Here is a 72,089-nt window from a genome sequence, read left to right on the forward strand (position 1 = left end):
GGATGAACCTTGAAAACTTTATGCTAAGTGAGTCAACTCACAAAAGACCACATATTGGATAATTCCATTTAGTGAAATGCCCAGAACTGGCAAATTCATAGAGACAGAAACTGGACTAGTGTTGCCAAGGAGAGAGAGGATAAAGGCATAAGAAGTGACTGTTAATGGGTATGGGATTTTTAACTTTAAATTCCACTTGTTCACTGCTCATATACAGGAAAGCAATTGACTTTTGTATATTTACCTTGTATCCTGCAATCTTGCCATAATTGCTTATTACATTCCAGATCTTTTTAAATTGATTCTTTTGTATTTCTACAAAAGATGATGATAATGTCATCTGCAAACAAAGTTTTATTTCTTCCTTCCCAATCAGTATACCTTATATTTCCTTTTCTTGTCTTATCACTTTAGCTAGGACTTCCAATACTATATTAAAAAGAAATGGTGAGAAGAAACATACTTGTCTTGTTCTAGACCTAAGTGAGAAAGCTTCAAGTTTCTCATCATTAAGTATGATTTTTAACTGTAGGTTTTTTTGTAGATATTCTTTCTTAACTTGAGGAAATCTTCTCTATCCCTAGTTTGCTGAGAGTTATTACCATGAATAAGTGTTGGATTTTGTCAAATGGCTTTATCTGAATCTATTGATATGATATTTGTCTTTTTTAGCCTATTGATGTGATGTATTACATTAATTGATTTTTGAATGTTGAATCAGCCTTGAATACCTGGGATAAAACACAGTTGATTCTGGTGCAATATTCTTTTTACACTTTGTTAGATTCAATTTGCTAATATTTTGAGGATTTTTTTGCCTTTGTTCACAAGAGATATTGATATGTAGTTTTCTTTTCTTGTAATAACTACGTCTCATTTTGATATTAAGGTAATGCTAGTTTCATAGAATTAATTAGGAAGTATTCTCTCTGCTTCTTTCTTCTGAAAAACATTGCATAGATTTAGTGTAATTTCTAACTTAAATGTTCAAGAGTATTCACCAGTGAACTCATCTGGGCTTGATCCTTTTCGTTTTGGAAGGTTATTAACTGTTGATTCAAGTTCTTTAATAGACATAGGCATATTCATACTATTTCTTCTTGTGTGTGTTTTGTCTAATTGTGTCTTTTAAAGAATTGGTCCATTTCATCTAGGTTATCAAAGTTGTGGGATAGAGCTATTTATAGTATTCTTTTATTATCCATTTAATGCCCATAAGATCTGTAGTTATTGACCTTCTTTCATTTCTAACATTAGTAATTTGTGTCCTCTCTCTTCTTTTCTTAGTTACCCTGGCTCTATTCTTATCAGCCTTATTAATCTTTTCAAAGAACAAGCTTTGGGTTTCACTAATTTTTCCTATTGATTTCCTGTTTTCAATTTCATTGATTTATGCTCTAATTTTTACTTTTTCTTCTTCTGCTTATGTTAGATTTTATTTGCTCTTCTTTTTCTAGTGCGTAGGGTGAAAGCTTAGATTATTAATTTTAGATCTTTCTTATTTTTTTAATATATACATTCAATGTTATAAATTTCCCTGTAAACACCGCTTTCACTGCATCCCACAAATTTTGATAAGTTGCATTTTCACTGTCATTTAGTTCAAAACATATTTTTTCTTTTGAGATTTCTTTTTTAACTTCTGTGTTACTTTGAATTGTTTTGCTTAATCCCCAAGTATTTGGAGATTTTCTAGGTATGTTTCTGTTATTGACTTCTAGCTTAATTCCATTTGATTTCAGAGCAGACAATGTATGATTTCTGGTTGTTTTAAATTTGTTAAGTTTTTTGTTGTTGTTTGTTTTTGGTTTTTTCATTTGTTTGTTTGTTTTTTTGTGTAGCCCAGATTGTGGTCTATCTTGGTGAATGTTCCATGTGAGCTTGAAAAGAATGTGTAGTGTACTGTTGTTGGATAGTCAATAGATGTCAGTTTAATCCAGTTGATTGATGGTGTTGCTAGTTCACCTATGTCCTTACTGACTTTTTGCCTACTGTATCTGTCCATTCCTGACAGAAGACTCTTGACCTATCCAACTATAATAATAGATTTAGTTATTTCTCCTTGGAGTTCTATACATTTTTGCCTCACATATTTTGTTAGGTGCATGCATATTAAGGATTGTTATATCTTCTAGGAGATATTATTATTTATGTAATAATACATATTATATCATTTTTATTATGTAATGCTTTCCCTTAGCCCTCATAACTTTCCTTGCTCTGATGTATGCTCTGCTTGAAATTAATATAGTTATGCCTGCTTTCTTTTGATTAGTGTCAGCATGGCGTGTGGTACATACATTTTTCCAACTCTTACTTTTATTCCACTTTTTTATTGTGATAAAATACACGTAATAAAAAGTTTACTATCTTAACCATTTTTACATGTACAGTTTAATGGCATTAAGTACATTCATACTGTTGTGCAACCATCACCACCATCTCCAGAACTCTTTTCATCTTGCAAAACTGAAACTCTATACCTTTTAAACAGTAATTTCCAATTGTCCCCTCCCCCAGCCCAGGCAACCCCCATTCTACTTTCTGTTTCTATGATTTTGACTACTCTCAGTAACTCATATAAGTGGAATCACACAGTATCTATGCTTTAATGACTGGTTTATTTCAGTTAGCATGATGTCCTTAAGGTTCATACATGTTGTAGCACATGTCAGAATTTCCTTCCTTTATAAGGCTGAATAATAATTCATTGTGTGTATATATATCACATTTTGCTTATTGATTCATCTGTCAACAGACACCTGTGTTGCTTCCATGTTTTAGCTATTGTGAATATTGCTGCTATGAACATGGGAACACAAATATTTCTTTCAGACCCTGCTTCCAATTCTTTTGAGTATATACCCACTAATGGATTACTGGGTCATATAATAGTTCTATTTTTAATTCTTTTATGAATCACCACACTGTTTTCCACAGCAGCTATTTATATTCCCACCAACAGTGCACAAGAGCTCTAATTTCTTCACATGCTTACTAACACTTTATTTTTATTATTATTATTATTTTATAGTAGCCATCCTGATGGTATGAGATGGTATTTATTGTAGCTTTGATTTGCATTTCCCTAATGGTTAGTAATATTAAGCATCTTTTCAGGTGTTTATTGGTAAATTTTGGGGTAATTGGTAATTTGGTAATTGGTATTTTCTCTTCAGAGTAATGTATATTCAAGTCCTTTGTCCATTTTTGAATTGTGTGTTTTGTTACCATCCCTTTACTTTTAATCTAAATTATCTTTCTATTTAAAGTTAGTCTCTTGTAGACAACATATAAATGGGTCTTCTTTTCTTTTTTGATCAGTTCTGGCTATCTCTGTCTTTTAATGGGTGTATTTAGACCACTGACATTTAAAGTGATTATTGATTTAGTTAATACCCACCATAATTGTTTACTGTTTTCTATTTGTTGCTCTCATTCTTTGTTGCTATTTTATTCTTCCACTCTTTTACTGCCATTGCCAGATTTAATTGAGCAAATTATATGACTCCATTTTCTCTCTTTTCTTAGCAGATTAGTTATACTACTGTTTTAAACTTTTTAAAATGATTGCCCTAGAGTTTGTAATATACATTTAAATCTAATCCAAGTCCACACTCAATTAACACTTCACAAGTAGTGCAAGTACCTTATGATAACAAAATAATCCCTTTTTTTCTTACTTTCTCTTTCTGATACTTCATCGTTAGTGTAAAGCAATGCAACTGATTTCTGTATGTTAATCTTGTACCCTGCTACATTGCGGAATCTGTTTATCAGTTCTAGTAGTTTTTGTGTGGAGTCTTTAGGGTTTTCTAAAACCTAAAATCTTTAGAGTATCATGTCATCTGCATATAAGGACAATTTTACCTCTTCCCTTCCAATTTGCATACCCTTTATTTCTTTTTCTTGCCTGATTGCTGTGTCTAGGACTTCCAGTACTATGTTGAATAGAAGTGGGGAGAGTGGGTATCTTGTCTTGTTTCAGATTTTAGTGGGAAAGGTTTCAGCTTTTCACTGTTGAATATTATATTGGCTGTGGGTTTGTTATAAACAGCTTTTATTATGTTGAGGTATGTTCCCTCTATACCCACTTTGGTAAGAGTTTTTATCATGAATGGATGTTGAATTTTATCAAATACTTTTTCTGCATCTATGGAGATGATCATGTGGTTTTCTGTCTTTTCTTTTGTTGATGTGGTGATAATAACAAAATAATCTTCATTCCTCCCTCCTGTCCCTTGTAAAATTGCTGTCATTCATTTTGCTTATACATGTATACGTTTATGCATAAGCATATATATTGATATGTATTCAATTATGTGTGTTTACATATATAGGTAAAATAATAACTGCAATTGTGTAAATTATTTTGTATGTTTATGTATATATATAAATTGTTGCTATTACTATTCTTAACAAACTGTTTTTTTTAGATCAATTGAGAATAAGAAAAATAAAAGTTTTTATTTTATCCTCACTTATTCTTTCTCTGATGCTTTTCTTTTATTTATGTAGACCTGACCTATTTTTCTTCTCTAGGAAGAACTTCTTTTAATTTGAATATGCTATGCCTAGGTATAGTTTTGTGTGTGTTTCCTTGGCATTTATCCTCTTTGGTGTTTTTTTTGCTTCCTGGATCTGTGGTTTGGTGTCTGACGTTAATTTGGGGAAATTTTCCCTTATTATTGCTTCAAATATTTCTTCTATTACTGTCTCTTTTTATTCTCTTTTTGGTATTCCCATTACACATAGGTTATACATTTTGTAGTTGTCCCACAGTTCCTGGATATTCTGTTCTGTTTTTTTTGTTTTGTTTTGTTTTCAGTATTTTTTCTCTTTGTTTTTCAATTTTAGACATTTCTATTGACATACCCTCAAGCTCAGAGATGCTTTGGTAAGCTGTGTCCAGTCTACTAATGAGCCTTTTAAAGGCATTCTTCATTTCTGTTACAGAGTTGTTGATCTCTGGCATTTCTTTTTCACTCTTTCTTATAATTTCCATCTCTCTGCTTACGTAGTCTATCTGTTCTTGCATGATGTCTATTTTATTCATTAGAGCCCTTAGCATATTCATCATAGTTATTTTGAATTGCCAGTCTAACAATACCAATATTCTTGCCACGTCTGAGTCTGGTTCTGTTGCTTGCCCTGTCTCTTCAAGCTGTGTTCTTTTGATTGAGTATGCTTTGTAATTTTTTCTTAATAGCTGGATGTGATGGGTAAAAGGAACTGTGTTAAATAGGTCTTTAGTGACGTAGTGGTAAAGTGTGGGCGAAGAGGATGTAGTCTACAGTCCTAAGGTTAGGTCTCAGTCTTTGATTGAGTCTCTGAACAGTGAACTTTACAAGTGCTTCTCAGTTTGTTCTCCCCCCTTAGGAGGGGTAGGGTGCTTACATTTGGCTGGAGGGGAGAGAAGGGTATTTCCCTTCTCTAATATCGAAGGCTAGAGGTAGCTGCAGTTGGGTATTTTCCTTCCCCAAGGCCAGTTAGACGCTGATAAAAATCCAGCAGGTTAGGCTCTGATATAATAATTCCCCTCAAGGGCAGGCCTTGTTATGAAGCACAGAATGTTCTGGCATATTTTAAAATGGTTCCTTTTCCCCTCCTCCTGCCAGAAGCACAAGAGGATTTTTTTCCAATATTCACGGTGGAAATGCGGTCAAGCTCCTGAAGGTAAGAAACATAAAGTGTGCCCCGCCCCTCACCCATGACTGGTTCCCTTGGAGTTTTTAACTCTCACACTTGTCCACTCTAAGCCTCCGCCAATTCACCTATTAGAGTTCAAGGTTTTCTGCCCCAGCACTGATTCCCATGGAAGCTTCTCCTCCAGTAAGTTGTGAGTCTCTGTACCTGCTTGTCCCTCCAATTTGGGGCCAGAGTTAGTTGAAAACACTTCTAAAAAGTGAATTTTATGGTATGTCAATTATATCTCAATAAAACTGTAAAGGAAAACATTGGCCAGAAATCCAGGTGACCCTCATAGTTTTCATTCCTGATGCCAAAGCAAACAGAACCTTAAGCAAGGCTGCTTTTGACAAAGGTAGTCCTGTAATAAAATATAGTTGTTGTTGCTTTAAAACTATGTCAAAAACCACAGTTCAAAATGTAATGCTGCTAAGTGAAGGAGTAGTTGTGTAATTCCATCAAAAAACTGCTTCAGTATGTTTTTTGGTTTAATGAAATACTGTTCACCCTTGGTCAACAATTTTAATTGATGGTCCTTCATGTTCTCTCCCAGGCAGGTTTCAAAAATTAGGAGTCAGGTAGGCACAGTCCTTACCCTAAGAAAGCACTCATGATGCTCCAGGAGCCAAGGAAGATGGCTGGCAGAAATTAGTCAGGCTTCAGCCCTACCTACTTATTGGGAAAATAGTCCTGGAAGATGACTCAGGCATTGGCTGGGAGACTAGAAAGAGTAGGGGTGTATAAACCAGGAGGGCAGAAGAGATCAAGACCTGGAGAAAGGGAAAGCAGATCTGTACTGATAACCCTTGCGTGGGACAGATCTGTGTCTCAACTCTGTAACTGGGCCTGAATCACCACGATTAGGAATCTGTGTTAGCTCTTAGAGGACGGCTTTGAAAATATCTATATTTTACCTTTCTGAGGTTGTTTAGGATTAGGGCAGGCCTGCACTACAGATAAAGGTTAAGAGTGATCCAATAACAAAAAGATAGGGTGGTTGCTTGGGCAGCACATATACTAAAATTGGAACGATACAGAGAATATTAGCATGGCCCCTGTGCAAGGATGACACGCAAAATCGTGAAATATTCCATACTTTTAGTAAGTCAGAGAAAAACAAATATCATATATTAATGCATATATGTGAAATCTGAAAAACTTGGTATAGACGATCTTACTTACAAAGCAGAAATAGAGACACAGAGGTAGAGAACAAACGTATGGATACCAAGGGGGAAGGGGGGGTGTGGGTTGAATTGGGAGATGGGGATTGACATAAGGATACTATTGATACTATGTCTAAAATAGATAACTAATAAGAACCTACTGTACAGCACAGGGAACTCTACTCAATGCTCTCTGGTGACCTAAATAGGAAGGAAATCCAAAAAAGAGGGGATATACATATATGTATATGTTTAGCTGATTCACTTTGCTGTACAGTATAAACCAACACAATATTGTAAAGCAACTACACTCCAACAAAAATTAATTTAAAAAAAGGTAGGGACACAGAGGTGGGGGAATCAGGCAGAATCTGGCATATGGGAAACGTTCTCAGTGTATGTCAAAGGCTCATCGTCAGAAGCCAAATTGCCTGGATTTGAATCCTGGCTGTCATTTACCAGCTGAGAGACATTGGACGAATTCCATAACATCTCTGTGCCTCGGTTTCCTCTTCTGAAACGTGAGGAAAGCATTAGCTGTACTTTATAGGGTAATTTGTGATAAGTGCTAAGTATGTGATAATTTTGATTGGAAATAATAGCAATGAAATAAACCCATTGTAGAATTATATGTTTAAAAATATATATGTATTCATATCCATACAATGTGTTGCATGTACACACGCACACATATATTACTAAAGGAATCACTAAATGAAAGAAATTTGAGAAATCGTACTCATTTGCCCTAGAAAGCTATGCTCTCCTTCTCATAGGCTCCAACTCTTAAGTCTGACATGTTGTTTGATGGCCCACGGGGATAAGTAGACAAAGAAAATAGGGAGACTATGAAAGAATTCATGGTCACTGAGAAACTACATTCCAGAAGAATCCCTGATTGCTGAGAAAGCAATCTCAGCTGTGAGGAAAGACCTAGTAGTGCCCAGGAACTCTCTGAACAAGGCCAGAGTTATCCTGGAACTCCAGCTTAAGTTGGCCTCTTTCCACCACTTTCACTGTTGTGGAGGAATACTTGGTCAAAATACACATTTACTTGGCTGTCAAATTTTGAAGGTATAGTATAATGTGCATGTATATATCCGTGGAATATTTGTGGAATATAATATGCATGTATATATCCTTGGAAATTTTGAAGGTATAGTATAATGTGCATGTATATATCCTTGGAAATTTGTGGATGAGAATATCCAGTTAACAGTAAAGAAATAAAGGTGGTATGAATAATCAAATACTATTTTAAGTAGAATTATCTGAAAAGGGAATTCTTGTAATCATCACGGCCATTTTCCCTCCACTCTTCCACGTCAGTCTTTTCTGCAGCTAAAATCAGAAAGAAGGTGAATGGTATTATGTCCTAATAAAGTCACGTGTAAGGAAAGCAAAAGAAATGATCTCCTAAAACTCTATCATAGGTTCAGCACACTGATGGGCTTGGCGTCACTGGCCAGAACTTGGTTTTGTTCCTGCTGCACCTGCTACACAGGGAGGGGCTCAAATTTTTCAACGTGAGCTTCGGTTGTCTCTTCTCTAACGTAGTCACATCAGTCATGCATCTTCCCAGGTACTTAAGCCCTTGACATAGTACTTGCACAGGTAAGTGTTTTAAAATGCTGGCTATTATTTTCTTCTAAATTTATAAAAGCTACATTATAATTATGCTCTTGTACTAAGCCAACAATTGATTTTTATTCTAAAGAAAACCCAATGGTTTGTTTGTATTCATTTATTTTTTTATAAATTTATTTATTTATTTATTTTTGGCTGCTTTGGGTCTTCATTGCTGCACGCGGGCTTTCTCTATTTGCGGTGAGCGGGGACTACTCTTCCTTGCGGTGCATGGGCTTCTCATTGAGGTGGCTTCTCTTGTTGCGGAGCACGGGCTCTAGGCACACGGGCTCAGTAGTTGTGTCTCGCTGGCTCTAGAGCACAGGCTCAGTAGTGCAGGGGCTTAGCTGCTCTGCGCCATGTGGGATCTTCCCTGACCAGGGATCGAACCCGTGTCCCCTGCATTGGCAGGTGGATTCTTAACCACTGCACCACCAGAGAAGTCCTGGTTTGTTTGTATTTAACATGCATGTTTATTTCTTCTTGAATCACAGTGGATCTGTGGTCGACCCTAGACTTTACTACTAGTTCATCGACATCTTTGGATAAAAGAGAAGAATTTGGTATTCAGGTCATTATTTATGAAAAGCTAAGGAATCAGCAGCCTACATGGCTAAATGAAGATTTTGGAAATGGTATCTCAGCAAATGTGCTAACAAGAATGCACCTGCATTTTCAGGCTGTTCTCAAGCAGCAGTTTGTTTCCATAGCACCTAAGTAGAGAAAGACTAAATCTCCCATTCATCCCCCAAAGCAGAAAACACCAGGTAGTTTCAAATTCCAGGTTTTGGTAAGGAAAGATGATGACATTTTCCAATATGCATTAAAGGTTGGTTTTAGAATTTTTTTCCTTTGTTAACTAAAAGTCATTCTTAGGCTATAATTTGAACTCATATTAACATTCAATGCAAAAGACTAATACTTGTCTTACAAGACAAATCGTGTAAGTTTCTAAAATCTAAAATGTCATTTTGCTTAGTTTAGAAAGGAGAGTGACATAATAAAAGAGAAAACACCTCTTTGCTAAAGATGAACTTAGGAGGAGGAGTCCAAGAAAATTTCAGAATGTAAAGTCAGTATGATCAATAATGAGAGGGAAGGATTTGTGTCATTATGTATTCATTCAATTGTTTAAAAAAAATTTTTTTTTAAAAACCTTCTAGGTACTTGGCACTTTGCTAAATGCACTGGGACACAGAATCATGTAAAACAGTCTCTGCCCTCATGAAGCTTCAGGAAGCCAAGGAGAGAGGCTGGACCATCAAGGGTTATACCACAAGGTAGAAAATGCTTCATCAGCAAACAGACAGAGGATGCTGCAGAACTTCATGGGAGGGAGGACAAGGGGCTAAAAAAGGAAAAAAATAAATAAAAGAAGCTAAAGAGAGTCACAAAAGAGACTATTCAGAAAAAGCAGAAACAATTTTAATAAAGAAAATGTCTGCCCTTCTAAAATCAAACACATTTCATACTATGTCTGTATAATACATCAAAGATATGTCTTGTTCTTTAAAATATCTTCCCTCCCAATGATTCTGAGGCTCAATCATGATTACAGGGTACATGAAATGAAGTATATTAACATGACACAACCCCTCAGTACATAGTGCATGATTGGTAAGATTCCACAGGCACACAGTTCAAACAAGTTAACATGAGCTACGTGAAGTGTCCTCAATTTTCCTGTATTTACCCCTGCTACCCAGCGTGGACATTCTTTCAACATTGTACCTTGGTGTCCTTTGAAAGATGGACATTGAAAGTTAAAAATGAGTTAGTATATAGGCACTGATGTATAGAAAATACACTTTGTGGTTATATATATTGTTAGCTGGAAATAAATGCCTTTGAATTACGTGTATATTTATGCTAGGAAGCTTGACAAACACTGAACAGTCTGTGAAGAATGGAAAGCCTCTTGACCATCAATTCAAATAAATACAATCCAACCATATGAAGCAATACTAATTTACTTGTTAAACTAACTACTCTGAAATCATTTGGTTGTCAGGTACCAAAATAGTTTTAAAGTTAGGGAACTGCTGTCCCACTTAATCCTTGTGGGTGGCCCAATTCCCCAAGATATTCACAGCTGAGAAGTATTTTTAAATGTATTTTTTATCTTACGTGATAATCAATTAGGAGCAAATGAACTCCTGTCTTAAAATTTCAAAAAAATGCAAATCACTTCTGAATGACTTCAGACTAGGCATACAGGACACAGACTCTCTTCTAGCTCACACCCTGAAAGCTGCTTTTGCATGCCATCACCTCTGCAACAGGCTGAAGCTTGATGCCTAACCTTACACAGGACTGCCCAATCTACTGACGATCTCATCGAACAAGGATGGCTCAATCAAGCGAGAGCATCAGGTGTAGTGCTTCTAAAGTCAGTGAACAGTAATACTTTCAAGAAATTTCCTTCTAATAAATACAATATAAAAGCCTTTCTATTCTATGCATAAGTTTACAAAAAAGCACTTCAAAGATGTCTGGTCAAAACTATCGCCAGAAGATTCCAAAGCCCACAGGTTTTGTTCCAAATATAATTATGACAGCTACTACAAAAGCAGTAAAAAGCAAGACAAGAAAATCTTGATCTTTCTTCAGTGATTTCAACCCTATTCCTTGGGAGAACAGGGAATTAAAGTCTGTTGCCGGTTGTGCTTGGTTGTAAGCAGATGTCACCAGGGACCAAATGCTACGGCAGGTTCAGATTTTTTCAGTATCATCAGTGTGGATCTTTTTAAGCGTGACTGGGCTTGGCTGCTTCAGGGACGTCTTGGAAACATCCGTGTGCACGGTGGACATGGCGATGGTCTCGTAGTCGTCATCCTGAGACCGGAAATCACAGAAGTTAAAGAAGAACTGCAGGTCTCTCTGGAAGTTTTTGTTCAGGAAGCCATAAAATATGGGGTTGACACAGGTGGAGATCATGGCTGTGAGGTGGCAGAGCAGGAATAACAGATTATGGTTGCACGTAGCAATGATCTGATGATTCCAGTCGAACACGGTGTTGAAGATGGTGAGCGGCAGCCAGCAGACCGCAAACGCCACCACAATGGACAGCAGCATGATGTTGATTCTTTTGGTTTCGCTGGACCTGTACTTATTGTCTCTCATCTTGTCCATCATGTTGTTTCTTCTTTTTAAGCGTATATATATCTACAGGAGGAAAAAAATAGAGTTCAAATAGAATCACTCATTGAATGAGGACTCTTGGAGAAAGAAGGTAAAAATGGAAATGGTGGCAGGGGTGGGGGGAAGTTTTCTTACCTTGAAGTAGCAAATAAATATAAAACAGAGTGGGCCAAAATACTGCAGCACCAAGAGGAGAGTGGTGTAAGACAACCGGTGAGAGTCTGATGGAAATTTATCAAAGCAGACGTACTTGTCCTTGAACGCATCAAGGGTCACATTTTGGAACGGTTCATCCGTCAATACTTGGTAGATCAGGAAGGGCAGAGAAGAAGCCAAAGCAAGGACCCAGATGACAGCAATGCCTACGTAAGCATGTCTATTACTTGGTCTCCAGCCCCGTGGATTGATGATCAGCTGATGCCGTTCCACGGCAATGAGGACCAGAGAGAAGATGGACACAGTGATGGAAACACACTGCACAAACGGGTTCAGCTTGCACATTGCCTCACCAAAAACCCAGTGGTCCATCAACGTGTAGACAAACGTGAAGGGGAGACACATGATAGCAACAAGCAAGTCTGAGAAGGAAAGGTTCACAATCAGGATGTTGGTGACGTTTCTCAACTCCTTTTGTTTCAAGATGATGATGATCAAGGCCAGGTTTCCAGAGACCCCAAGAATGATCACAGCTCCATAAGCAAGAGCTAACGTGAATATCATGGCCAAGGGCAGATGACAATCGTCATTTTCGAAAGCCAAAAACTGGGAATTCTTCTCTGAAAAATTATAATAGATTGAATGATTTTCTACCTGGGAAAATAACGTTGAATTCATTTTCACTGGTTTGGCTATTACAGATGACTTTAGACAAATGGACAATATGTTTCCTCAAAGCAGGTCAAAGACTCAACTTATTTTTATTCTCCATATTGGAATCCATTTCTCAAAATTATTCTGAATTCTTCATTCCCTTGAACTGAACAACCTGTAAAGAGAAAATGACCAATTGCATTACTAATTTTATTGAGGGTAGTCAAAACGAATTCTGACTCATAGTACTGTTTAAAGTGAAGACACTGAAATAAAATGTATTCTATATATACATCTTTTTTTAAATAGTAGAAAGAGTGCAAACAATTAGAAAAAAAACTTTAGTAATACTTTTAACTTGATGTGCTTTCACATTGAGTTTCAGCAAAATGCAGTGGTCTGTACATTAGTAAGGTGTGTATAAATCTCATGCCCAAAGTCTTATATAAACGACCGTCAGCACATTCCTAAACACTGTAGGAATATGAAGGTATAAAAAAAACAATGCACAGATTAAAACATATGAAAAAGATATGACACCAACAAAGGAAAACAAAAAAAAATTTTACCTAATTCTTCCTCTTACTATAAAAAAGAAAGAATTTATCAAGTTGTAGTAATAGCCCCACCAACACTGAACTGCTTTTTAAGGCAGACTATTTGGCGCAAGGACTTTAAGGAGATGATCGATACAGTGAAACATCAAGAAACTTTGTCCTGTGAAGGACTGCTGAAGGAAAAGAAGATGTTTAATCCAGAAAAGACTCACTAGGAATGGTACAAACATCTTCTCACATTGGAATGGGTAGCATGTGGTCCCTGGCTTGTGGCTCAGAATCTTACGTCCACTCAAGTTAGAAGCAGGACCAAGGGAAGTGGATTACATTAAAAATATTTCACATCATTATGAGGAACAAAAGTTTAATCAAATGGAATGAACTGCCTGTAAACCAGCAAGTTCTCCACAGGCAACAGTTTGTAAGTACTACTCGAAAGGCTTGGGGAAGTTCTCACATTGTGTAGGAGATTCAACTGGGTAACTCTGAAGCTCTTTCTGACTTTAAGATTCTATAATATTATTAACATGTCAGAAGCTTTCAAAGGATTTCTAAGGTTTTCTTCAAGTAAATATCCTCCCTCCCCACTAGACTATATACAGATACACTCCAGGGATCTAAGTTTCAGTCGTACTTTTGATCTTTCACAGCATTTTGTGATAGGAATACTCTTTTCTTACCAACAAAACAAATCACAGACAACAGTCCTGTAGAGCTTAAAAGCTCCTTTAAAAAAAAAAATCTCTGATTTCCCTTACGTTATTAAGTAAATATATGAGATGGGGTTTCTTATGTTAATTAACAGGCCATTGTGCCTGCGTTAAGAAACAGAATTGCATTTCTTTCTTCTGTGAGAACGATAAAGAAAATCATGCAGAATTACTTCCATTGAAAAGGAGACAAGAACTTTAATGAACAAAATATGCTTTTGCCTTTTAAGAGATGCCACTATTGAACCTTTCCTTGGGTGCTTTTGCTTTCTAGAATATGGGGTGTTTTTTATTATAAAACTACAACTTATAAAACTGAAGAATAAAAAGAAAGGTTGCTACCACTTAGTGAGAATGAAAGCATCGGGACTAGGAAAGGTCTCAAGTGGGAACGTTATAGAAACGTTCTCCCCTCTTCTTGTTAGCAGCCTGGAAAGACTCCTGAACCTCTCTGGTAACACACTTTTCTCTCAAGAATACCAAAGAGAGAGAATATCTGTGTCTCTCAGTGTCTGAGAACAAACCTGGAGCAAGCAAGTGCTAATCTAAAAATTCTTTGGAAATTTCGCACTAAAGAATTCAAGAAAATTTCGCATCATACATCCTAGTCAGGTTGCTGGTAAGATATTTAACGTCACTGCGCAGTTATCTGAGTTTTTCTTCATTAGTAGAACTAGCATGACAGGAAAATGCATCTTCTAACTCCCTACCCACGGCTCCCCGTCTGCACACAGAGCCAGGTGAGACACACAAGGTAGGGACCACTGAGCCTCCTGGACCTGACACTTGAAGACCGCTACTCTGCCTTACACTCCCGGTCTAACAACCCCACAGGGCATGTTCTGTACCAGGCGGGCAGGTCCCTTCACAGTCACCAAGTGCCCTGGCCCGTTTTAGCTTCTGCATCTTCGCCTCTGCAACTCCTCATCACGCATCCAAATTCTACCCATCTTTCAAAGCACCATTTAGTCCCTTGGATGCTTAATTGGTTCTTCACAACTGTAATATTACCTCTTGAAGGTAGGTACTATGTATATTTCATACTACTTTGCGAATATTAGATTTAGAATAAAAATGTGTTGATGACACAGTAGGTGCACAGATAGAATAATAGGTTCTTGTGTGATTGATATTAACATCAATAGCTGAATTCTACTGTCGACCGAAAAAAATCCACCATCTAAAAGTTGCGAGTTATGTTTCATTCGGCGGACTCGCTGAGGACTCAAGCCCGGGAGGCAGCTCTCAGATGCTCTGAGGGACGGCTCGGAAGAGGTCAGGGAGCAGCCAGGATATACAGGAGTTTTTGCAAGAAAAGGCGGGTAGCTGGAACGTCAAAAGATTGCTGTTAATTAAAGAAAACCAGACATCTCAAGTTAATGAATTTAGCACTTTTCTATGTATGGGAAGATACAAGAGTCTGGGCTCATTGAAATATTATCTGGAGCCAGTATCCTGTTCTTTCTCATCCAGAATCCCCTCAGGTGCACCGTCCAGGGTGACTGCAGGGGCTGATGGCTTGATGCCCACAACATCCTTTGTTTACTGATACGGCAGGCGGCAGGGGACATTCTTGTCCACACTATCATAGCCCTTTGACGTGCAAAATGGAGGTTAATTATAAGAGCCATTTTACTAGGTCAGGTACATGGTGTGTGGGGGGAAGGGAATGTTCCACTTTGTGCAAAAAAAAGAAAAAAAAAGGAATTGTTTCTGAAAGAGAATTCATTCATCCAATAAATATTTATTGAACACTATTTTGTGTCAGGCAGGGTTTTAGTGGAGACAACAGTGAGGTTCCATTGAGTTTCTAGTCTTGTGTGCAGAAGCAGACAAGAAAAAATAAATCAGTAAAAGAGACAGGACACAAGACGGTAGTAAGTGCTCTGGAGAAAAATAAAGCAAGGAAGGGGACCTGGGATTGTTGGGAGGGCAGCTGTTACCAGGGGCGGGAAGGCCTCTGACAGCCTGAGAAGATGGCATGTGAGTTAAGACCCGACAGCGAGGAAGGAAGCGAAGCAGATGCCTCAGGGATGCACCCCCTGTGGAAACAGCAAACATGAAATATTTACAACTGGAGTGTGCTTGGTGCGCCGAACAGATGAGAAGCGAAATAAATGAGGGAGAGACTATAGCGAAGTAGCTGGGAGGGTAAGCAGGGGAGAAACAGACTCTGCAGGGCCTTACTCGGTGGGACAGTCTTTGACTTTTTCTCTGAGAAAGACGAGGACTCCCTGGAGAGTCTTTGGTAAAGGCATGAAGTTCTATGACTTGTTTTAAAATTATTGCTCTAGCTGTTGTTTGCAAGGACTTAAGACAGGAGAGAGAAGTAGGGAGATTCATTTAGAGGCTAGTGCAATAATCCAGGTGAGAGATAATGGAGGCACAGACCAAGGTGTCTGCAGTGAAAAAGAAGAAAGCTAGAAAGTTGATATCCACCAACTGACTTTGACAAAATTCACTGCATCTGGGACTTGACGCAAACACTTATTAAATTATTACAATTTATGGGCTACAAAGTTTTCTTGCAGATGAATTTAGGTTAAATATACTGAAACTCTACTCTGATCCCTTTGAAATTATATTTGCTAGACATATCCTGTGACAAATAGCAGTTTTCTTACTAAGTAGAAGTTAATTTAGCTATACAGAAAATGCAAACTTTACATTTTTTTAATGTATTTGAAATCAGACTCCTTTGCTAAGCGCATGTCATTCCAGTTGGGTAAAACGGTTCTGCATTGGATAAAATGTGTATTTCCAGTCTACCTTAGTATAATCTCAAGGATGAATAATTGTCAGAAAATAATATTGAGAAAGAATTTACATACGTCATCTTTGACAAGGAAAATGATTTGATATTTACTATTCCAATATATATTTCTAAAGTAAGGTATGCAACTACAGACGCTGCAAAAACTGAAAGGTTGTTGCATCTCACTATAGCTGCCTTGTGCCTTTAGAGACAAAACAGAGACACTACATACATCCAGCTGGCAAACTAGCCCCCTTCCAAAGGGAAATTTGCTTCTCCATTCCAATTAGAATGCTGGCCTTTACTGCTTGCTGTTCTTAGGGCTGTTAACTGCCTGAGAATACAGCTCTCTGGTCATAACTTGCTGCAGATAAATTTTGTCATATACTCAGAACTGGCTGCTTAACTCCCTTGTTTTTGGAAAAGAAATGTCAGCCTTGCTAACATGCATCCTCCCAAAGTTACTGCTAGTTTATTCACCTGAGTTACATAATTCTCTGTTCCTTTCCCTTCCAGGAGGGCTTGCTCAACTGACAGCTGCCTTAAAACAATAAGGAAAGACTAATAAAGCAGTGGTCACCCACCGAAAAGCGCGCTGTCTTTGGTCCTGCGGGAGGAACCCGGCCGACAGCTTTCTGCTCTCACCGGGGAAGCAGCCTGCGGTCCTGGGACTGAGAGCCGCTGTTGCTGGGACTCCGCTCCAGGCAGAGCCCGGCAAGCTCCGTGCTCCCCACCCCACCCCCCACCCCCCGCCTGTGTGCCACCCGACAAGTTACGCTTTCCCATAGGGTCCTGGTGGGCACGGCAAATGTGAGAACTCTTTAACAAAAAAAAAAACAAGGAATGTCAAGACACACTTTCTCACTCTCCCCTCCCCTCCCCTCGGTTTTTCCTGAGTTACCGAACTCAGGAAATGGGATGTGTTAAATCAAAATTCCTGTCGGCACGCTTACGCGCCCACCTTTTTCATATCGTGTAACTAGGTGAATTGCCCCCAACTGTCCTCATTCCTAATACTCCCTCCCCGCCCGCCCCCCCCCATACACACACACTTGCCACCCATTTGTCAGATGTCTCTACCCATAATGATGAGACTGGCAAAGCAGAAGACATCCAAAACAACCGGAACCAAACAAGCACAGCCCAAACTTAGTTGACTCTGGCCCAACATCAGTCCTTAAAACATTCGCCTCTCTGCAATCTACCTGGAGACCAGCGGGCCACTCTTAGGCCACCCCCCTCTCCAGTCCGTCCACAGTCTCCTACCGAGCCGCGCTCCACCACCACCGGTGCAACGGAGCTGAAGAGTTGGACGATGGAAACTCGGAAGTAGGGGACAGTACGATGTCTCCTGGGGACGCAGCGCCAGGCTGGAGGGGCCAGCACCGGGGGGCAGGGCTCGACACAGCCCGCGCGCGGGGCGCCCACCGGGGCCCCGGGCCGCTCCGCGCGCACAAGTGCGGCGCGCAGGGCGAAGGCCGACCCGCGAGCCCTCCTCCCCCGGCCGTCCCAGCCGCGCGTTCCTCCGCAAAAGCTCAGCGCGGCCGCGCCGCGGAGGCTCGGGAAAGGTGCCAGAGGCAGCGAAGGAGGGAGGACGACGTCTCCCCAGAGCCCGAGGAGGGGGACTCGGACCCCGTAGAGCGGCGTCGGCCCCGCACCGCGGGCGGTCCCGGGGGGCCGGTGGCTTGGAGCACCTCGCGACCCGCCCGCGCGGGGACCGAACCGAAGGCTGCCTGCGCCCGCGCCGCTCCCCAGAGCTCGTTTCGGGACTCGCGTGCCCTATCTTCCTCTCCCATCCTTCACCCCACCAGTGGCGGATTCCTCTAAAGTCAGTCCTTCCAAAGGGGTACTCCTGAAACTTACCCTCTCTGCCGGCTGACGATCAAAGCGGGGAGGGCGGCCGTGGAAGGGAGCGCAGCGGGTAGGAGAGCCCGCGGGCGTTCCTCCGGCTCAGAGCCTAAAGGTTGGTGGGGAGGGGAAGAGCCGCCCTTGAAGCGGAGCTCCACCTCGTCCCGGCCACGTGACAGCCCCCGGGCGGCGCCGCAGCCCCCCGCACCCCTCCCCGGGGACTCGGGGGGCAGCGCGGGAGCCGCGCGCTGTCGGACCGCGCGCGCGGGGCGGGGGTGCGCGCTCGGCGCTCGGCGGGGCCGGGAGGGAGGCGCTGCGCCGGGCGGAGGTCGCGCCCGCGCGCCGTCGCTGGCGGTCGGTGCCACCTCGCGGCGGAGGCTGAGCCGGCGGCGCGGGCGGCGGCGCGGAACCCGGCTCCGGGGAAGGGGGCGCGAAGCCCACCGCGACTGCGCCGCTCGTGCGTGCCTAGCCTCTCTGTGACGTCCGGAGCTTTCTCACGCCGGAGCCAGAAGTTTTTCCTTTTCAGCAGTGAACAAAGAGAAGACCTCAAAGAAGCAAAAGGAGCGAGTCTCCGATAAGATGGAAGGGGCTTTTTTTTTTTTTTAAGTCCTTCTTTCTCTCCGCTAGAAAAATGCGTTGAGGCAGATTTGTTCCCGGCACCGAGCTGCTCCTTTCAGGGAAGCACGAGGAGAGGAACATTTTCTTGCTGGTCAGAAAGAGTCATTGCCATTTCCTCGGTACTTAATCTACTACCGTGCAGAACAATATGAAGGAATAAAAGAACAGAATGTACACAGAGCACGTTGACGGTGCAAAGCCATCCTGGTGCCTGATGATTCAGACTAATTGCTGATACACTAACCTCAGGTGTTTTACATAGTTCTACTCTACTTCGAAAAGCCAAAGTTGTGTAACACACACACACACACACACACACACACACAGAGTGATTACTGATGTAGATGAATACAACTTCTTCCAAATCAAACTTTCAAGTAATAAAGAGTCTTCCTAATAAAGATACAGGACACTGCCTAGGAGATGCTTACAAGTTTCATTACATAACAACCATGATCGCAATCTGTCTTCAAACTAAAAGCAGAACAAAATTCTGAGACAAATGGATTTACTTGAACTTCGTTGAAAATGTTTTATTTTTCTAGTTATTAGACTGAATAAATACTATTTAAAGCTCAGTAGAAACTCTAACTCATTCATTTATACAAATAATGATGTACACAATCTCTGTTGTCTCCCACCCCCCCGCCACCGGGAAAGGTTTCTAAAATATTTGTCATTAGGTATATTTTTATAAAGTTGGAAAGGGATTATGACCAAGAATCGATATATCACAATCAGGTAATAAATGTACTATACAATATATATGAGCATATATTTTTAAAAAGCCCACTAGTGATTAAGGAATAGTAAAATGGCACATATATTTTCTTTCTTTTTCTTTTTTTTTTTAACCCAGGATGAAAATATAAAACATAATTTAGGAATTTCAGTTATTTAAAGAGCAATAACTCATTTGTGTTTCTATTCACTCTCTGTTTACTCTATCCCTTAAGTCACATTCTGTTCATAGAAGCAAATTTACCCCAAGGTCTTCATCATCTAATTGGCTCTTTTTAGTCTGCTGCAAGAATTACAAATGAAATAATTTAATTCTCTGAAAAGAATACATTTTTAGGTAAACGTTTTTGCTATATCAGCAAATATTTTGGATTTAAGAATATAATTTGGACTCATTAAATGACACTTTCCTTTCTGTGTTTTCCAAAAATACTACTAAAAGCATGTCTGCAAGAATATCTGAATTACTGTGGCCATTGTATTTTGTCATCTTATTAATTTTTATAAAGTACCCCCCCAGTCCAATTTATAAAACTGTATTCTTTTTTTTAAATTAATTTATTTATTTTTGGCTGCATTGGGTCTTCGTTGCTGTGCGTGGGCTTTCTCTAGTTGCGGCGAGCGGGGCCTACTTTTCCTTGTGGTGCGCGGGCTTCTCATTGTGGTGGCTTCTCTTGTTGCAGAGCACGGGCTCTAGGCGCGTGGGCTTCAGTAGTTGTGGCTCACAGGCTCAGTATTTGTGGCTTGCGGACTCTAGAGCGCAGGCTCAGTAGTTGTGGTGCACGAGCTTAGTTGCTCCGCGGCATGTGGGATCTTCCCGGACCAGGGATCGAACCCGTGTCCCCTGCATTGGCAGATGGATTCTTAACCACTGTACCACCAGGGAAATCCCTAAAGCTGTATTCTTGAGACATTAATATCAAATACCAATCTTTGAAAGATCATTGCTCTCACAGACTTTTTTTCTATGTCAAATTTTGTGATACAAAGGGAGGTTTTGAAATGCTGAACAAAAACAGCAAATTTATACAATTCTCTAGGACTATCATTTACTAAAGACTCTTTCCAATGTGTAAACTAGGAAACTTAAGCATAGTATAATAACCAAATACAACATAAGATCCTCGTATAATGTAATCTAATGGAAGATTTGAAATAAACAAAGTAACATGAGTTGCTCAGAAAATATGTGTTAAAGAATAATCTGAATTCCTCAGAAGATGTGTTTAAAAGAATATGTGTGTTAAAGATCTTTTTTTTTTCTACTCGTAAGTGAACAGTCAGTTGCATACTTTCCTATTTGGGATTCAAGGTAGATAAAACCTCACCTTTGCTAGAGAGAGAGAATTTTTTTGCATCTTGTGTATTTCCTTCTGAAATTTCACAGCAGCCAGAGAATTAAACTAATGACTTATTCTCATGTTCTGATGGGCAATAGGTTTGTTCTGTCATTTAAACAAAGGAATAGGATCTACTCCTTAAATCTCTGTAGATCTTAGTTTTATCATATAAAAAATGGAACAACTTTATGGTCTGGCCCTTTAAATTCCATGATTCAGTAATTGGCTAGATAAAATTATTTATCACTATATTTACTGCTGGAATTTATCCGCTGTAATTACCTTACTGGTCTCCTGACGAATTTCTGCTTCAAGGGTTAAAGTTCCTGAAATGCTGTTAGGCCTTGATTCGTGAAAATTATCATAAATTATCTTTCAGAAAAACCCTGATAGTCATTAACACATGTGAAAACTAGAATGTAGCTGATATTGATTAGGAGGAAATTCCATCAAGGTAGAACTTACTACGAAGTATGTTATTCTAGGAATTAATGCAGTGCCAATTTTTCCTTCTTTCAGTGACTTACCTACGGCATTTCTTTGAATCTATGATGCCATAGAATGTAAGTTGCAATGTTATTTTATGGACCACTAACAAAGAAAAAAATCCTTCCAGTAAAGCAATGACATACAGTCAATTGTAAATGAATCTTAAAGTTAGAGAACTAAAATGTTTTTAAAAGTCCTCATCTTAGGACCAATAAAATACAGTAGGTAAAGAGCTTGACTAAATTGGTTAGTACAATCAGTCAATACGATCACTTTATTCAACTCTTTTTGAGAGAATTAACTTAGCAGAAAAAAGTGACAATTAATTTACTTAAAATGTTAGTATACAAGTATATAGACAATTCAATTATCTTCCTTGTGTAGAAGACACCAAATACTATTTATGGATTCGCTCTTGATTTAAAATGGGAATGCACTTCAAGAAAGTTCTCATTTGGTTACATAGGCTACAAATTTAGAGCTTTTTTTATACAACTCTGTCAGAATAGATTCCATACGACCAGTACCTTAAAATTACTTAGTAAATATTCAGACATTTTCCTGCAGATTTCATCCTGTTTGACACCCTTTAGACATTCAACAAACGTGTAATGTTATTTGACAAAAGTGTAATGTTGTGTATTTATTGCATGGTATAATGGAAAGAACTTTGCTATTATTATTTTTGATGATAATTATTTTCACTCCCTTCTTAGGTGTAGGCATAGCTGGTGAGAAGGGCAAGTATGAATGCCACCACTGACCTTCCTCCATCCATGACAAACATCCTGCCCACCTCACTCCCCCCGACCCCAACCCTGAAATCTCAGGCTTGACATCAGACCCCATCTCAACATGAGCAGATCAGACTTGGCCCCATGATGTAAAGCTATTTCCCATCCTGAGATGGGACAATATTTCCCAAAGACAGGAGAAAGATTCCTTATGTGCACCTAAATAATATGACAGATGGGCACAGAGGTGGTGAGAAGTGTTGCCGGGTATCACTTTGCTTAGGTAACTATCCCTTATTCATCCCTTTATTTAAGATCTAGCTGTTGCTTTTCTTTCCCCAGATACATATAAATCTAGAAAGAGGTTATATAGCCAAATATGGTCTGTGGTATAACCCGATCCTTCTCATCCTAAGAGACTGCTTAGCTGCCACTCTCTGCTAGTATAGTATGTTGGTGGAAATTACTCAGCTGTGCAGGTTATTGCAACTACAAATTCAAAACCTCAGTTGAGCCTTAAACGTCACTCAGAAATTCTCAGGCTTGGGTGACTCCCAATTCCTTTCCTCTTAGAAGATATTTCAAATAGCCACCCCTCTCCCCAGCCTCCCACCTCATACCCTCAGCCTCAGTGGATTCCTCCTTCCTTCTGAAGGGAGTAAAAGCCATAGGGTATTTTTTTTTTTTACTGAAATATAGTTGATTTACAATGTTATGTTAGTTTCAGGTATACAGCAAAGTGATTCAGATATATATATATACGTTTTCAGAATATTTTCCCTTACAGGTTATTACAAAATATTGAGTATCATTCCCTGTGCTATATAGTAGGTCCTTATTGATTATCTGTTTTATCTATTTTATATACAGTAGTATGCATGTGTTAACCCCAAACTCCTAATTTATCCCTAACCCCCTTTCCCCTTTGGCAACCATAAATTTGTTTTCTATGTCTGTGGGCCAATTTCTGTTTTGTAAATAAGTTCAGTTGTATCTTTTTTTTTTTTTAGATTCCACATATAAGTGATATCATATGATATTTGTCTTTCTCTGTGTGGCTTACTTCACGTAGTATGATAATCTCTAGGTCCATCTGCATTGCAAAAATAGAGCTACCACATGATCCTGCAATCCCACTCCTGGGCATATATCCGGAGAAAACCATAATTTCAAAAGATACATGCACCCCAATGTCATAGCAGCACTATTTACAGTAACCAAGACATGGAAGCAACCTAAATGTTCACAGACAGATATAAGGATAAAGAAGATGTGGTACATATATACAATGGAACACTACTCAGCCATAAAAAAGAATGAAATAATGCCATTAGCCATAGGGTATTTATTCCCTTTCCTGTCCCTCATTTTGGCAATGGATCCTCCAGCCCAGCTGACCCAGTCTCCAGGCACTGAGTCGCACCAGCCCACGGCGTTTTCCCAGCTGATGCCCCAAGTGCCATGTGACAGAGACAAGCCATCGCCGTTGTGCTCTCCTGAGGTGCTGACCCACTCAATCCGTGAGCATAGAGTCCGTGAGTTTTTGGTTTTCCATTAAGTTCTGGGAAGTTTTCTACACAACGATAACATAACAAAAATACCTGTTTATTTGACAATTCATTTTTCTTGGCTCAACACTGAAAACAAAAACAACAAGACAAAATTGCTCACTCTTCCTCACTGTAACTCCGTCACCCTTGTCATAGCTTCTCTATCTGCCTTCTCTGTCCTGATCGCTCCTCCGAGAATAAGGCACATTTCCTGTCCTCTCATTGCTTCTCATATGGCCCACTGGAACCTGCTTCTGCCAGGGAAAACAATGACTAAACCGGTGGATACAATTCAGACTTTAATTCTTTATGTTGCATTTGACTCTCTTGACCATCCTCTCCTGGAATCGTCTTTTCCTTTGACTTCACTAACTACATTTCAGATGGTTTTCTTTCCTTACTGGCTGTTTCTCAGTCTTCTTCCCAAGGATCTGCTGTCTCCATCTCCTCCTTAGGTGATTTGCTCCCTAGGATACTGTTATGATCAATCGGCCAGAGATGGCCCCTGTGTATTAGCCTAAAATGGTCCCCATATTGTTTACTTCTTCACAGCTGGCAGGACACAAATGCCGGATTGCATCAACCTCAAATTCTCACAAATCTAATTGCTTTATATGCAGTCCAAATAAATATATTTTTAGTTATTTAGAGCCTACCTACTTTATACACTCTGAGAAACTGCACCAAACATCTGTTAACCATGGATAAGACAAATCCTGTAGCCATAAAAGACACCTATCCAATGCTGCCCTTCAGAGCTCTCTGACCCAAGTCTCCCCACCTTGCCACTGAGTGGTGTCACCTAGACACTAAGAGTCCCTCTGTTTTCTCCTCCCCGGGGATTCCCTTGTCCCATCCCCCTTCTGAATGGTAGCTCATACTACTGTCTCTGGAAGGTCTCTTTCTGGGAGAAACTTCCCTGTCATGCAAGCCTGTCCAGGACCACCCAAATAAAACTTGTGTGTCCTGCCTTTCGTGGTCCTGTCTCTTCCCTGATCAGCCCTGAAATTCCCAAGTTTACCAGAGACCTCATTCTTAATCTTCTCCCTTTTTTCACTTTCAAACATAATCATACCCTCTGCCATCACTGACACGCTTGTACATCTGTAACCTTAAATCTCCATGTAAAGTGCAGACCTCTCCCAGGTTTCCTTGGCAAATGTGCTTCACAGCTGGTGGACCCAATACAAACCAGTGTCATCATCTCTACACCTCAAGCCGGAACCTGAGGATCATCCCAGTATTTCCCTCTCTCACACCCTCAAATTCAACTGGTCTCAAATTCATTGGATGAGTTGGGAATCGGTCACACATTCCCACTGATTTCACAGCATAATATCTCTCAAATGTGTTCTTTTATATCCATCAAGCTCTAGCTAATTCTCTACTCAATGGTCTCTCTGCCACCAACTTCTGTCATGGTCATCCAGTGAAGTCACCGCCCAGCTTAAATCATCTAGTTTCTCTCCAGATCCTTCAAGAAAAGTGCGAACAATGTCCTTGTGAACCAACCTTTTCAGTAGCATCCTCTACCCATTCCCACACAGACTTCAGTCAAACTGAACTACCTGAAGGTCTCTGAATATTACTCTCTATCACCTTCATGTTTCCCCCCACTTCTTACTTGCCCATCCCCTCCATCTGCTGGTTTAACTTTCACCAATTCTTCAAACTTCAGTTCAAGTATCTTCTCAACTACAAAGCCCTCTCTAATGTCTATCTCTCCATCTCCCCAAATCACCCCACAGGCTGAGTTTGTATTTATATTCCTGTTTTTATTCCTACTAGTCTCTGAGTTTATTTCTAACACAGAATTTATCACACTATATTGCAGTCAGTTATGTATTTGCACAGCTACACTGGGATCTCTGGAAGCCAGTGATTATTTTTTTTCACCTCTTAAAGCTTAGAGCCTAGAATAATATCTGGCATATCATAAGATACTGAAAACAGGTTTGTTGAGGGATTGAAGAACAAGAAATAAGATAGGACTATATAAATTATAAACATCACAAATCAAGCCCATTTGTTCATCTCAAACATTAAAAAATATCTTTAGCATTTGTAGCTATGATGGATTATTGTTATTTTTATACATATGCATAACACATGTATATATTTATACATATTACTCTTATACTCCTCTTGATTCTTATATTTTGGATTTTCTTATGTGTTGAATTCTGCTTTCCCCATTCAGTGTAAGCTTGAGTAATGGACCTCACTGCCTTTGAAAATGCATGTAATGTCTAGTAGAGAATATGTCTCATATATTTTTCTACCTGCTGAATAACATACTTTTAAAAGCTGAATTACCTATGAGCATAAGAGTAAGAATATGGTAACAGATGCAGTTTTAAAGAGCATATTATTCAACCATATCTGCTTTTGATTCTGAACTTATGCTTTGAACATTTCTCTAAACATCCTTTTTAAAGACTATTAAAAACAAACTGACATACCAAAAATAAATAAACTGTTTCCCTTTCATTTCCATTTAAATATAGCAAAGCTATATTTAGCTTTATAACTAGATTTAATTTTTTAACCTTGAAAAATTAGCTAAGAAATGAAAATTTATCTTAAGATGATACTGAGGTGATATTTATCAACAACACTTTTTGTGTGGAGTTTTAACCTACAGAAGGGAAGAATATATGACCTATGTATGAATTTGTATGATAGAATATTGTGTCTCCAAAGGAATCCATGTTCTCTTCCTTTATATATTTTGTAATAAAAATTTTAAATAATGTAATTAGATATAGAATGATTTGCTTTAAGACACCCACAACTTTTAAAAAGAATGAATTAAATATCATTATATAGTTATTACTAGCTGCAGGGAAGAGAATGTACACTAATAATGGGAAACATTATCAACAATATTTCTTTCTTCTTTTTCTTCCTCCTAATATGGAGGGTAAACAAACAATGTTTATCACCATTAAATTTTTCTGAAGATCCAAAAAAGTTATTTTTCTACCCATATATCTGTAATATGTGTTTGTTAATGGCATAAAGTCATAGGTTTTCAGAGCTAGAAGGGGGCTCCAGATCTGCTAGTCAAAATATTTTGTTTTACAGACAAAGAAAGTAAGGACTAAAAAGATCAAGTGCTTTGTCTAAAGCCACACCATTAATTTGGGATAAAACCTGGCTGCAATCCAGGTGTTTTGACAAACTACCATTATACAAATACGTATGTGATATTTGATTATATAACTATATATGTGGGTATCACACATAAGTGTGTATATATTTTTAACATGAAAAAATTACTTTAGAAAAAGAATTGGAATCAGTCACTGCTTTATAGTGAATGCTTTAATCATTAGGGCATCAAAGAGAAAGAGAAAGTTTTGCTTAAGTACCACAGTGTTGGTCAGAAGAAGGCAATGAAATGTTTATAGTTCTCCCTTAGCACTTCAAAATTATGATTGAATTCCCTGGAAAAAATGACTCTATGCACGCAAATACTTTAGGTTAACTTATTTTAAAAAAATATCTTCTGTTACTTAAAAAATTGCTTGTATTTCACAATTATAAGTTAGTTCCTTGTTTTAAGTCCTAAATATTGATTATATAACAAATTATTATGATTCCAGAGAAATCAATGCAGCAATGATCATCATAAAAATATTTGTAACACACAGAGATGGCCCTTTCCATACCTTTTAAGAATTAAAGATTTAAATTTATCATGGTAGAAACAGTGGACAAAGAAATGTTTACTCTTCGTGAGTATAACAAAAAGCTTCAGAGGAAAAGAATGCAACAACTAAAATAATATTTTCTTTAGTTTATTCACTCCCACTATAACTAATATTCGAGATCACATATCATTTGAGATTACATCAAAGCACTTTAGTAACTGGCCTCCACAAATGGTAGCTGTTATTAAAATGCAGCAATAACTTTGATAAAAACAACAGACATTCCTCAGAGAAATGTTACCCCAGGCATTGTCTGGAGAGTGTTTTATTATTCAATAATTTGTCTTAGGAGTTACCTAGCAATTTTAAGTTTTACCTTTATAGATATGCTTCCTTCCATAACTGATAAAGAACCACGAGAACTGGACAATAGCCAGTTTAATTTTGTAACACACATAAAACCCGACTTAATTTCCCAAATGAGCATTTTGCAAATAGTGAGAGGGAAAAATACATAGAGCAGAGGTGGGCATTACTATTTTTGTTCCCGTGGTGGTACTTCCTGTGTTTGAATGTCACTCCATCAAATAGAAACGAAATTATTATGTTCTATAAAGAGTGATGATGAGTCTTGAGTCCCTCCTGGGAAATTTGAAGATAAAAACACAGTTATCTTTGTATTTTCTTCTTTATGTAGCATATTGTTGGAATTTTTCAACTTGACAATTTTTTCAAAAAAAAAAAAAATCCTAACAATGTGTTCACTCCATGTACAGCAAGCGTGTATTTAAAGAAGAAATTCTGACTCCCCTTTTGAGGCCTGCATGGTTGTGTGCGTGGTGAGAAGAGAAATGGTGGGTTAACCAAAATCTTCACCTCAAAAATATGGCGGCCTTTTATTTTTACTCTAATAATGATAGTTACTTCAAACCTAAATGCATATCATCGAAAGAAAAACCCCAAATCGGTGGAAAAGAAAAAACTACAATTCATCTTGTATTTTTGATATACAAAAGCTTGTAGCATAGCCTAGTTGTATTTGTTTTTGGAAGCTAGTGTTAGGGCTCAGGGTGGGCCACCCCAAAATACGCCATGATGGCATATTGGTTACTTCGAATTAAAGTTACTTAAGAAATGACCAGTGCAATAGGGACACTCTGACCCTCCTTTCTGTCTCTCTTAAGGCAGCAAAGAAATCTCCCATGTGAAAGGGGCTGTCCCTGCGTCTGGAGGTGGAAGGACACCCTCACTACCAGAGATCCGGAATTTGGCCGAGAAGTCTGTATAAACAAAGCGTGTTACTTCTTTACTTTACTACCCCAAGCGCAAACTCTGTTGAGATTCCTTACTAATTAAGCACCCAAAGCCTAAATTCCCTTGTCCTGTCAATTCCTCACAAATTTATTGTTTCTTTGTCTAAAAACTGTAAAAGCTGCTTGCTTTGGCCACTTCTTAGGTCTCATTTCTATGAGACCTCCCTGCATATGAATTAAAATTTGTTTATTTTTCTCCTGTTAATCTGTCTTGTGTCCATTTTATTATTAGTCCAGTCACAAGAACTCCGGGAGGGGACAGGGGGAAATTTCCCCCTCCCAAACAATAGTCACAATGGGGTTCGTTTGGAAGTTGTTTTAAAGCCAATATGTCCTAGAAGTAGGCGTGTATTGTAACTGTACAGGGTATGGGAGGGTAGAAATTTATGTGGTAGGTGTGGTGCTTTACTGTACAGATGCTGGAGTTAAGAAAGTCTAAGAACCAAGCTTTCTTTTCTCCCCAGGCACTGCTTCTTGACACTTCCATCTTTCCTTTCACCCACTGCAGAATCCCATGGGCCTTCTCAGAATGCCTATTGTGCTAAGACAGCGATGAATGAAATAGGAAGTTTATATACTTGGGTATTTAAAGCTCTTGGATGACTCTGGCTGATACAACAACAATCTATACAGGTGCCCTGAGTATCAAATACTAAAATTCAGCAGAAAAGGGCCACAGGAATTTTTTCTCTGGCTTCTGGGGTAACAGCTAGCATTTACTGCCCCCAGAAATTAGATTTACAAGTAGTGTCACTCCTAAGGGATACAGTCCTCTGCAGTTTAGAGAGGGCTAGTCCCACACGATTGCACTCCTCACCACACACACCGTGCTGTGACTGTCACATAGCCATCTTTAGCTTTAAAGTGTACAATAAACACACCCCTTCTCAGTCTCGGCTATAGTCAAAGACATATGGACCTCTCCCTGTTACACAAACAAACTTGGGTTCACTTGCCCGCGGGCAGTAAAGCCAATCGACTGACACTGGGTTGTGGTGAAGGAAAGTGCAGCGTTTACTGCAGGCGCCAAGCAAGGGCAACAGGCAGCTCACGCTCAGAAGACCCCAGCTCCCCGATGGCTTTCGGGGAAGGGGTTTTAAGGGCTGTGTGAAGGAGGGGGCGGCAGGGTGTGTGATCCGCTCATGCACAGTTCTCGGATTGGTTGACATCAAGGTGAAGTTTCAAGCATCATCAACCTTTTGGTTTCAACCGGTCTAGAGTCTAAGGGCTTGTGCTCAGCAGTTTTCATCTGGGGATCTGCTTCCTGTAAAAACAACTGAGGAATGTGTGCGGGGCCTTTATCTGTATCTTTCAGGGAACTGGGAGTTCGGTGATTTTGCTGTGGCTGGTTTGTGGTCTGAATTTGTCACCAGTTTCTCCACCCAACACTATTCTTTGTTTCTGCATGTTCACGTTCCCAATCATTAACTCTGGAGCAGCCTTTAGAGATTCAAGGGAGGCTCCAGAGACTAAAGCAAAAGCCTCTTACTTCAAACGACAGGGACCCAGGGGCTTGTGCACGGTTTCATCCCAATCTCTCTTGCCTCTTCTTTTTTCTCTCTCCCTCCCTCCCTGTCTCACGCGCGCGCGCGCGCGCGCGCACACACACACACACACACACACAGAGAGAGAGAGAGAAAAGCATTAAGCACCTGACAACTAATAACTAAAAATAAGGCAAACCTGCGCGATACAGATTTGGACGCCCTGGGGATGGAAATCACGTTGAGCAGAAAAGGAGGACAAGTTCTCTTTGCTTGGGACTTTTTAGCCTATGACAACTCTTTTCATCCCAGCCCTCTTCAGCTGCCACGCGCAGGCTGGGAAGCGTGGGCTGGCTCCAGCCTCCCGGGCCCCGCGCCCACGCCTGGTCCCCGCGGCGCCCGCCGGAACCGCGTGCCTACTGCGCCCGAGCGCCTCCGCCACCCCGCGTCCCCGCAGGTCGGGCCGACCCCCGCCCAGACGCCCCCCCGCCGCCCTCCGGAAGGTGCGAGAAAGACCAGCGCGCTGCTTTGGTTTGGTTTTTATTATTATTTTTCGAACAAAGAGAAAACCTGGGCCTTGCGGCGTTCCCCGGGCGCCCACGCCGGCCGCGGACCCCGACTTCCCTGCGCGGCCTCGGCGGGCCCGGCCCGGGAGACGGGGTGCCGGGGGCTGCCGCCTCTCCCCGGCCCACGCGGAGGTAGGGGGCGCCCTGGGCGGGCTCGGGGAGCAGTCGTGTGCCCGGGCGCCCCCTGCCCCCGTCCCCGCCGCCGCCGGGCGCACGAGCGGCCGCCATCCCGGGAGCCGGGGCGCCCCGAGGTACGGGAAGGGCCGGGGCTGGAAGCGGGGGGTCCGGGCGACTTCGGCGCGCGGAGGGAGAGCGGAGGGACCCGGCGGGGCTCCCGTGCGGCGCAGGAGCCCCCCGGGTGGGCGCGCGGAGCTGAGCCGGAGGAGCGTGTCGGGGGTCCCGCCGGAGCCGGGGCGGGGAGGACGCAGCCTCCGGGGAGGGCGAGCCCGCGGCGGCCCGGCGGCGTCCGGGGCTGGGGTCCCGGGGCGTCGAGCACCTGCCCCGCCGCCCGCGGATGCCCGGGACCCCGAAGCGGCGCGCCCGGGTCTGCGCTCCGGGGACACATCCCTGCGCCTCGAATCCCGACCCCGGGGATTCATCCCCGAGCTTGCGGACCTTTCGGTTACCCTTTAAAGGGACCGAACCACCGCGTTGGATCGAAGCCCAGAGACTTTCTGAGAGATCGTGGAAATTGCCTAAGGCGCTCTCAGCGGAATTTGCAGCCCGAATGAAATTTTAAATTTCAGGTTTCTCAAGGGAAGAGAAACTCTACTGTTAGACATGGGAAGAGAGGGTGGCTGTGCCTGCGTGTTTATCAGCTGAGCGGAGCAGTATTTCTTTCCGATTCAAATTTGGCCAGATTCTGGCTTTAAAAATAAATCGTGGGAATATTTTAGAACGTGGAATCTCGCCATTGTTCCAGCATCACAGCAAAGTAGGCAATAGATGGTATGTTATCATTGCTGGAGGGAAAAAAAATTACATGGATTTTATTCTTTTGTGTGATTGGCATCTTTTTTGAGATGAAAGATGTGCATTTACATAAGGCAGGTAAAGATCCTAACAAAGGGACCTTACTTAAATGTGCACGCTTAGTCCTTCATCGTCCTGAGTTCCTGCAGTTCTTTTTTAAGAACTATCTATTCAACATACTTAAAGTCTATTCACGAGATTTCATTTCTCTTGGTGTCACATATAGATCAATTTTTATAAACAATTACAATATAACAAAATTACAATGTCTTTACAAGACATTGCTTTTTTAAAAACAGTCACCACAGTTTAACCAGGAAATTTTTTTTTGTCACTTCTACTCTGAGGATTAAAGCTTGGTGTTTCAGCCTAGGAATTCTGAGGGTAGAGGGGTTAAAACTAGATATAAAAGAGAAAAACAAAATCTCGTAATTAGGCACCACAAAGGTTTCACACAGTCAATATCAGATTTCTTCTAAAATAATATTTCATTTTAAAAACATTCTCTATTTCATAATTTCTCTAGTGATCTGAGATGAAGTTCACATTTAACATTATTTTTTATTAATTATAAAATATTTATGTTGCATAAAATTGTACAACGTTCATTATGACACTTGTTGCAAAACAGATCATTATTAAAGAGATTTACATTTCCATTATAGGCTTCCTTATTGTACTTTTCAGGAAAAAAGGACGTCAAGGGCTAAGTTGAAGGAAAGAAATCCTGTGTGCTTTTTTTCCCTTTCCTTAAACTTCTGGTGTCATTTCAGCAATCTTCACAGCATTTCTACCATCTCAAGATGGATCTTCTTGAGAAGATTCCATCTCAAGAAACCACTTTCTAAGTTCATCCATAAGAAGCAACTCCTCACCCGTTAAAGTTTTATCATGAAATTATAGCAATTCAGTCACATCTTCAGGCTCCATGTCTAATTCTAGTTCTCTTGCTGTTTCCACCACATCTGCAGTTCCTTCCTTCACTGAAGTCTTGACCCCTCATAGTCATCCATGACGGTTGAAATCAACTTCTTCCAAACCCGTGGTCATGTTGATATGTTGACCTGTTCTCATGAATCACAAATATTCTTAATGGCATCTAGAATGGTGAATCCTTTCCAGAAGTTTTTCAATTGACTTTGCCCAAATCCATCAGAGGAATCACTGTCTATGGCAGCTCAAGCCTTACAAAAATGTGTTTCTTAAATAATAAGACTTGAAAGTCGAAATTACTCCTTGATCTGTGGGCTGCAGAATGGATGTCGTGTCAGCGGGCAAGAAAACAACATCAATCTCTTACATCTTCGTCAGAGCTCTTGGTTGACCAGGTGCATTGTCAACGAGCAGTACTATTTTGAAAGGAATCCTTTTTTCTAAGCAGTAGGTCTCAACAGTGGGCTTAAAATATTCAGTAAACCCTATTGTCAACAGATGTGCTGTTATCTAGGCTTTGTTGTTCTGTATATAGAGCACAGGTAGAGTAGATTGATCCTAATTCTTCAAGGCCCTAGGATTTTCAGAATAGTAAATGAGCTTTGGCTCAACGTAAAGTCACTGGCTGCATTAGCCCCTAACAAGAGGGTCAGCCTGTCCTTTGAAGCTTTGAAGCCAGGTATCAACTTCTCCTCTCTAGCTATGAAAGTCCTAGATGGCATCTTCCAATATAAGACTGTTTACTCTACATTGAAAATCTGTTCTTTCGTGTATCCACCTTCAGAAGTACCTTAGCTAGAGCTTCTGGGTAACTTAATGTAGCTTGTATATCAGCACTTGCTGCTTCACCTTGCACTTTTCTGTTATGGAAACGGCTTCTTTCCTTAAATCTCATGAACCTCTGCTGGCTTCAGACTTTTCTTCCAGCGTCCTCACCTCTCTCAGCCTTCACAGAATTGAAGAGAGTTAGGGTCTGGCTCTGGATGAGGCTTTGGCTTAAGGGAATGTTGTCACTGGTTTGATCTTTTATCCAGACCACTAAAACTTCCTCCGTATCAGCAATAAGGCTGTTTCTCTTTCTTATCACTCATGTATTAACTGGAGTAGCACTTTTAATTTCCTTCAAGAACTGTTCCTTTGCATTCACAACTTGGCTAACAGTTTGGTGCAAGAGGCTTAGCTTTTAGCCTATCTCGCTTCTGACGTGCCTTGCTTACTGAGCTTAATCGTTTCTAGCTTTTGATTTAAAGTGAGAGACATGAAACTCTTCCTTTTCATTTGAACACTTAGAGGCCATTGTAGGATTAACAACTGGCCAGATTGCAATACTGTTGTGTCTCAGGGAACAGGGAGGCCCAAGGAGAGGGAGAGAGATGGGGGCATGGCCAGTCAGTGGAACTGTCAGAACACACACAACGTTTACGGGTTAAGTTGTCATCTTACACGGGGAAGTTTGTGGTGCCCCAAACCACTACAGTAGTACATCAGAGATCACTGATCACGTATCAACATACCAAATAAAATAATAATGACAAATTTGAAATATCGAGAGAATTACTGAAGTGTGACACAGAGACACGAAGTGAGCAAAGGCTGTTGGAAAAATGGTGCTGATAGACTTGCTCTACACAGGATTGCCCCAAACCTTCAACTGGTAAAAAACACAATAAGTGAAACAAAGTGAAGAACTTTAAAATGAGGCCTCCTTGTAATTTAAAATTGTAAAGTGGTAAATCATCACAATTGTTTATGTAGGTACTCTTCATTTTGTTTTGGGACCATCTGAAACCTTGTCTACTTTCAGTGGTTCTCATATATGTATATATGTACAGACACACACACACACACACACACACATATATATATATACACATATATATACGTATATACACATATAGTTATACTTTACCCTGAATTTGCCCATATTCCCAGGATGATTCATTTCTGTTATTTTAAAGCTGGAAAAATTAAACTACTTTTCTAAAATTATTAAGTAACAGATACTTACTTAGCATCCACTATGTGTAACATACTCTATTAAGCATCATTAAAATTATGAACGTAATTAAAACATTTTTCCTTCTCTCCATTAGAGTCTAGCAGAGAGAACTGACCATGCATTGGAGGCACTCTGAGTTTTAGACTCAGAACCACATTCTTTCTATTACCACCAATTGTGCTGCATAGCCTCTTAGGATTGTTCCCAAAAAGTGAGTCCAGAGAAGAATAACTAAGCTATATATATATACACAAGGATCGTGGTAAGAAACAGCTTGTACAGATTATGAGTGTAAATAGGATTCTGAACAAGCGAGGTGGAGCCAGGGTGTCATCATATCTCAGGAAATGAGATGAGAAAGCCAGTCTGGGCTTTGATTAGGGGCTCACTGAGCTGTCCAGGGGAGTGGCAGGAAGGCCATTGACTGATGGCCTTATGATGAGTGGGATGAATCAGTAACCCTGGTGAGTCACTTTGGTACCAGTTATCTTTTTTAATTTGAGGCAACATCAGTGTAAATTGTCAGTTAGAGCCTAAGAATAAATGAATAAGATCCTGAGCTTTTGAATTCATTTATCTTTAAAGGGATGTATTGATAATTAGCTTTCAGAAATTCAATCAACATAAAATCGGTTATAGAAGTTGTGAAAAACTTAAACTTTTAAATTTTCTTATAGCACAGAAATGCTTATATCATCCCATTTGAAAATTGCTATATATAAACTTAAAGTTATTTATGATGAATGTGTGTACACAGTAAGATTTTCTACTTGGAAATTTATTGGACCAGGACCTGTAATTCCCTTATAAATTGAAGATAATAAGGTTTACTATTAATTTAAATATATATGTATTTTTATAGTTTTAAGTATAATTACCCAACTATAGATCTAGAAACAGGTTGATAAACATACACTGATATGTAGTGAAAATGCCTTTTTAAACTATATATATATCAGGATCTCTATAACAAGGTATACTCATCAGAATTAACAAACTGTTGCTGTCCTGAGTATGCTGTAGGATATTCTTGTTTAAAAAAAATGGAAGTGCTTGCTTTTTTAAAGGGGAGAAAACATTCCTTTTGCCTCTTCTTGATATATTATAGGCAGTTGTGTACTTCATTAGGCAATACTGCCAGATCTCTAATATGTAACAGTAAATAAGTAACATCAGCAGAGTCAAGAGGGTGGACCGGGAAGACGCAGCGTTCACGTCTGCACACAACTAGGGCACCTACCCGGCCCTGCTGGGGGACCACGGACACCTAAGGGGACGGGAGGAACCCCCGAGCGACTGGGTAGGATGAGGTGGGGAAGGAAGGGGGGAGGAGAACTTGAGGCAGGATGGGACCGGCACCCTTGAGGGGCAGCTGGGGGAGGGGAGGGGGTCCCACGCCCAGAGGGGGAATGGGGGAGACCCTCGGGAGGGCAGCGTTCCCCCTGCCCACTTGGACCCCAGGGAGCCTGCTGAGGTCCCGAGCCTGATCTGCCCAACCGGGCCCCCTCCAGCCGCCGGGTCCTGTGGGAGTGGGAGGGAGGGGGGAGGAAAAGTAAAGGTTGGATGGACAGGACTGGTGCCCCTGAGGGGCGGCTGGGGGAGGGACGGGGTTCCCACGACCGGAAGGGCCCACCCACAGTTAGGGGATGAACAGGGATGGGGGAGACCCTCGGAAGAGCGGAGGAACAGAAGGGAGTGTGGTGAGTGCTTCCCCTGCCCACCTGGGCCCCAGAAAGCTTGCTGAGGTCCTGGGACTAGACCTCTGCCCTCGGAGGCTCCCTCCCACCACGCTGAGCCTAAGCCCCGCCCACACCCCCACCCAGGGCCTTACCTTGGAACTCCGAGCCGGGGTGAACTCCAAGGCACACCTTTCCCAGCAGCGCAGGTCCTGAGCCTGGGCCCTGACCCCCACCCTAAACCCCGCCCCTGGCTAAGCTCCTTCCCAAACTTAAGCCCCACCCCCCACAGCCCAAGCTTTTTCTGGTCTTTTTTTTTTTTTTTATGTTGTGGTTCTGTTTTACCTTGTTGTTAATTCGTTTATATTTTTATTTTTTCTGATAAGTTTTTTATTTTTCTAATTTTATTTTGCTCTTTATAATTTGTTATTGTTCTGCTCCTTTCGGCTCCTTTGAGGTTTCACCCACCTTTTTTTTTTTTCTGTTGTGGTTCTGTTTTACCTTGATGTAGTTGTTTCACTTATATTTTTATTTTTCCTTATATTTTTTTATTTTTCTAATTTTATTTTTTTTTTTATTCTTTGTTATTGTACTGCTTCTTTTTTTTTTTTTTCCTTTTCTTTTGCTGTGCTGCACGGCTTGTGGTAGCTTGGTTCTCAGGCCGAGGATCGGGTCTGAATTCCTCTGGTGGGAACACTGAGTCCAAACTGCTGGACTAACAGAGAACCTCAGATCCCAGGGAATATTAATCAGACTGAGGTCTCCCAGCAGTCCTCATATCGGCACCAAACTGGCTCTGCCCAACTGCCTGCAAATTCTAGTGCTGCATGCTTCAGGCCAAACAACCAGTAAGACAGGTATACAGCCCTACCTATCAAAAAAAAAAATGAAACGACTAAAAAATATGTTACAAACAAAGGAGCAAGGTAAAAAGCTACAAGAAAAAATAAATGAGGAGGAAATAGGCAACCTACCTGAAAAAGAATTAAGAGTAATGATAGTAAAAATGATACAAAATCTTGGAAATAGAATGGAGGCACGCATTCAGAAAATACAAGAAATGTTTAACATGGACCTAGAAGAACTAAAGAACAAACAAACAGTGATGGACAACACAATAACTGAAATGAAAAATACACTAGAAGGAATCAATAGTAGAATAACTGAGGGAGAAGAGCGAATAAGTGAGCTGGAAGGTAGGATGGTGGAAATAACTGCCAAGGAGCAGAATAAAGAAAAAATAATGGAAAGAATTGAAGACAATCTCAGAGACCTCTGGGACAACATTAAATGCAACAACATTCAAATTATAAGGGTCCCAGAAGAAGAAGAGAAAGAGAAAGCGTCTGAGAAAATATTTGAAGAGATTATAGTCGAAACTTCCCTAACATGGGAAAGGAAATCTCCACCCAAGTCCAGGAAGTGCAGAGAGTGCCATACAGGATAAACCCTAGAAGAAACACACCAAGACACATATTAATCAAACTAACAAATATTAAAGTCAAAGAAAATATATAAAAAGCAGCAAAGGAAAAGCAACAAATAACATACAAGGGAATCCCCATAAGGTTATCAGCTGATTTTTCAGCAAAAACTCTTCAGGCCAGAAGGAGTGGCAGGATATATTTAAAGTGATGAAAGGGAAAAATCTACAACCAAGATTACTCTACCAGCATGCATCTCATTCAGATTTGATGGAGAAATCAAAAGCTTTACAGACAAGCAAAAGCTAAGAGAATTCAGCACCACCAAACCAGCTTTATAACAAATGCTAAAGGAATTTCTCTAGGTGGGAAACACAAGAGAAGAAAAAGACCCACAAAAACAAACACAAATCTATTAAGAAAATGGTAATAAGAACATACATATCAATAATCATCTTCAATATAGAACGTTTAATGCTCCAACCAAAAGACATACACTGGCTGAAAGGATACAAAAACAAGACCCATATATATGCTGTCTACAAGAGACCCACTTTAGACCTAGGGACACATACAGACTGAAAGTGAGGGGATGGTAAAAGATATTCCATGCAAATGGAAATCACAAGAAACCTGGAGTAGCAATACTCATATAAGATAAAATAGACTTTAAGATAAAGACTGTTACAAGAGATAAGGAAAAACCCAAAATTAGTAGAAGGAAAGAAATCATAAAGATCAGAGCAGAAATAAATGAAATAGAAATGAAGAAACAATAGCAAAGATCAATAAAACTAAAAGTTGGTTCTTCGAGAAGATAACCATAATTGATAAACTTTTAGCCAGACTCATCAAGAAAAAAAAGGGAGAGGAGTCAGATCAATAAAATTAGAAATGAAAAAAGAGAAATTACAACTGACACCACAGAAATACAAAGGGTCATAAGAGCTACTACAAGCAACTATATGCCAATAAAATGGACAGTCTGGAAGAAATGGACAAATTCTTGGAAAGGTACAACTTTCCAAGACTGAACCAGGAAGAATTAGAAAATACAAACAGACTGATCACAAGTAATGAAAATGAAACGGTAATTAAAAATCAACAAACAAAAGTCCAGGACCAGATGGCTTCACAGGCGAATTCTATCAAACATTTAAAGAAGAGATAACACCTAACCTTCTCAAGCTCTTCCAAAAAATTGCAGAGGGAGGAACACTCTCAATCTCGTTCTATGAGGCCACCATCACCCTGATACCAAAATCAGACAAAGATATCACAAAAAAAGAAAATTACAGGCCAATATCACTAATGAACATAGACGCAAACTTCCTCAACAAGATACTAGCAAACAGAATCCAACACCACATTAAAAGGATCATACACCATGATCAAGTGGAATTTATCCCAGGGATGCAAGGATTCTTCAATATATGCAAATCAATAAATGTGATACACCATATAAACAAAGAATAAAAACCATATGATCATCTCAATGGATGCAGAAAAAGCTTTTGACAAAATTCAACAAACATTTATGATAAAAACTCTCCAGAAAGTGGGCAGAGAGGGAACCTACCTCAACATAATAAAAGCCATAAATGACAAACCCACAACAAACATCATTCTCAATGATGAAGAACTGAAAGTATTTCCTCTAAGATCAGGAACAAGTCAAGGATGTCCATTCTTGCCACTATTATTCAACATACCTTTGGAAGTCTTAGCCACAGCAATCAGAGAAGAAAAAGAAATAAAAGGAATACAAATTGGAAAAGAAGAAGTAAAACTGTCACTATTTGCCGATGACATGATACTATACATAGAAGATCCTAAAGATGTCACCAGAAAACTACTAGAACTAATCAATGAATTTGGTAAGGTTGCAGGATACAAAATTAATGCACAGAAATCTCTTGCATTCCTATACACTAACAGTGAAAGATCAAAAAGAGAAATTAAGGAAACACTCCCATTTACCACTGCAGCAAAAAGAATAAAATACCTGGGAATAAACCTACTTAAGGAAGCAAAAGACCTGTACTCAGAAAACTATAAAACACTGAAGACACAAATCAAAGATGACACAAACAGATGGAGATATATACCATGCTCCTGGATTGGGAGAATCAATATTGTGAAAACGACTATACTACCCAAAGCAATCTACAGGTTCAGTGCAATCCCTATCAAATTACCAGTGGCATTTTTCACAGAATTAGAACAAAAGATTTTACAATCTGTATGGAAACACAAAAGACCCCGAATAGGTAAAACAGTGTTAAGAAAGAAAAACGGAGCTGGAGGATTCAGGCTCCCTGACTTCAGACTATACTACAAAGCTACAGTAATCAAGACAGTATGGTACTGGCACAAAAACAGAAATATAGATCAATGGTACAGGATAGAAAGCCCAGAGATAAACCCACACACCTATGGTCACCTAATCTATGACAAAGAAGGCAAGAATATACAATGGAGAAAAGACAGCCTCTTCAATAAATGGTGCTGGGAAAACTGGACAGCTACATGTAAAAGAATGAAATTAGAGCACTACCTAACACCATACACAAAAATAAGCTCAAAATGGATTAAAGACTTAAATGTAAGACTGGACACTATAAATCTCTTAGAGGAAAACATAGGAAAAACACTCTTTGACATAAACCACAGCAAGATCTTTTATGGCCCACCTCCTAGAGTAATGAAAATAAAAACAAAAATAAGCAAATGGGACCTAATTAAACTTAAAAACTTTTACACAGCAAAGGAAACCATAAACAAGATGAAAAGACAGCCCACAGAATGGGGGAAAATGTTTGCAAATGAAACAATGGACAAAGGATGAATCTCCAAAATATACAAACAGCTCATGCAGCTCAATATCAAAAAAACAAACAACACAATCAAAAAATGGGCAGAAGACCTAAATAGACATTTCACCAAAGAAGACATATAGATGGGCAAGAGGCACATGAAAAGATATTCAGCATCACTAATTATTAGAGAAATGCAAATCAAAACTACAATGAGGTATGATCTCACACTGGTTAGAATGGCCATCATCAAAAAATCTACAAAGGGTGGAGTGGGTGTGGAGAAAAGGGAACCCTCTTGCACTGTTGGTGGGAATGTAAATTGATACAGCCACTGTAGAGAACAGTATGGAGGTTCCTTAAAATATTAAAAATAGAAATACCATATGACCCAGCAATACCACTACTGGGCATTTACCCTGAGAAAAACCATAATTCAAAAAGACACATGTACCCCAATGTTCATTGCAGCACTATTTACAATAGCCAGGACATGGAAACAACCTAAGGGTCCATGAGTGGCTAAAGAAGATGTGGTACATATATACAATAGACTATTACTCAGCCATAAAAATAAATGAAATTGGGTCATTTGTAGAGATGTGGATGGATCTAGTATCTGTCATACAGAGTGAAGTAAGTCAGAAAAAGAAAAACAAATATTGTGTATTAACGCATATATATGGAATGCTGAAAAATAGTACAGATGAACCTATTTGCAGGGCAGGAATCAAAACACAGAGGTAGAGAACAGACATGTGGACACAGAAGGGGAAGGGGAGGGTGGGATGAATTGGGAGATTAGGTTTGACCTAAATACACTTCCATGTGTAAACTAGATAGCTAGTGGGAACCTGCTGTATAGCACAGGGAGCTCAGCTTGGTGCTCTGTGATGACCTAGATGGGTGGGATGGGGGGGGGTGGGAGGGAGGTCCAAGAGGGAAGGGGGATATATGTATACATACAGCTGATTCACTTCACTGTACAGCAGAAACTAACACAACATTGTAAAGCAATTATACTCCAATTTAAAAAAAGTAAAAGTAATATCATTGTGGTATTAATATTACATTATTAATTTCCTTGAGGTGAAAAAACTTATTATGGGATGTTATATTAGTATCACTTCTACATTTAACTTTATGCCATGTTATCTTCCTTAAAAAATGTGAATTTATTTAATCTTTTTAATGCTGAAATCTACTTTCAATTTTTAAATTAAAAAATAAACAGGTAAATTTTGTTTTTAAAAACACCAGCAGCCAGCTGGTTAATGGCTTAATTCATGATAATCTGCACCTCTCAGAGGACTGAGAACTGATCATGAAATGATTTTGCCATCCAGAATTGTGTTCACATAGTCAACAATACCATGTGATAAACATTTATTGAGTGCCTACTCTATACATGTAGGTCATGGAATAGTGTTTCTACACTTGAGAAGCTCAAATCTGAAGATTATATGAACTGGATATATTTAGGATATTAGCTTTTTGTTTGAATTTCTCATTTCCCCATAAATATTTATTTTTGTTTGAATTTTTCATTTTCCCACATACATTTATTTAACACTTTCCATGGTGAAGTTACTGTGCCATGTTTTATGGTAGACACCACGGTGAGTAAAACACAGTTTCAGTTTTCCATTGCTTATATATAAATAAGGTATACTGGTTTTTATTATAATTACAGTGCAAAGCAAATTGTGTCATGTAGCATCAGACAGCTATAAACAGAAATACATGGGGTTCCGAAAGGAGATCACATCCAGTTGAACAGATAAAGGAACACTTTAGAGCAGGTGACTTTTAAGTTTGACCTTGACTGATGTAAGAGAAGAAGGAATGTTTAAGGTAAGATTATATGACTACAACATGTATCAGGTACCTTGACTGGAGAACAATATTAATTAGCTATTATAATCTTGAAGTTCTTATCCACATTTGTCTTTTCTGTCCCTTACATTATTTATACATAAATTTTTTTAAAAAGTTCTGCTATTTTAACACGAGTCAGCACACCATAGAAGTGATGATAGATTTAAACTTACTGTAATTGTTATTGGTTCACATTTGCACTGTACTTGTTGCCAGTTAAAGACTTCCCTAAACTTTTTAGTAAATGAATAAGGGACCAAATATAAATGGTACATTTAGTAAATGGTAATGGGACCAAATGGTAAAATGTTTCCTTCTCAATGGATTAATTCATAGTAGTGATGGAATTTTTTTTCAAGTTGCCAACTGATGTCTTTTTATTCCAAGCAGGAGAATAATATGGATTCAGAGCTCAAGGATTATTATAACAAGACACTTGCTGCAGAGAACAATACTGCTGCCACTCGGAATTCTGATTTCCCAGTCTGGGATGACTATAAAAGCAGTGTCGATGACTTGCAGTATTTTCTGATTGGACTCTATACATTTGTAAGTCTTCTTGGTTTTATGGGGAATCTACTTATTTTAATGGCTCTCATGAGGAAGCGAAATCAGAAGACAACGGTCAACTTCCTCATTGGGAATCTGGCCTTCTCCGATATCTTGGTTGTGCTGTTTTGCTCACCTTTCACACTGACCTCTGTCTTGCTGGATCAGTGGAAGTTTGGCAGAGTCATGTGTCACATTATGCCTTTCCTTCAGTGTGTGACAGTTCTGGTTTCCACTTTAATTTTAATATCAATCGCCATCGTCAGGTATCATATGATAAAACATCCTGTGTCTAATCATTTAACAGCAAACCATGGCTATTTCCTGATCGCCACTGTCTGGACACTAGGCTTTGCAATGTGTTCTCCCCTCCCAGTGTTTCACAGCCTTGTGGAACTTCAGGAGACGTTTGGTTCAGCGTTGCTCAGCAGCAGGTATTTATGTGTCGAGTCATGGCCATCCGATGCATACCGAATTGCTTTCACTATCTCTTTATTGCTTGTTCAGTATATTCTGCCCTTAGTTTGTCTAACTGTAAGTCATACCAGTGTCTGCAGGAGCATAAGCTGTGGATTGTCCAACCAAGAAAACCAGCTAGAAGAAAATGAGATGATCAACTTAACTCTCCATCCTTCCAAAAAGAGTGGGCCTCAGGTGAGGATCTCCAGCAGCCGGAAATGGAGCTATTCATTCATCAGAAAGCACAGAAGGAGGTACAGCAAGAAGACGGCATGCGTGCTGCCTGCTCCAGTGAGACCTCCTCCAGAGAACCGCTCAAGAAGGCTTCCAGAACACTTGGGCTCTGGGAAAAGTCAGCCCCCTTCATCCCGTAAGTTTATACCAGGGGTCCCCACTTGCTTTGAGGTGAAACCGGAAGAAAACTCAGATGTTCATGAGATGAGAGTAAACTGTTCGATCATGAGATTAAAAAAAAGATCTCGAAGTGTGTTCTACAGACTGACCGTCTTGATACTCGTGTTTGCAGTCAGCTGGATGCCTCTGCACCTTTTCCACGTGGTGACCGACTTTAACGACAGCCTCATTTCCAACAGGCACTTCAAGCTGGTGTATTGCATCTGTCACTTGCTAGGCATGACGTCCTGTTGTCTTAATCCAATTCTATATGGATTTCTTAATAATGGGATCAAAGCCGACTTAAGGTCCCTTATACGCTGTCTTCATATGTCATAATTCTCAGTGTTTTCCAAGGAAAGTACGAGTGTGGGGATCATCTAAAATATACTCACAGTAACTATGTATGTATAATCAACAAATTTTGTTAACTTACGGAATTTAATTTATGTGTAAGAGCTCTGGATTTGGATAGCAGTTCCTAATATATGGAAGATAATTTTAACATGTTATAATATGATAAATTCATTTAGTTGTATAAAGTCATTGTCAATCCAATCTGTAATTTCATTTTAAAGAGTAGTTATATTACCTTCCATTTCAGCTTGTCTTGTAAACCAATGAATTGTAAGTTCTTGTTTAAAATAAAAGTTATATTTAACCATTTCAGTATTTTTTGTTCAAAATTATAAGCAAAAATATGTCTCCTAAGACATTTAATTTCAGGTATGAGGAACATCTAATAATCTTCATTTTTACTTCACAGATTTCTTAATAGTTTCTGACAATACAGAAAACTTTAATATGACCAGCAAACCATAACTAAGTGACAGATATATGCCTAAGTCATAAATTAAATGTCAACATTGGGTACAGTTTTAGAACCTCTAAAGGAAAATGTTTATTTCCTATTATTGATGATTGGTCAAATTGTCAATTTATTCCCCACTATCCTAGTAATACACTGTTAATTTATCAAATAAAAATAGATTTTAAATCTTTTCTAGACTTACACCATGACATTAAACTATCAAATAAAAATTGTTTTCATATACATCTTTTTTTTTATAAGAATCTTCATAGTAATAGCTATTTATTTATTTATTTATTTATTTATTTATTTATTTATCTATTAATGGCTGTGTTGGGTCTTTGTTTCTGTGCGAGGGCTTTCTCCAGTTGTGGCAAGCGGGGGCCACTCTTCATCGCGGTGCGCGGACCTCTCACCATCGTGGCCTCTCTTGTTGCGGAGCACAGGCTCCAGACGCACAGGCTCAGCAATTGTGGCTCACAGGCCCAGCCGCTCCGCGGCATGTGGGATCTTCCCAGACCAGGGCTCGAACCTGTGTCCCCTGCATTGGTAGGCAGATTCTCAACCGCTGCGCCACCAGGGAAGCCCTCATATACATCTTTTATATTCTAAAATGTGAAATATAAATGGTGTCTATATTTCCAAGTATTAAATAATTGTAAAGAATACTTGAAGTGTCTACAGGGGGAAAAAAAAAGTTAGTTAATTTTTTTGGCCAAGATGTAGAATGATTAATATACTTTATGCTATTTCAGTACTGAGGTCTCATATGCTATCTTACTAGACTGAGGTCAGTCTTTTCAACTGGAGCTTTTTGTTTGTTTTAGCCAGTTTTTTATAGAGCTAAGTCCCTAAAAATAATGAATGTTTTCACATGAGGCTCAGATGTGTGAAATAATAATGCTGTCTTCAGTTCCTTTCTCTGATTTAACCATCTCCTGTATTGATTCCTGTTCATAAGGGAAAACAACCAAGCAAAACAAGAAACCGTTTAAGTTTTCAAATAGTAGGTAACTCTGGTCGTTGTTTAGTCAATTGAAAGTGCAGACTCTCTACGGGGGCTTTTCTCGGGCCTCTCCTGCTTCCCTAGGCAAGGCCTACACATAGGGGAAGCAGAAGATGGAGCTGGTCCCCACGTGTCCCCTGCTGACTCCTGCCCAGCTCCAGCTGAGAGGCAACTGTCTCGCCTGATCTCTGTTCCCTCGGCTTCTGCGTGTGTTGTAGAATGTGTGGTCTGTTCTCAGCAGGGTCCAGGCCTGAGGGTCCAGCCCCAGCATCCTCCACCCCTGCTGCTGTCGTAAACTCGCTGGCTGTGTGGTCCCTCTGAATCTCCACCACGTTCCCCAGTTTATCCTGAGCCTGGGCTGTCTGCTCTACGGGGTCTTGTCGCTGCCAAGCCCAGGGACACTTCAGGAACTTGTTTATCACCAAGAACTCTTCAGAAAGGTATTGTCGACTATAAAGATATTCACAACCTGAACGTTGAGAGTTCTGTTTTATTCGGCGGGAAGTTTTAGGACTTCAAGCCCAGGAGGCAGCATCTCAAGTAACCCTGAGAGAACCGCTCTGAGGGGGCGGTGGGCGAAGAGCTAGGATATAGAGAAGGTGCTTGCAGCAAAGGGCAGGTAGTCGGGAGCATAAAAATATTATCGTTAATTAAAGAAAACCAGAAATCTCAAGTTAAGGAATTTAGCACTTTTCTGTATATGGGAACGTGCAAGAGTCTGGGCTCACTGAAATCATTCCTTTGAGATGCACCTCGGCTCTCTGGGGCCGTGTCCTGTGTTTTCACATCCTGAGTTTCCTCGGGGCTCACAGTGGCTGCAGTCTGATGGCCGCTAAATGGCAGGTATTCTTTCCTTGTGAGTTCCCTCAGGGCTCACGTTAGGGAGTGGCTGCAATCACTGATGACTGTGACATCTTTTCTTTACTGATATGGCAGGAAATATTCCAGTTCTCTGTATGAATGCGTACTGCCCACGTAGCTCACCTGGAACTGAGGCGGCATGAACTTCCCCAGGCCTCCTCTGCCCAAACGCTACAAGTCACCCTTTCCACAGTGTTGTTCACCTCACGTTGCTACCAAAGCATCTGCTTTCCAGTTCCTTTCTAGATTTTCAAACATGAAACTAGGTAAAGCCACCCCTGCTTTTAACTTCCCTCTAATCTGCCTGCGGTTATATGAGTGTCCTCCCCAAGTTTTGATAGGATAGCAGAAAAAAACAAGTGAAGAAACTTTGGTTCACCTTTGCTTTTCTCTTTCTTTCCTTCTTCTTATTCTAAGGGCTTCTGCTTCTTTCTGCCTACTAAGAATGTCCCTTGCTAATAAAATCTTTATTTTTCTCTGCACTATGGCTTACAGTAAAACTGTGTTCAGAATATCAAGGTTTGTTTTTGGAAAAGGAAGCTTTTGTGATTTAAAACTCTTCCCCATTAAAATGCTTGGATTTAAGACTATTGTCTTACCCCAGACCCAAAACAAAAAAGTCTAAGCTGAAGAATGACTTCTTATTTAAAAGAAATAGCTGTTTTCACTTTCACTAGGGCAGTCGACTTCAAGGTTTAACTTTAGTGGCCAAAGGGGGAAAACTCACTGATAAGGGCAAATATAAACACATAAAGAGGTATTTTATCCTGTTAGAGTAACTTACATTAGCAAATGTACAATATGTGTCAAACTCCACAGATTTTATGGTTGCTGATAAATGAGTTTAGTTAAACTGGATAAACTAATTTGGGGCTCTTAAACTATTGAACTGAAAGGCAGCCATTTATCTTCCCTAACGAGAGATGACTGAATGTTCTTAGTAATTGAAAGTAGAGAGGTTTGAATGGATTGGTGAATAGAAGTCATTAAGAGGGGGATTAATTGTTTTAGAAGGTTATTATGAATAATAATTTCTTCCATGGATAGAGTTGCTCCAAACAGCACAGGTTTGAACTAAGCAGATCCACTTATATGTGGACTTTTTCAGTAAATATATTGGAAAAATTATTGGAGAGCCACTTATATGTAGATGTTTTTCAATAAATATATTGGAAAAAATTTTGTGACAATTTGAATAAAGTCACAGATGAACTGCACACCCTAGATAGAAATAGCAAAAAAAAAAAAGAAAGAAAAAAATTAAGAAAAAGTTAGGTGTCATGAATGCATAAAATATATGTAGATACTAGTCTATTTTATCATTTGTTACCATAAAATACACACAAATCTATTATAAAGAGTTAAAATTTATCAAAACCTATGCACACAAACACAGACTGTACATTCATAGTCAAGAGAAATGTAAGCAAAGGTAAAGATGCAGTTTTAAATCATAACTGCATAAAATTAACCGTGGTGCATATGTAGCAATTTTGCATACACCATCCATGTGACACTCATTATCTCCATGTGAGCAGTTCTTTTGTCCAGTAAATTGCATATCACAGTAAAAAATGATCGATCACAGTTCTCGCATGTTTTTCATCTTGTTTAGGGCAATAGCATAAACCATGAATAACCGTAAACCTCGAAACCCATACGAAGTACCACTAGTGTTAATGGAAGTGCTCCCAAGAGGCAGAGAAAAGTCATGACACTATGAGAAAAAGTTGACTAACTTGATATGTACCATAGATTGAGGTCTGCCGCTGTGGTTGCCCACCATTTCAAGATAAATGAATCCAGTTTAAGGAGCTTTTTAAAAAAAGAAAAGGAAATTCATGAGGCTGTTGCTACAGCTATGTCAACAAGCACACAAAACTTGCGCTTTTTGTGAAGTATCTTTTTATCTCATGTTAAAAATACAGCTTTTTTGTGGGTGTAAGATTGCTATAAGAAAGGCACACCTGCGCTCCCCTGGTGGCGCAGTGGTTGGGACTCTGCCTGCCAATGCAGGGGACACGGGTTCGAGCCCTGGTCCAGGAAGATCCCACATGCCATGGAACAACCAAACTCGTGTGCCACAACTACTGAGCCTATGCTCTGGAGCCCACGAGCCACAACTATTGGGCCCACGTGCCACAACTGCTGAGGCCCGTGCTCCGCGGCAGGAGAGGCCACCGCAGTGAGAGGCCCATGCACCACAACAAAGAGTAGCCCCTGCTCGCCACAACTAGAGAAAGCCCGCGGGCAACAACGAAGACCCAACGCAGCCAAAAATAAATAATAACGATAAATAAATAAATAAATAAAAAGAAAGGTGCACCTATAGACTAACATGAAGTCATTATATGAGAAGTTAAAGCCAAAGGAAGGTGAAGCATCTAGAACTGGAGAAGTTAATGCCAGGAAAGGATGGCTTGATAATTTTAGAAAGAGGTTTGGCTTTAAAAATGTCAAGATAACAGGAGAAGAAACTTCTGCTGACCAAGAGGCAGCAGATGAGTTCCAAGACATCATTAAGAAAATCACTGAGGAGAAAGAGTACCTGCCTAAACAGGTTTTTAATGCAGATAACAGTGTCCTAATCTGGAAAAAAAAAAAATGCCATAAAGGATATTCATCACTAAGGAAGAGAAGTGAGCACGAGTATTTGAGGCAGAAAGGGATTGGCTAAGTCTACTGTTTTGTGCAAATGCATTCAGGTTTATGATCAAGATGCCCTTTATCTATAAAGCTGCTAACTCCCGAGCCTTGAAGGGAAGAGACCAACACCAGTTACCCGTCTTTAGGCTGGACGACAAGAAGGCCTGAACAATGAGAACACTTTTTCTGGATTGGTTCCATTGATACTTTGTCTCTGAAGTCAGGAAGTACTTTGTGAGTAAGAGACTGCCTTTTAAAGTTCTTTTTGATATCGGACAAGGTCCCTGCCCACCCAGAGTTCCATGAGTTCAGCACTGCAGTGGTCTACTTGCCCTCAAACACAGACTCTTTAGTTCAGGCCCTAGATCAGGGGGTGATAAGGACCTTAAGGCTCATCACACGTGATCCTCTAGGGAAAGGATTTTCAATGCTATGGAAGAGAACCGTGATAGGCAGAACGTTGTGGAAGTCTGGGAGGATCGCACCGTGGAAGATGCTGTTGTTGTTACAGTAAAAACTGTGAAAGTCCTTGAGCCTGAAACAACGAATTCCTGCTGGAGAAAACTATATCCAGATGTTGTGCATGACTTCACAGGATTTACGACAGAGCCAAGCAAGGAAATCATGAGAGAGACTGTGGATATGGCAAAAAAAAAAAAAAAAAAGAAAAAGACAAGGGGGAGGGGTTTCAAGATACGGATCTTGGAGAAATTCACGAGCTAATAGCCACCACACGAGGGGAATTAACAGAGACTGGACAGAGATGAGAGCTTGCAAACCAGTGCCAGACGATGAGGAGGAAGATTTGGGAGAAGCGGTGCCAGAAAACAAGTCGACGTCAGACAATCTGTCAGAAGGGTTCTGATTATTCTAGACTGCTTTGGACTTCTTTTATGACATGGACCCTTCTATGAAACTAAAGCAAACAGTGGAAGAAAGATTGGAATTTGTATGGAAACGTATTTAGAGAAATGAAAAAGACAAATGTCAGACATAAATTATGATGTATTTCTGTAAAGTTCAGCAAGTGCAGCTGCCTTTCCTTCTACCTCCTCCGCCATCCCTAAGACAGCAAAACACTCCCTCCTCCTCCTCTTCCTCCTTCTCTTTAGTCTACTCATCGTGACGATGACGAGGGTGAAGACTTTTATGATGATCCACTTCTTTTTACCGAGTACTAAATAATCATCATGCCGTCCTGTTAGTAAACTGACATCTCATATACGTGTGCGTGTCTTTATGTGAAAATCTAGTAACCATATGGCAAGAACTGTGAGACATGTCTGTGTCACCACCATCATCATTGCCTGAGTACTCATCGTGTAGAATATCGTATGCAAGACTTGTACTGAAGTGTATAACCTATCCTTACAGAGGCATAAAGTGAGTGATATCTAATATAAAATTAATCATGTGTAGCTTTCTTACCGTTTCATAACTTTGCTCTCAAAGAATTACATGACTATACAATATGCCTCTCTCATAATTGGAAAAGCTGCATCTCTGCCTGTTGTCACAGGTAAGTGGTTTTTTAAAAAAATGTAACATAGTCTCCAATATATATTATAAATATAGCTACTACTGTATGCTATACAATTTTATAAGATTCATTCATTAGTGTGTAGGCTACACTAATGGCTACCATGAAGCAATTGATTACACCAGGCGACCACAAAGCAATCCTACTGCCGCTTCTTCATTACCGACGCATGAATCCTCAAACCTGTAAATAAATAGGAATTTCTTTTTCACATCATCTTTTCATTTTTGATGTCTAGTGTTAGTAGTATGTACAACATCTACAGTGTTTTGTATCATATAAGACAATATTGACATAGGTATTGACAGATGGTTCATCTTGTAAACAGACAATGTAAACTTACAGTGTCAATAAGTACAATATAATACTGTAGCTGGATTGATATTTTCTCTTACTTATGATTTTCTTAATAACATTTTCTTTTCTCTAGCTTACTTCATTTGAAGAATACTGTACATAATACATATAACATACAAAATATGTGTTAATTGACTGTTTTATGTTATTCATAAGGCTTCTTGTCAGCAGCAGGCTATTAATAATTAACTTTTGGGGGAGTCAAAAGTTACATGCAGATTTTTGACTATGTGGTCATTGGCACCCCTAACCCCTACATTGTTCAAGGGTCAACTGTGTGTGTACGTATGGGGGGGGGGAGAGAGGCATAAAGCATGTATATATGTATATACATATATAGACATTAAGCATGTGCATGTGTGTGTATGTGTGTGTAGAAAGAGAGGGACATTAATCATTTCCCCTTTTCCTAACACCATATATGTGTATATATACTGTATGCACACACACACATATATATATATATATATACTGTACACATATATATATACTGTGTAGTATATTTTGACAGTAAATGCATATATATAGATATAGATGCTTTAAAAGGCTATAAAGGGCTGTAAAATGGTGATGTTTTAATTCTATCATCTCTTTTATATGTATTAGTTAAGTACATTAATGAAAAAATACCCTCCTTTATTCATTCTTTGGTTAACCAATGGTACGGTTTTCTCAGGAAACACAGGATGAATGTTTGATAGTATCTCTTTATTTACTGATTGTCAAAAAGTGATCAATTCCTGGATTTAAACACATTTGATGGGTTTTGATTCATTGGCTTTACTGTTATTATTGAAGAAGATCAAATAGTTTCATCTTCGGCAGGTGGAAGCCTCTTCAAGTTGGCTCTGGGTCATTTTTTTTTGTTGTTTTTTTTTTTTTTTTGGTCTAGAATTTATCATTGTTATCTGTGGGAAGGTCAGGTCCAATAGAAGCTATTTATACACATCAGACGTGGGACTCCATTACGTGCATTCTAAATCATACATGATAAAGAGAAGACTTGAAAAAATTCGAGGTCTCAGCCATGGGATTTCAAATCTCTCTCCCTTTCTCTCAGTTAGTTTACTAAGGGACTGAATGTCAAGAGTTAGACAGTAAAATATTGGACCTAGATAACCTTGAATGCTTTTAACAACTTTCTTGTTCTCCATTTAATTTGCTCATAAGTCAGCCTTATGAGCAAACTAAATGGAGACACAGTTCAATGTAAATTAGACACATTCTCAAAGAGTTAAAATCCAGAACTTTATGATAGTGGATATTCAGGAAACAGCTTAGGAAGTAACTCCTTCACATGGTGTGTTGGCCAGAGTCCTCACTACTCTCAGATTTACCATAGAAGTGTTTTTGAGGATAGTGATTTAAAGAAATCTGTTTCTCTACTCACAGAAGACTATGACACCAAATGCGTGGGGTTTTCTTGCACACCAGCAAGCAATTCTCCAACTCTTGGGACACAAGTTGGGTGCCCTACAGTTTAATTCAATTCTCACACTAACTACTTGGAGTCAGTGCAGATCCCGCAGGCAAAGGCTTAGTCCCTCAAAGCTGCCTCCGCTTCAGACACTGGTCATAAACCTCCAGTTGTCAACCAGTTGACTATATGCCTGGGGTTCCCACGATCCTTCCCCTGGTTTGCTAATTTGCTGTAATGGCTCACAGAACTCAGGGAAACTCTTTACACTTACTGGTTGGATATTATAAAGGATACAGACGAACAGCCAGATGAAGAGGTATATGCGTAGGAAAAGGCTCAGAATGGTTCCAAGTGCAGGAGCATTTGTCCCTGTGGAGTTGGGGTGCACCACCTTCTAGCATGTGGACGTGTTCACCAACCCAGAAGCTCTTCAAACCTGGTAATTTACAGATTTTTTAATGGAGGCTTCCTCATGTAGGCATAATCTATTATTAACTCAGTTCCCAGCCCCTCTTCCCTCCCCAGAGGATAGGGGGGATGAGGCTGAAAGTTCTAGGCTTCTAATCATGGCTTGGTCTTTCGGTGACCAGCCCCACCCCAAAGCTAACCAGGAGCCCACCCAAGACTACCTCATTAGAGCAAAAGATGCTTCTATAATGCAAGAAATCCCAAGGGATTTAGGAGCTCTGTGTCAGAAACCAGGACAGAGACCAAATATATATTTCTTATTATTTCACAGTGATAAAAGATGCCAAAATATTACAACTGTACTCTTATCAGTACTATACTGTACATCATACAATAAAATTCTTCTTATTCTTAGTATTCCATCCTAAATAGATGTCAACGAACTCTTATCTACAATTTCAGACCTGAAATGACCTAAACTCACATGAAAGTAATTATGGGCTTTATATATACCATTTAACAGATATAGTCTTGCATATTAATATTTTTGATTATAGAATGCTACCTCAGACCGACCATACTGGTGTCAGTAAATAATATATGGTATAGATATTCTAATATTTATTTTTCTAAACACATCTGACCCCAGATTTTGGATTAAGGTTTGTGGATATATAATCTATGCATCTACCACTTACTTGAATTCCCCATCAACCACATCAGCAAATATTTATTTAGCAAATCATTTCTACGAATAATCTCTTTATCCCTTATGTATGTATGCATGTATTTAAAGGGAGTCTTAGTAGATCCATCACACAATTCTAAATTTCCTGGTTCTCTCCTTGTTTTGAACTTCACATCCTTGTCTTGCATGTGAGCTTGGGTAATCACTGCCATTTAAACTCCCTAATCCTTAAGATGAGACCTCTAGAGCAGCAGTCGTTCTCATCAGGCATAACAACTCTGATTAGTCTTGGGGGCTTGGACAGCAGGGGTTGCGAAGACCCCTCTCTCTGGAGACAGGGTTGTTGTCACTGATGATCAGAGTCTTCCCTGGAGCGAAAGAAGCCAGAACAGAGAGCAGCATTATTGCTGACTGTGCTCCGATTCATCCTCTAATTCAGGCACAATCTGTAGTATCTCTTTAAAAAAACAACAAGAGTGGATATATGCGTATGTATACACATACAAATATGTGTATTCACTTTGCTGTACCGCAGAAACTAACACAACATTGTAAATCATACTCCAATAAAAATTTTAAAAACAAACAATTGACTTACACCTAACACTTAGAAAGCACCACACTAGTCATTAAAAAGCAGAGTGCACGTTTATCATCATCTTCATCATCATCATCAACAACAACAGACGCTTATTATTTACTAAACACCACTGGAGGCTCTTTACATGAATGATTCTGTTTGCAATGTCACCATCAGGAAGAGTGCTACCTGGGAGGAGTCAAGGTGGCAGGGTGGGAAGACGCGGAGTTAGCGTGCTTTGGCGGTCTCTATAGTGCTGAGCTAAAAGTTTTGGTGACAGTTCAGAAGATAGAAAAGAAAAGGGCAAATAGACTCATCGTAATCTTGGGCTTTTTGATTTGTGGCTCTTTTTCTCCATTCAAGTCTGCTGACTCAGGCTTCCCACACTCAAGAATAACAGATTTGAAGTCCTCTTCCCCAGTTAATCTGTCTCATCTCTCTTTTCTCCTAGAGTTAATCAAGCATCTTTCACTTCAGGTTTTTTTTTTTTTTTTCTGCTACTTTTCCTACATCTTTTCCTCTTATTCTATTATGCATCTTGATTAAAATGGTGACAGATTGTTCCCTGCCCTCATGTTGATGATTTTTCCTTAAGGATTCTTATCAGAAAGAGTTTCCTTCTATGACTTCCTAGAACATGATAAAGGAAAGATTTGTTTTTTGTTTGAACCTGACTCTGTTTTCATGGGCGACATGTATCAGAAACAGCGACACTTTTCAGATCACCTTATTGATGATCAGAGTTTAAACAGCAGACACCTGGATTTGGATTCTTCCTTGCATTCCTAAATCCTTTAAGGAATATACATCCACTCTTCTCCCCTTTTTGATCAAAACCCAAGTTTCTTTGCTTCTTATCTTCCAATAGGACAGAACACTTCAGATATCCATAGATAGCTGGAATTTTTCTCATCCTATTTGCAACTATTTTAAAAGCTGTAGTAATTTGATATATAATCGAAAGGAATAAGGATCAGGGAGGGATGACATAGAGAGAGAAATAATCCAAAGATAATGTCTACTTGACTTTGCTGTGCCTTTTTCACTTTGGAAAACTTATTGTTTTTTAACATCTTTGCTTAGAGTCTTGATAAAGTAGGTATGTTTATAAGCCTGAGCACACTATGCCAGGTAACAGTAAGGAGTGCTAAGGAGAAGTCTTCCTACCCCTTAGGTGGGTGATGAAAGTTTTATGATGGTCAATACCAGAAACATATTTCCACTGAGTTATTTTCAGGTAACTACAGAAAGCTTTGAATCACCTGGTAGAAAAATGTCAGCTCATCTGCATTGTACTCATTTTACACTTATTCCAGCAACCGAACTAAAATCCGTTTTTCTAATAACAGCGTTATTGAGATGTAATTAACATGCTTTAAAATTCACCCTTTTAAAGTGTACGATTCAGTGGGTTTTATGTTATTCACGGAGTTGTGCGACCATCACCACCATCTAATTCTAGAACATTTTCATCACCCCTAAAAGTCCTTGTAGCCAGTAAGAGTCACTCCCCATTCCTCTCTCCTCGCTTCTTCTGGCTACCTCTAATATACTTTCTGTTTCTATGGAATTGTCTTTTCTGGACCTTTCCTCTAAATAGAATCATATGTGGTGTTTTATCATTGGCTTCATTCATTAGTACAGGTTTTCAAGGTTTGTCCATGTGGTACCGTGTGTCAGTACTTCATTCATTTTTATTTTTTTTTATTTTTTTTTAAACATCTTTATTGAAGTATAATTGCTTTACAATGGTGTGTTAGTTTCTGCTTTATAACAAAGTGAATCAGTTATACATATACATATGTTCCCATATCTCTTCCCTCTTGCATCTCCCTCCCTCCCACCCTCCCTATCCCACCCCTCTAGGTGGTCACAAATCACCGAGCTGATCTCCCTGTGCTATGCGGCTGCTTCCCACTAGCTATCTATTTTACATTTGGTAGTGTATATATGTCCATGACACTCTCTCACCCTGTCACACCTCACCCCTACCCCTCCCCAAATCCTCAAGTCCATTCTCTAGTAGGTCTGTGTCTTTATTCCCGTCTTGCCACTAGGTTCTTCATGACCTTTTTTTTTTTTTTTTCCTTAGATTCCATATATATGTGTTAGCATACTGTATTTGTTTTTCTCTTTCTGACTTACTTCACTCTGTATGACAGACTCTAACTCCATCCACCTCATTACAAATACCTCCATTTCAATTCTTTTTATGGCTGAGTAATATTCCATTGTATATATGTACCACATCTTCTTTATCCATTCATCCGATGATGGACACTTAGGTTGCTTCCATGTCCTGGCTATTGTAAATAGAGCTGCAATGAACGTTGTGGTACATGACTCTTTTTGAATTATGGTTTTTTCAGGGTATATGCCTAGTAGTGGGATTGCCGGGTCGTATGGTAGTTCTATTTTTAGTTTTTTAAGGAACCTCCATACTGTTCTCCATAGTGGCTGTATCAATTTACATTCACACCAACAGTGCAAGAGGGTTCCCTTTTCTCCACACCCTCTCCAACATTTATTGTTTCTAGATTTTTTGATGATGGCCATTCTGACCAGTGTGAGATGATACCTCATTGTAGTTTTGATCTGCATTTCTCTAATGATTAATGATGTTGAGCATTCTTTCATGTGTCTGTTGGCCATCTGTATATCTTCTTTGGAGAAATGTCTATTTAGGTCTTCTGCCCATTTTTGGATTGGGTTGTTTGTTTTTTTGTTATTGAGCTGCATGAGCTGCTTGTAAATCTTGGAGATTAATCCTTTGTCAGTTGCTTCATTTGCAAATATTTTCTCCCATTCTGAGGGCTGTCTTTTGGTCTTGTTTACGGTTTCCTTTGCTGTGCAAAAGCTTTTAAGTTTCATGAGGTCCCATTTGTTTATTTGTGTCTTTATTTCCATTTTTCTAGGGGCTGGGTCAAAAAGGATCTTGCTGTGATTTATGTCATAGAGTGTTCTGCCTATGTTTTCCTCTAAGAGTTTGAAAGTGTCTGCCCTTACACTTAGGTCTTTAATCCATTTTGAGTTTATTTTTGTGTATGGTGTCAGGGAGTGTTCTAATTTCATACTTTTACATGTACCTGTCCAATTTTCCCAGCACCACTTATTGAAGAGGCTGTCTTTTCTCCACTGTATATGCTTGCCTCCTTTATCGAAGATAAGGTGACCATATGTGCGTGGGTTTATCTCTGGGCTTTCTATCCTGTTCTATTGATCTATATTTCTGTTTTTGTGCCAGTACCAAACTGTCTTGATTACTGTACCTTTGTAATATAGTCTGAAGTCAGGGAGCCTGATTCCTCCAGCTCCATTTTTCGTTCTCAAGATTGCTTTGGCTATTCGGGGTCTTTTGTGTCTCCATACAAATTGTGAAATTTTTTGTTCTAGTTCTGTGAAAAAGGCCAGTGGTAGTTTGATAGGGATTGCATTGAATCTGTAGATTGCTTTGGGTAGTAGAGTCATTTTCACAATGTTGATTCTTCCAATCCAAGAACATGGTATATCTCTCCATCTATTTGTATCATCTTTAATTTCTTTCATCAGTGTCCTATAATTTTCTGCCTACAGGTCTTTTGTCTCCTTAGGTAGGTTTATTCCTAGATATTTTATTCTTTTTGTTGCAATGGTAAACGGGAGTGTTTTCTTAATTTCACTTTCAGATTTTTCATCATTAGTATATAGGAATGCAAGAGATTTCTGTGCATTAATTTTGTGTCCTGCTACTTTACCAGATTCATTGATTAGCTCTAGTAGTTTTCTGGTAGCATCTTTAGGATTCTCTATGTATAGTATCATATCATCTGCAAACAGTGACAGCTTTACTTCTTCTTTTCCGATTTGGACTCCTTTTATTTCTTTCTCTTCTCTGATTGCTGTGGCTAACACTTGCAAAACTATGTTGAATAATACTGGTGAGAGTGGGCAACCTTGTCTTATTCCTGATCTTAGTGGAAATGGTTTCAGTTTTTCACCATTGAGGACAATGTTGGCTGTGGGTTTGTCATATATGGTCTTTATTATGTTGAGGAAAGTTCCCTCTATGCTTACTTTCTGCAGGGCTTTTATCATAAATGGGTGTTGAATTTTGTCGAAAGCTTTCTCTGCATCTATTGAGATGATCATATGGTTTTTCTCCTTCAATTTGTTAATATAATGTATCACGTTGATTGATTTGCGTGTATTGAAGAATCCTTGCATTCCTGGAATAAACCCCACTTGATCATGGTGTATAATCCGTTTAATGTGCTGTTGGATTCTGTTTGCTAGTATTTTGTTGAGGATTTTTGCATCTATGTTCATCAGTGATATTGGCCTGTAGTTTTCTTTCTTTGTGACATCTTTGTCTGGTTTTGGTATCAGGGTGATGGTGGCCTCGTAGAATGTGTTGGGGAGTGTTCCTCCCTCTGCAATATTTTGGAAGAGTTTGAGAAGGATAGGTGTTAGCTCTTCTCTAAACGTTTGATAGAATTCACCTGTGAAGCCATCTGGTCCTGGGCTTTTGTTTGTTGGAAGATTTTTAATCACAGTTTCAATTTCAGTGCTTGTGATTGGTCTGTTCATATTTTCTATTTCTTCCTGGTTCAGTCTCGGCAGGTTGTGCATTTCTAAGAATCTGTCCATTTCTTCCAGGTTGTCCATTTTATTGGCATAGAGTTGCTTGTAGTAATCTCTCATGATCGTTTCTATTATCTGCAGTGTCAGTGGTTACTTCTCCTTTTTCATTTCTAATTCTATTGGTTTGAGTCTTCTCCCTTTTTCTCTTGATGAGTCTGGTTAATGGTTTATTAATTTTGTTTATCTTCTCAAAGAACCAGCTTTTAGTTTCATTGATCTTTGCTATTGTCTCCTTCATTTCTTTTTCATTTATTTCTGATCTGATCTATATGATTTCTTTCCTTCTGCTAGCTTTGGGGGTTTTTTGCTCTTCTTTCTCTAATTGCTTTAGGTGCAAGGTTAGGTTGTTTATTCGAGATGTTTCCTGTTTCTTGATGTAGGCTTGTATTGCTATAAACTTCCCTCTTAGAAATGCTTTTGCAGCATCCCATAGGTTTTGGGTCATCGTGTCTCCATTGTCATTTGTTTCTAGGTATTTTTTGATTTCTCCTTTGATTTCTTCAGTGATCACTTCGTTATTAAGCAGTGTATTGTGTAGCCTCCATGTGTTTGTATTTTTTACAGATCTTTTCCTGTAATTGATATCTAGTCTCATAGTGTTGTGGTCGGAAAAGATACTTGATATGATTTCAATTTTCTTAAATTTACCAAGGCTTGATTTGTGACCCAAGATATGATCTATCCTGGAGAATGTTCCATGAGCACTTGAGAAAAATGTGTATTCTGTTGTTTTTGGGTGGAATGTCCTATAAATATCCAATAAGTCCTTCTTGTTTAATGTATCATTTAAAGCTTGTGTTTCCTTATTTATTTTCATTTTGGATGATCTGTCCATTGGTGAAAGTGGGGTGTTAAAGTCCCCTACTCTGATTGTGTTACTGTCGATTTCCCCTTTTATTGCTGTTAGTATTTGCCTTATGTATTGAGGTGCTCCTATGTTGGGTGCATAAATATTGACAATTGTTATACCCTCCTCTTGGATCGATCCCTTGATCATTATATAGTGTCCTTCTTTGTCTCTTGTAATAGTCTTTATTTTAAAGTCTATTTTGTCTGATATGAGAATTGCTACTCCAGCTTTCTTTTGATTTCCATTTGCATGGAATATCTTTTTCCATCCCCTCACTTTCAGTCTGTATGTGTCTCTAGGTCTGAAGTGGGTCTCTTGTAGACAGCATATCTATGGGTCTTGTTTTTGTATCTATTCAGCCAGCCTGTGTCTTTTGGTGGGAGCATTTAATCCATTTACATTCAAGGTAATTATCGATATGTATGTTCCTATTCCCATTTTCTTAAATGTTTTGGGTTTGTTATTGTAGGTGTTTTCCTTCTCTTGTGTTTCTTGCCTAGAGAAGTTCCTTTAGTATTTGTTGTAAAGGTGGTTTGGTGGTGCTGAACTCTCTCAGCTTTGGCTTGTCTGTAAAGGTTTTAATTTCTCCATCAAATCTGAATGAGATCCTTGCTGGGTAGAGGAACCTTGGTTGTAGGTTTTTCTCCTTCATCACTTTAAGTATATCCTGCCACTCCCTTCTGGCTTGCAGAGTTTCTGCTGAAAGATCAGCTGTTAACCTTATGGGGATTCCCTTGTATATTATTTGTTGTTTTTCACTTGCTGCTTTTAATATTTTTTCTTTGTATTTAATTTTTGATAGTTTGATTAATATGTGTCTTGGTGTGTTTCTCCTTGGATTTATCCTTTATGGGACTTTCTGTGCTTCCTGGACTTGACTGACTCTTTCCTTTCCCATATTAGGGAAGTTTTCAACTATAATCTCTTCAAATATTTTCTCAGTCCCTTTCTTTTTCTCTTCTTCTTCTGGGACCCCTATAATTCGAATGTTGGTGCATTTAATGTTGTCCCAGAAGTCTCTGAGACTGTCCTCAGTTCTTTTCATTCTTTTTTCTTTATCCTGCTCTGCAGTAGTTATTTCCACCATTTTATCTTCCAGGTCACTTATCTGTTCTTCTGCCTCAGTTATTCTGCTATTGATCCCATCTAGAGTATTTTTAATTTCATTTATTGTGTTTTTCATCGTTGCTTGGTTCCTCTTTAGTTCTTCTACGTCCTTGTTAAATGTTTCTTGCATTTTGTCTATTCTATTTCCAAGATTTTGGATCATCTTTACTATCATTATTCTGAATTCTTTTTCAGGTAGACTGCCTATTTCCTCTTCATTTGTTAGGTCTGGTGTGTTTTGACCCTGCTCCTTCACCTGCTGTGTGTTTTTTTGTCTTCTCATTTTGCTTATCTTACTGTGTTTGGCGTCTCCTTTTCACAGGCTGCAGGTTCGTAGTTCCCGTTGTTTTTGGTATCTGTCCCCAGTGGCTAAGGTTGGTTCAGTGGGTTGTGTAGGCTTCCTGGTGGAGGGGACTAGTGCCTGTGTTCTGGTGGATGAGGTTGGATCTTGTCTTTCTGGTGGGCACGTCCACGTCTGGTGGTGTGTTTTGTGGTGTCTGTGGCCTTATTATGATTTTAGGCAGCCTCTCTGCTAATGGATGGGGTTCTGTTCCTGTCTTGCTAATTGTTTGGCATAGGGTGTGCAGCACTGTAGCTTGCTGGTCATTGAGTGAAGCTGGGTCTTGATGTTGAGATGGAGATCTCTGAGAGATGTTCGCCGTTTGGTATTACGTGGAGCTGGGAGGTCTCTTGTGGACCAGTGTCCTGAAGTTGGCTCTCCCACCTCAGAGGCACAGCCCTGATGCCTGGCTGGAGCACCAAGAGCCTTTCATCCACACGGCTCAGAATAAAAGGGAGAAAAAAATAGAAAGAAAGAAAGAAAGAGGATAAAATAAAATAAAATAAAGCTATTATAATAAAAAATAAGAAAAAAATTATTAAGAAAAATTTTTTTTTAATTTTTAAAAATAGATTTATTAATTTTTTATAAGACAAAATAAGAAAAAAATTATTAAGAAAAAATGTATTAAGAGAAAAATTTTAATTTTTTAAAATAAAAAATAGGAAAAACTTATTAAAATTTTTTTTTAATTTCTAAAAATAGAAAATAAGGAAAAAATTATTAAGAAAACATTTATTAGGAAAAAAAATTTTTTAAGTAAAAAAAAAAAAACAAAAAAAACCGGACTGACCTAACCCTAGGACTAATGGTGAAAGCAAAGCTATACAGAAAAAATCTCACCCAGAAGCATACACATATACACTCACAAAAAAAGGAAAAGGGGAACAATTAATATATCCTGCTCCCAAAGTCCACCTCCTGAATTTGGGATGATTTGTTGTCTATTCAGGTATTCAACAGATGCAGGTATTTCAAGTTGTTTGTGGAGCTTTAATCCGCTGCTTCTGAGGCTGCTGGGAGAAATTTCCCTTTCTGTTCTTTGTTTACACAGCTCCCGGGGTTCCGCTTTGGATCTGGACCCGCCTCTGCATGTAGGTCTCCTGAGGGCGTCTGTTCCCCGCCCAGACAGGACGGGGTTAAAGGAGCAGCTGCTTCGGGGGCTCTGGCTCACTCAGGCCGCGGGGAGGGAGGGGTACGGAGGAGGCGGGGCGTGCCTGCGGCGTCAGAGGCGTCGTGACGTTGCAGCAGCCCGAGGCGTGCCGTGCGTCCTCCCGGGGAAGTTATCCCCGGATCACAGGAGCCTGGCAGTGGCGGGCTGCACAGGCTCCCGGCAGGGGCAGTGTGGAGAGTGACCTGGGCTCGCACACAGGTTTCTTGGTGGCGGCAGCAGCAGCCTTAGCGTCTCAGGCCCGTCTCTGGGGTCCGCGCTGATGGCCGCGGCTTGCACCCGCCTCTGGGGTCCGTGCTGACAGCCACGGCTCGCGCCCGTCTCTGGAGCTCGTTTAGGCGGCGCTCTGAATCCCCTCTCCTCGCGCACCAGGAAACAAAGAGGTAAGAAAAAGTCTCTTGCCTCTTCGGCAGCTGCAGACTTTTCCCGGACTCCCTCCCGCCTCGCCGTGGCGCACTAACCCCTTCAGGCTGTGTTCACGCTGCCAACCCCAGTCCTCTCCCTGCGATCCGACCGCAGCCCGAGCCTCAGCTCCCAGCCCCGCCCGCCCCGGCGGGGGAGCAGACAAGCCTCTCAGGCTGGTGAGTGCTGCTCGGCGCCGATCCTCCGTGCGGGAATCTCTCCGCTTTGCCCTCCACACCCCTGTGGCTGCGCTCTCCTCCGTGGCTCCGAAGCTCCCCCCTCCGGCCCCCGCAGTCTCTGCGCGCAAAGGGGCTCCTAGTGTGTGGACACCTTTCCTCCTTCACGGCTCCCTCCCCCTGGTGCAGGGCCCGTCCCTATTCTTTTGTCTCTGTTATTTCTTTTTTCTTTTACCCTACCCAAGTACGTGGGGATTTTCTTGACTTTTGGGAGGTCTGAGGTCTTCTGCCAGCGTTCAGTGGGTGTTCTGTAGGAGCAGTTCCACGTGTAGATGTATTTCTGATGTATCTGTGGGAAGGAAGGTGATCTCCGCGTCTTAGTCTTCCGCCATGTTGCCCAGACCCCCCCCCCATTCATTTTTATTGCCAATTAATATTCCCTTGTATTGATATACCACATTTTGCTTATCTATTCATCTGTTGATGGACGTTCAGGTTGCTGACATGAAGTGGTATCTCTGTAGTTTTGATTTGTATTTCCCTAATGACCAGTGATATTAAGCATCTTTTCATGCACTCATTGGATATCTGTGTATCTTCTTTGGTTACATGTCTATTCAAATCTTTGCCCATTTTCTAATTGGGTTGTCTATCTATTGTTGAGTTGTAAGAATTCCTTACATATTCAGTATAAAAGTCCCTCGTAAAATATAGAATTGCAAATGCTTTTTTCATTCTGTGATTTTATTTTTTCACTTTATTTATGGTATCCTTTGAAGCATAAAGGTTTCTAATTCTAATAAAGTACAATTAATCTAGTTTTCTTTGTTGCTTGTGCTTTTGGTGTCATGTCTAAGAAACCATTGCCTAACTCAGGGTCATGAAAATTTACTCCTAAGTTTTCTTTTAGGAGTTTGATAGTTTTAGGTCTTACATTTTGTTCTGTGATCCACTTTGAGTTAGTTTTTGTAAATGGTGTAAGGCAAAGGTCCTAATTCATTATTTTGCATGTGGCTATCCAGTTGTTCCAGCAATATTTGTTGAAAAGACCATTCTTTCCCCATTAAATTGTTTTGGTATCCCTGTCAAAATCAATTGACCATAAATGTATGGGTTTATTTTTGGACTCTAAGCTCTAGTCCAATGATCTGTTTTTCTAGACTTCTTTCAGTACCACATCATCCTGATTACTATAGCTATGTAGCAAGTTCTGAAATCAGAAAGTGAGTCATCCAACTTTGTTCTTTTTCAAGATTATTTTGTGTTCTTACATGTGAATTTTTTGCTCTCTCTTTTGTTTCTGAAACTCTCATTATGCCTATATTGGTCTCATGGTAAATTAAATTTGTTTTATAAAATTCTTTCTACTCTAATACATTTGTCATATCCCCCAGGCTGTTTTTATTATTTCATCTTATTATGAAACAATATTATCATTTAATCCTTGTGCTTCTAAGTATTGTTACTTTTGAAATCTTTTGTGTATTTCCTTTGATTTATGCTTTAGATAATTTAGGTGTTACAGAAGCATACCATTTCCTCTTTTCTGGTAATCACAAATAATTTTCGTGATCACTTCCTGCTCAGGGTAAGCCCGTGTCTCTGGTGTGTGACTAGGGCAGGAAGCAAGCTAAATAGCAGACTTCCAACTCTGGGCATCTCACCCAGAGAAACAGGAGCATGAGCTTCTGTCTTTTCCCTCCAAACATCAGTGTCAACTATACGTGAAATAGGTGTAGTTTCCAGAACTGCCTTGAACTGACCCATGAGAAGGAGAAATTCTTCAGGGCCTTGGAAACACACTCTTGGATTTACTTGTTGTTGTTGATGTTTTGACTCCAGCCTTCCTTGAGGTGCTTTCCACCATCTTTTAGGTGGACCCAATAGTGCTGTCTATTTCAATGCTCTCGTTTGGTATTATAGATCCACTGCATATAATGCAATGCCATTAAATTTAGGGGCAGTAGAATTTTTAATGCAAGTTGATTTCCTTCTAAGTGTGAGCAAACCGTGTAGCCAAAGAACCAGATGTTTGCTTTCATGATTATATAGAAACCACTGGAGTGTTATGGTTGCTCTGTTTAATTCCCACTGTCCTTGTAATTTTTTTGGTGTTAACTTTTCCCCCTAAGATCAAGTTAATATTTCTAAAATGCTATTTGAACATATTCATATCTTATAGTGCCAATTTTCATCCACATTATTTTATTCCTCAACACTAGGAATTTCTTATATTGGGTTCTTTTCTTTCAAAAGTATTTATGTTAGGAAATTTTTACTTTCATTCAAGTATTTTTAATTATTTAGACAGAAGCATAGAATCATATTGAAAATCAATTTTAATGTCAATAAGAGTTTTAAAGAGGAAATTTCCTCTTTTAGTATTTTAGATATAAAGAAGACTATATTAAGTTTAACCCCATGAAATTGCCACTATTCAATCGTTTTGATCTACAAAAAATGGTAACACCATAAACTTCAACTTATAAATAAAAGTCTGGAAGTTTTCCAATATTGGCAAGGTACAGAGGTATAAGACTATTCCAAGAAGAAGATTTATTTTCTTCAACTCTTTACCTTTGTCTAATGCTTGATTTAGGCTTATTAGTCATAAAAAGCCTAAGTTATATTCAATCATATGGGATTCACTCTAAGGGTGCATATGTGGCAAGAGGGAGCTAGGGAATCTCTTAAGAATATCCTCTCAGAATAAAGCTCTGTGAGAAGAGAGATTTGTCTTAACTATTCATCAGCTTGTCCCCAAAGTCTACTACAATGCTGACACAGAACAGGCAATAAATAAATAAGTGTTGTAATATATATGACATATATATTATATATAATATATATGATAAAGAAGATGTGGTGTATATATACTCATACCATGTGGTATATATATATACATATTCATTCATCTGTTGATGGACATTTAGGTTGCTTCCATGTCTTGGCTGTCAACTCTACTTCAATAAAAAGTAAATTTAAAAAAAGTGTTGTAAGACCCCATCTATGAACAGACACACAGTAAATCCTCACAAAGAATTAAATACATTTTGAGAATTAAGAGGGTCTAGGAAGCACTGGGGTTCTCAGTCACAAGACACTATTAATCTTCAATCTAGGGCTCTGCCACTGAGGTGATTTGACTATTTTCCATGTGTCTGCTTCTCTCTCTGTAACTAGAAACTCTTTACACATCCAGCCTCCTCTGTACATCTGTTCCCTTCCTGCTTTCTCCAAAATTCAGCTTGCTATGACTCACCCCTTTTCCCAAGCCCAATGGCACCTGAGGATCTCAAATGTAATACCTGGCAACTCTTAATTGCACTCTCTTGATTTTACTTATACGGCTAATTGTGTCATTTTTTTCATAATTGGGACCAATCGGTACCTGCCTAGATACATGGTATTTTTAGGCGCTGTGGGGACTGACAAAATAGCCACACACACAAAAGAGATGTTCAGGGCATCCTTTATTACCCTGGGTCAGGAGACAGGAGGTCCAACCTGGTAAAACCGGAGATAAGGAGAGAAAAAAACTGGCTAGTGGGAAAGTTCCTGTGGCAAGTTAACAAGAAGCTTCAGGATAATGATTTCCATGGTCAGTTTTCCTTTTTTTTTAATTAAAAAAAATTTTTAATTGGGGTATAGTTGATTTACAATGTTGTGTTAATTTCTGCTGTACAGCAAAGTGAATCAGTTATACATATACACATATTCACTCTTTTTGAGATTCTTTTCCCATATAGGTCACTACGAAGTATTGAGTAGGGCTCCCTGTGCTACACCGTAGGTCGGTTTTATACATAATAGTGTGTATATGTCAATCCCAATCTCCCAATTTATCCCTCCCCTCTCCCCAACACCCTGGTAACCACAGGTTTGTTTTCTATATCTGTGACTCTATTTCTGTTTTGTAGATAAGTTCATTTGTAGCCCTTTTTTAGGCTCCCCATATAAGTGATACCATATGTTATTTGTCAGTCTCTGCATGGTCCGTTTTCTAGTGCAAGCTACGAGGTACTGTGGTGTTGCTTTCCTGCTCATTATCACCTGCCCCATCTCCTCAGGAAAACCTACAAACGCAGTAGTATCGCTTGAGGGTTTGTTGAGGGGATGAATGAATGGAGTGATATTCCATGAGAGGGGACTCCAGACGTAGAGAGATTGAAGCTACAGGGGCAGAGAACAACAGTGAGAGGACAGGTCATAATGGGAAGCAATGTTCAGTGTGTATTCACTTAGGGGCAGGTGCGAGGGGGAAAACAAAACATTTCCCCCCAGATGAGAGATGAAGTTGGCTCTCAAAAGGGTTATGCTTAAGATTAAGGGCTGCTTGTGTTCAGCTCTGTGGTTGATAGAATTTCACTCACCCCGCTGTCCTATTTTGCTTCAACTTTCTCCATTCTTCTTCATTCCTGATGTTGTTCTTCTGGGGAAAAAATAAAATAAAATCTCCTGCCAATCCAGCGAATTCTTTCTACAAAGGCAGAAGAGAATCTAGCAGTTATGTTACTGAATAAGCATTAAACTAGACTTGTGCATCACGGCAGTTTGCTAAAAAGATTGTAAAGACAGAAAGAAGTCTCACCCTTTTATAAAAAAAGCCAGGCATGAGCCATCCATTACCTCCATATTCTCAGGACCAGTGATAACTTGCACACAGGTAAGGGGACTTGACAGACCACTTGCTCTATGTGGTTCATCTTAAGGTCACTTGGTATTGGCACGACATCTGTGTTAGCTAATTGTTTTTATCCAACAGAAAATAAAGTGCCATATATCTCTGTGACAAGCAGGTAGTGACGATTTGGAGCCGGGTATCTCTGGCAAATTCCCGTAGAGATGGGGAGGTGGGGTGCCATCCTTGATGTGTTCAACTCAAAGAGAGGGCTCCAAGGCCCTTAAGAAAAATGTCCCTGAGTTGTAAAATTGCAAGGTGCTTTTTTTTAGCTTCTTGAAAGACTTACAAATCAAAGGGACAGAGAAAGAGTTTATAATAACGTTCTTAAAAAAATTATCTAAGAAAAGAGGGGATTTCTCTCTGTTTTGGCACCAGAGAAAATTCATACTGTCTTTAGAATTGTTTTTACCCTTACACTCTATGACAGTGGTTCTCAGAAGGGGGCCATCTTTTTACAATTCCTGGAGGCATTTTTGGTTGTCACAGCTGGGGGAAAGGGAATACAAGCATCTAGCATAGAGCCCAGGGATGCTGGGATCCTATAACACACAGGACAGCCTCCCACGACAAAGCATTATCCAGCCCAATGCACCAATAATGCTGAGGCTGAGCAAGCCAGCTCTGTAAGGAAAGTAACCACATCATTTATCATCTAAACTGGGACACTTTTTAGAATGGAAAGCTAGTACTGTTAATAATAAGGTTGGGACAGCAGATATATTTAAGATGCATAGTCATGTTGTCCAGAAAAAAACTGCCAGTGATTTGACAGTCAAGAATTATGATTAGGACATTTACATCCTTGCCACTCTCTCAGGATGTGCTGGTAAACACTGAAAAATTAACTTTCTGGAGGCTTCCCTGGTGGTGCAGTGGTTGAGAATCTGCCTGCTAATGCAGGGGACACAGGTTCGAGCCCTGGTCTGGGAAGATCCCACATGCCGCGGAGCAACTAGGCCCGTGAGCCACAACTACTGAGCCTGCGCGTCTGGAGCCTGTGCTCCGCAACAAGAGAGGCCGCGATAGTGAGATGCCCGCGCATCGCGATGAAGAGTGGCCCCCGCTTGCCGCAACTAGAGAAAGCCCTCGCACAAAAACGAAGACCCAACATAGCAATCAATCAATCAATCAATCAATAAATCTTAAAAAAAAAAAAATTAACTTTCTGCAAGTGAGTGGGAGCCCCTGATTTGTGGTGTTCATGATTATGTACTCTGATTGATTTCAAGCTATCGCGTGACCTCACTAAACGTGGAGTTGGGGTGAGGTGTGCAGGAACACAGCATTATGCAGGGCTCCCACCATGCAGACAGCAAAGGTGTAGACAACCTCCAGAGCATAGAAAATAGTAAATAATTAGAAAGTGAGAACTGGGGAATACTTATCACCTTTGTTCATAAGGTGATTTAACTGTAAGCTTATATATTTTTAAAAGTGGCTATTTTTAACAACTGACTTCCAAATTCCCTGCAGATTTAACCATGAGTTTTCATGAGATGGTACGGGTTGATTCCAACCCACCTCTGAAACTTATTTTATGATGTAGCTGGAAATAAGAATTCACTTCTGAGCTGAGGGTATTTACAGTAACTACAAAGGGTGAGGGTTGGCTGCCTAAATCCTTTCCATTCTCCCACATCCCAAAAGAAGAGAATTCACTCATTTAATTGCTCACTGCTCAGGTATTTCTCAGTGAAAAGGGTTACCTCAAAAGTGGGAATGCAGGCTCTGCAGCCTCTTGCTGCTATGTGGCAAGTTGACCCTGGTCTTTAAATAGAGTCCCAGAACGGCAAGTCCAGAGATGAAGACAGAAAAAGTTGGCAAGTGGGAATGTCCCTGTGGCAGAATTCCAATTTCCTATTATTTGGAAACGATCTTCACAGTCTGTATAGTTAAGGTTGAGCCACCTTCCTGGTTTCATCCTAGAACGAGTCCAGCATTACCACAGTGTATTAATATCGCTGAACATGATTTGCTAAGACTTCATTAGACTTGTCAAGCCTATGTTATGCTAGTTCCATTTTATTTTTGTTTCAATAAATATCATGTTTGGCAAAAAGTTGTGAAACAAATACTTAATTTATCAATATTTTATAATAATATAAACTATATTATTAATATATTAATTCGTTGTAATACTTTTCATAATTTTTTATAATGTGCTACCTTAGGTTGTATAAAACCTTACATCTATCTAGACCCAGAACCCTTGAAGGGGTTGAATTTTTGCCCTTGAAGGAGTTAATTTTCTACAAACTTTCATATTTTTTCTGGTTTTAGACTATTCAGATTTTCTCTCAATCATATTTTTTAAAAAGATATCTAGTTTAAAAAATATTCAAACGAATTTATATATTTTTTTCTAACAATTAAAACTTCTTTTTCTGAATCTGGTTACACTATCTCCTTACCTAATGTTGTATAGGTACCTTATCTAGTTTATTGTACATCAAACATTCCACAGGATTTTCCATCTTAAAAGACTAAACTCTTGGTGTTGTTTGTTTCCACTGACTTATTTGTTGCTGGTCTAACATTCATATATAAATCATCGGTGTACAGTTCAATTAATTTTCACAAAAGGAGTACATCCATAGGGTCACCACTCAGATCAAGTGAGAGTAGCTTTCTGGCACCCAGAAGCTTACCTTATCCTAGTTACAACACCTGCCTTCTCCTCCAAGGTAATCACTATTCTGACTCCTATTACTGTAGATTACTTTTACTAATTTTTGAACTTTGTAAAATGAAATCATATAGTTTCTCTTTTGTGTCTACTTTTTTGTTCACATTATACATGTGAGATTCATTCATCTCACTGTGTGTATTAGGAGTTTATTTTCAATGTTGTTGTATCCCATTGGTTGACTATAGGGCAATTTATTTATTCATTCTAGAACTGATGGATATTTGGGTTGTTTCCAGTTTGGACTATTCCAAATAGCACTGCTAGGAATATTTTTGCACCTGAATGTATCTTACACATTTTGATTGAGTATATACCCAGGAATCGAATTGCTGGATCTTAGGCTGTACACATGATCAGCTATGGTTGATATTGCTAAAGAGTTTTCCAAGTGATTGTACAGGTGTACCTTCCCACCAGCCCTGCAGCGTCTGAGAGTTCTATTTGCTCCAGATCCTTGCCTGCACTGGGTATTGTCAGACTTTTTATTTTTATGTTTTTATTTAAAATTTTAGCCATTCCTGAAAGTGTCTAGTGTTATTACATTGTAGTTTTAATCTGCTGTTCTTCGATTATTAGTAGAGTAACACATTTTTCATGTTTATCAGTTATTTGGATATTCTTCTTTGTGAAAAGCCTGTCCAGGTTTTTTCCATTTCTACATTGGGTGGTCTGTCTTTATTTATTGAGTTATAGCTCTTTATACATTCTTCCTATGAATATATACCTTCCTTGTTTTCTCATTTTGTGTTTTGTCTTTTCACACTTTTATTTAATAGAAGTTCTTAATTTAGTTAACATGAATTGATCAATCTTCTCCTTTATGGTAAGTTGCTTTTATGGTCTGATTGAGAAATTTTGCCTTAAGGTCACAAAGATCTTATACATTTTCATCTAAAAGCTTTATTGATTTGCCTTTCACATGTACAACCACACTTCACCTGGAATTATTTTTGAGTATGGCCTGAGATTTATTTTTCCCCATATGGATATTCCATTGGCCCAACACTATTGAAAAGGCCATACTTTCCCCATAGATTTGATAAGAGTTGATGTTTTGTTGGTAAGTTCTTCAGATTTGTTCTTCACCTTGTTAGTCTTTGCCCTTTATATTTCTATAATAAATTTTAGAACTTCCACACCAGAATACAATAATAAAGTAATATATTTTATTATGTTATTATGAATAATGAGTAGGATTGCAATAGATCTATAAATCAGTTGAGTGGAATTGACATCATTACAATATTAAATTTTCAAATTCATATTTACTTAAGTAGTCTAAATTCTCTCAGCTACGTGTTGTAGTTCTCAGTATAGAAGTTTTGCATGATTTCCTTTAGATTTATTTCTAAGTATTTGGTGTTTTTGAAAGTTATTTTCAGTGTTAATTATAAAATTGTAAACATTTCACTTTTGAAATGTTTATTGCTGGTATATAAAGATATTGTTTTTATACTGATTTTCTAACCAGTAAATGTACTAATTTTGCTTATAAATTCTAATGATTTATATGTGGATTATTTTGGATTTTCTAGAGATACCATCATGTTGTCTGCAAATACTGACAGTTTTATTTCTTCCTTTCCCATCCTCATACATTTTGTTTATTGTCCTTGACACATGACACTAGCTAGTCCTCCAGTGTAATGTTAATAGATTTGACAATTGCAAACACCCTTGTCTTTTTGCCAATCTCAGGGGGAAAGTATTCATATTTATTTTCTATGCACACAACCAAACCTATTTTTGGTACGCAAAACCTAAAATTAGGTAAATAAATGACTTGCCACGTCACCCCTGTAACACTACATACAGTGTCTAAGTTATCATTCCAACAAAATA

General features: G+C 39.4%; 2 protein-coding genes across 8 annotated transcripts; one reads left to right on the forward strand and one right to left on the reverse strand.

Moving 5' to 3' along the window:
* Positions 1-9,883: 9,883 nt before the first annotated feature.
* Positions 9,884-18,544, reverse strand: NPY1R (neuropeptide Y receptor Y1). 3 transcript variants are annotated; one of them, XM_082461811.1, is made up of 3 exons: positions 18,317-18,544; positions 11,757-12,606; positions 9,884-11,645 (listed from the first exon to the last, which is right to left on the reverse strand). In XM_082461811.1, exons 2-3 carry the CDS (start codon positions 12,453-12,455, stop codon positions 11,193-11,195), a joined length of 1,152 nt encoding a protein of 383 aa, XP_082317937.1. In that variant the 5' UTR covers positions 12,456-12,606; positions 18,317-18,544; the 3' UTR covers positions 9,884-11,192. The 3 variants fall into 3 exon arrangements, with proteins under 3 accessions (XP_082317937.1, XP_082317939.1, XP_082317938.1); XM_082461813.1 differs by lacking the exon at positions 18,317-18,544 and adding an exon at positions 17,720-17,739; XM_082461812.1 differs by lacking the exon at positions 18,317-18,544 and adding an exon at positions 17,659-17,678.
* Positions 18,545-23,796: 5,252 nt separating this feature from the next.
* Positions 23,797-44,942, forward strand: NPY5R (neuropeptide Y receptor Y5). Of its 5 annotated transcripts, XM_082461781.1 has the most exons (3): positions 23,797-30,729; positions 42,878-43,473; positions 43,588-44,942. In XM_082461781.1, exons 1-3 carry the CDS (start codon positions 30,517-30,519, stop codon positions 44,228-44,230), a joined length of 1,452 nt encoding a protein of 483 aa, XP_082317907.1. In that variant the 5' UTR covers positions 23,797-30,516; the 3' UTR covers positions 44,231-44,942. The 5 variants fall into 5 exon arrangements, with proteins under 5 accessions (XP_082317907.1, XP_082317905.1, XP_082317906.1 ...); XM_082461779.1 differs by having other exon boundaries at positions 42,878-44,942; XM_082461780.1 differs by having other exon boundaries at positions 42,881-44,942.
* Positions 44,943-72,089: the final 27,147 nt, after the last annotated feature.

This window comes from Balaenoptera physalus (assembly GCF_965194825.1).
Source record: "Balaenoptera physalus genome assembly, chromosome: 5".
Taxonomy (NCBI): domain Eukaryota; kingdom Metazoa; phylum Chordata; class Mammalia; order Artiodactyla; family Balaenopteridae; genus Balaenoptera; species Balaenoptera physalus.

Excerpts from the sequence above, each read along its gene's own strand:
- NPY1R (XM_082461811.1), bottom strand. The coding sequence starts at position 12,455 with ATGAATTCAACGTTATTTTCCCAGGTAGAAAATCATTCAATCTATTAT. Across the intron at positions 11,646-11,756 it reads TATTTATTTGCTACTTCAAG|ATATATATACGCTTAAAAAG; the intron begins GTAAGAAAACTT and ends TTCCTCCTGTAG.
- NPY5R (XM_082461779.1), top strand. The coding sequence starts at position 30,517 with ATGACAACTCTTTTCATCCCAGCCCTCTTCAGCTGCCACGCGCAGGCT. Across the intron at positions 30,730-42,877 it reads CCCCCGCCGCCCTCCGGAAG|CAGGAGAATAATATGGATTC; the intron begins GTGCGAGAAAGA and ends TTTTATTCCAAG.